The sequence below is a fragment of the Arachis ipaensis genome, chromosome B1, assembly GCF_059453495.1.
Source record: "Arachis ipaensis isolate K30076 ecotype BB chromosome B1, ASM5945349v1, whole genome shotgun sequence".
Lineage (NCBI taxonomy): Eukaryota > Viridiplantae > Streptophyta > Magnoliopsida > Fabales > Fabaceae > Arachis > Arachis ipaensis.
Genome location: NC_142436.1, coordinates 127,279,874 through 127,351,962, shown reverse-complemented (window position 1 = coordinate 127,351,962; position 72,089 = coordinate 127,279,874). Strand labels below are relative to the sequence as shown.

At 33.5% G+C, this 72,089-nt stretch overlaps 6 protein-coding genes across 7 annotated transcripts in view; all 6 read right to left on the bottom strand.

Moving 5' to 3' along the window:
- Positions 1–34,885: 34,885 nt before the first annotated feature.
- Positions 34,886–41,819, bottom strand: LOC148578314 (uncharacterized). Its single transcript, XM_088503005.1, has 8 exons — positions 41,777–41,819; positions 40,562–40,575; positions 40,233–40,452; positions 39,734–39,902; positions 39,509–39,644; positions 39,265–39,325; positions 39,085–39,161; positions 34,886–34,939 (listed from the first exon to the last, which is right to left on the bottom strand). The coding sequence occupies exons 1-8, from the start codon at positions 41,817–41,819 to the stop codon at positions 34,886–34,888; spliced, it is 774 nt and encodes a 257-aa protein (XP_088359131.1).
- Positions 41,820–42,962: 1,143 nt separating this feature from the next.
- LOC110271855 (uncharacterized) lies at positions 42,963–44,705 on the bottom strand. Its single transcript, XM_088499321.1, has 4 exons — positions 44,517–44,705; positions 44,287–44,399; positions 43,787–44,148; positions 42,963–43,460 (listed from the first exon to the last, which is right to left on the bottom strand). Exons 1-4 carry the CDS (start codon positions 44,612–44,614, stop codon positions 43,044–43,046), a joined length of 990 nt encoding a protein of 329 aa, XP_088355447.1. The 5' UTR covers positions 44,615–44,705; the 3' UTR covers positions 42,963–43,043.
- Positions 44,706–54,003: 9,298 nt separating this feature from the next.
- On the bottom strand, positions 54,004–55,545 carry LOC107618984 (uncharacterized). The gene is made up of 2 exons (XM_016321182.3): positions 55,002–55,545; positions 54,004–54,865 (listed from the first exon to the last, which is right to left on the bottom strand). Exons 1-2 carry the CDS (start codon positions 55,410–55,412, stop codon positions 54,569–54,571), a joined length of 708 nt encoding a protein of 235 aa, XP_016176668.1. The 5' UTR covers positions 55,413–55,545; the 3' UTR covers positions 54,004–54,568.
- Positions 55,546–58,054: 2,509 nt separating this feature from the next.
- LOC107633141 (mini zinc finger protein 3) lies at positions 58,055–63,358 on the bottom strand. 2 transcript variants are annotated; one of them, XM_016336783.3, is made up of 2 exons: positions 62,762–63,358; positions 58,055–58,330 (listed from the first exon to the last, which is right to left on the bottom strand). In XM_016336783.3, the coding sequence occupies exons 1-2, from the start codon at positions 63,013–63,015 to the stop codon at positions 58,309–58,311; spliced, it is 276 nt and encodes a 91-aa protein (XP_016192269.1). In that variant the 5' UTR covers positions 63,016–63,358; the 3' UTR covers positions 58,055–58,308. The 2 variants fall into 2 exon arrangements, with proteins under 2 accessions (XP_016192269.1, XP_016192265.1); XM_016336779.3 differs by lacking the exon at positions 58,055–58,330 and adding an exon at positions 59,478–59,805 and having other exon boundaries at positions 62,762–63,355.
- Positions 63,359–69,626: 6,268 nt separating this feature from the next.
- Positions 69,627–70,765, bottom strand: LOC107633151 (uncharacterized). The gene is made up of 2 exons (XM_016336789.3): positions 70,652–70,765; positions 69,627–70,553 (listed from the first exon to the last, which is right to left on the bottom strand). The coding sequence occupies exons 1-2, from the start codon at positions 70,763–70,765 to the stop codon at positions 69,627–69,629; spliced, it is 1,041 nt and encodes a 346-aa protein (XP_016192275.1).
- Positions 70,766–71,015: 250 nt separating this feature from the next.
- The window catches only part of LOC107633160 (uncharacterized), a 2,663-nt gene continuing 1,589 nt past the window's right edge, over positions 71,016–72,089 (bottom strand). Inside the window, exons 2-3 of the mRNA XM_088503004.1 lie at positions 71,778–72,089; positions 71,016–71,311 (exon numbers count right to left, since the gene is read on the bottom strand). The exon at positions 71,778–72,089 is cut by the window's right edge and continues 603 nt beyond it. Coding sequence (XP_088359130.1) covers positions 71,016–71,311; positions 71,778–72,089 — 608 coding nt within the window. The remainder of the gene's footprint in view (positions 71,312–71,777) is intronic.

Below are 72,089 nucleotides of genomic sequence, written 5' to 3'. Positions count from 1 at the left end.
TGTAACGGGACATACTGCAACGGTTCATTTTTTTGTTACAAAATCCTTTTGTTTCAAAATTTCGATTTTTCGTAACAATTTTTTTTGTTACAAATATTACTTTTTCTTGTAGTGATTCTATATTCCTTCCTGCTCTTACTATGTTATGTTCCATTTTTATGCTATTTTGCTTTGTTTATTGCATGATCCTTTGTTAGTTAGATTCCTAGGTTCTAGTTTAGTTCTGTTATTTTCAAAATTTTTGTTAATTGCTTTAATTCTGAAAGGTGTCTCATGTATTGCCACTGAGCTTAAAATCAAAAAGAAAGAAGAAAAGGGGATCTAATGTATGAGAAATTGAGTTTATTTTTTTAGTCTCATTTATTCAAATGTGGTGGTATTTTCTGTGACTTTGAATGCATGACATGAAAAGTACATATTTAAATTTGAATAAAAGAATGTTGATTTACAAGGAACAGGAATTTAGAGAACTATTATGAATTCTCTGCAATAAGTGAAAGATTAATCCTTGAAGCAAAAGAAACAGAAAAAGAAAAAAAAAATAAAATAAAAGCAAGGTCCAAGGCTCTGAGCATCAATGACTAAGGAGGTCAGACATGATTAAAAGCTCAAAGAGTTGTTTTCCTAGTCATATGCTTGTGGTGTGATTGTGTCAAGTAATCCTTGAGACAGAACACTAAGAGTCGAGATCAAATGCATTTAACAGAGTACGCCAAAGGCTTTGAGCACCACTGTCTGGGAGTAATTGAAAGGAAAATAAGAACGTAAAGAGAGTTCCCCAGTTAAGTGCTTGTGGTGTTTTTGTGTCAATAAAGCTTGAGACAAAACATTTAAAGTCACGGCTAGGCTCAGGGTGCAAAGCACCAAAGGAAAGAGAATCAATGAAAAATTGTTGTGTTCAAGGGTTAAATTGAGTTACAAAAGATTAGAGAATTCATAATATTATCCGGATTCTAATTCCAAATGACAGTGACATCCTTCTGATTCAAAGGAGAGGGAAATGCCAAAACTATTCAGGATTGCAGTTGTAAACACCACTGTAAGAAGAGACATGAGCATAATGGAACTCTCATTCTCATGCAAATTCACACCCTAAGTCTATATTAGTTTTGGTTGCTTGAGGACAAGCAACAATTCAAGTTTGGTGTTGTGATGCGTGAGCATCTTTCCTATCTTTTCCTAGTGAATTTGCATTTAAATTGTTGAGTTTAATCAAGAATTAATTTTCTTTTAGCCACTATAGATGCTACTTTGAGTCTTGTGCAATTCTGTGTATTTTAGGTAGCATTCGGCTGGATTTGATGGAGTTTCTACAACACAAGAATTAAAGGAGATGACCAGCGAGGAGCGATGCATACGCGCACCTGACGCGTGCGCGTGATTTGGAGATTTGCACGGCGACGCGTGCACGTACCTGACGCGTACGCGTGACATGCGAAGAAGACCATCGACGCGTATACGTGACTGACGCGTACGTGTGACATGCGCCACGTGCAGAAAACGCAGAAAATGCTGGGGGCGATTTCTGGGCTGTTTTTGACCCAGTTTTCAGCTCATAAGACACAGATTAGAGGGTGCAGAATGGAGGACTCAAGGGAATACTCCCCGTTATTTCCAAAGTTAGGCATGGATCCTACGAAGCAAGTGGTCCCCATCCATCAATTGAAGAGTTGCTGATTATTTAATTAATTCTGATTTAAACTTTATTTTTTTCTTTAAAATAGGAAAAGATATTATTTTAGTTTTAGAAATTAGATTTTTTTATTAATTAGGATTAGATATAAAAGAGAAAAGAAACTTCTTTTTTGGGGATTTATTCCACATTATTCACAATTCACAGTTTAAGAGAATCCTAGTTTCCACTCTGAACCATGAGCAACTAAACCTCAACTGTTAAGGTTAGGAGCTCTGTCTATTGTATGGATTGATTCTATTGTTTTTTCTATTTTAATTCATGTCCTGGTTTATAATTCAAGAATTATTTTCGTTCTTTATCTTATGAATTTGGGTGGAATGGAAGTATGACCCTCTTTCTAATTGAGTTCTTGTATAACTTGGAAAAGCTCTTTACTTGAACAACAGCTTGAAAACAATTTCTCCTAAATTCTAATTATCTGGACTTAACGGGATACGTGACATATAATCCTCTTATATTTGGATAATTAGAATTTTTGTGGCATAATAACTAGAATTAAACTTCACCCTCTAATTGGAATTAATTGACCAAGGAATTGGCAGTTGATGAGAGTTAGAGGAGACTAGAAAGGTCTAAGGAATTAGGGTCTAGTCACATATAGTTGGCCATGAATTAAATCTTGCATGATTAAAATAGTTAGTAAGAAAAGTTAATCCGGAAAATAGATAACTCTGAAGCCTTAACTGTTTTTCATTATATATTTCACAACCTATTTACTGCTTGCTTTATTAAATTTCTGAATTACTGTTTAATGCTTTTGAATACCAAAACACTCTTTTCTTTTTTGTCTGACTAAGCCAATCACTCAACCATTGTTGCTTGATCCATCAATCCTCGCGGGATCGACCCTTACTCACCTGAGGTATTACTTGGCGGGATCGACCCTCACTCACCTGAGGTATTAATTGGCACGACCCAGTGCACTTGCCGGTTAGTTTGTGGGTTATAAACTCTGCACCAGAAGGTACAATGGTAGTCACACTTGTACTAGGGCCACCATTTCTCAAGACCATTAGAAGCTGGATTCCAACATAATTGCAGAAGCAATAAAGCCATTAGTAGAAGTCGACCCGTCCATAAAGGTAAAATCAGTGATTGCGGAAGTACAGTCAAAGTTTAACTACACCATAAGTTATCTCAAAGCATGGTTGGCAAAATAGAAGGCAGTGGAGTCAATTTTTGGAGTTGGGGAAGCTTCGTACGAAGCTTTGCCGATATGGTTTAAGGCCATGTGTCACAACGAGCCATCCGCAGTCGTTCATTTTGAGACAATGCCTGTGTATCAGGGGGATGACTTGGTTCCTAATATTCATGTACTACACTGAGTCTTCTGGAGTTATTACCCTTGTATTAGAACATTCAGACATTGCAAGCCAATAGTGCAGATAGATGGAACTCATTTGTATGAAAAATATAAGGGTTGTTTGTTGGTTGCAGTTTCACAAGATGGCAATAACAAAATCGTGCCTATTACATTTGCGATAGTTGAGGGAGAGACATCTGATGCTTGACACTTTTTTCTTAGTAACTTGCGACAATATGTTGTGGCACGTGATGGTGTGGGTCTGATCTCCGACCTGCACGATTCCATCAGGTTAGCTATTGCTCGTAGTAACGGAGCTTGGTCTCCTCCCAGAGCATTCCACATGTTTTGTATCAGACACATAGAGTCCAACTTCTTGAGGAAGTTCAAGGCTCTGTATCTACAGAAGCTTGTCGTCAATATCGGTATGATAGTTACTATTGCAGTTATTTTTAAACCCAGTTATTATTATGAACGTTGTTTATAGTGGGTCTTCTTTTATTGACAGGATACTCGCGAATAGTTCATGAGTATGAGACGCGTTATCAGCGTTTACACGAGCTCGGTGAGGCTTATACCAACTGGTTGGAATGGATTCCACGTGAGCAGTATGCTTTAGCATTTGATGGGGGATATCGATGGGGTCACATGACCACCAATCTAGTGGAATGCATCAACTCGGTATTGAAAGGGGCTCGCAATCTTCCAGTCACTACACTTGTTAAGGTAACATTTTACAGGCTTAATGAATTGTTCACCCGAAAAAGATCTAGGACATGTGTTCTCTGAGCTTGTAACCTCCAAATTGCATGCGAATCAGCGGGCAGCGGGTAACATCCAAGTTAGTTGCTTTGACCGACAGAATGAGGTATTTGAAGTGCGTGAGTGTCCCAGTGGTGTGGAGTATGCAGTGGACCTCCGTCAACAACGGTGTGACTGCAGGAAATTCCAAGTAGACCGGCTTCTGTGTCGAAATGTGTTTGCTTGTTGTGCAAACTAGCGACTGGATTGGCAACTGTATGTTCATGATGTTTACAAAATAGACCAACCAGATAGTCATTAGCCTCATCATCAACTGCCTAGTTGCTCTCCTGAATTTGACCCATCGGAATACGACGTGGATTTCTGCTCTGTATGATCCCCCTGGCATCATCACTCCTACTCGAGTCAACAGAAAGTCTGCCTCCGGAACTACCAGAGGAAGTGCGCTGGCGAGGTCTCGTATCCGATGACAATATACCTGGAGCAATCCCACTCGATTGGGCCCTCTGGTAGGTGGGAATGTCTCTGTAACCTGGATGTGAGTAACATGGCACAGGAGCCATGAATCCAAGCAGCTGGCTAAACGAACCCTATTCACCTGATTCTTGGTGCGGGACACTCCAGTACTGTTGATGTAGTGGATATGGTGGTGTGAAATAATCCGCAGAATGCGTGTCAAGAATGTATGGTGTGAACTGCTCAGGCTCATGCTGTGCTTGTGTTTGTGGCGGTTGCAGTGGCGATGCTGGTGGCACTGGTTGTTCTTGTTAATTATCTTGATTATGAATAGGATCACCCTCCTGATTCTCTTGCGGTACTATATCTGACAGATACAAGTGGTCACCATATGTACCTTGGTACCAATGCAAGTAGATATCTAGCTGATGCTGTGAGGGCACCATGTGCTCGACAAGAACATGACTATACCTATTCGTCCAATGCATAACCTAAAATGAGTGGGTTCAAGACCAATCTTGATTCTTGAGACCTGTCAGAACTTCGCCGTGTGCTTTACCTAGATCCCGCTCTTGATGAGGAACGCCCTGAGTCAAGCCAAACTGCCTCCTCAGTTTATCAGATGCATGCCCTCAATGCATTCAAAAGATATAAGCAGAACTGTGGCACTCCAAATAGCCAAATGCTGACGAATGTCAGCAGGAATCACGTCTGGTTCGATCCGACCAATTGCATAAGCCTCCCAAACAAACTGCACACGTTATGCAAGTAAAAGAGGATTACACACCGACTAATAATACGGATAAACAAACACAACTAGTTAATTACAACAAACCTGTCCTTCTTGCAGATCATTCAGTGCTCTCCTAAAGTGAGCAAGGCTTCAAAATCTGTAAGGTCGATTCTCACAATCCTAGTTACGCCACCTGACATCAGACAATTCGTTAATTAACATTCATCAATCAAATATAAAATACACATTTTTCAAATCATTTAGTAATTAAATTTACCTATTTGCAATCGGAGACAGTCGAGGATTGCAAGGAATCAGCGCAATAAATGGCAGACGGATCCAAGCCCAGGTAAGCAAAAGGGTCAGCGGACCATCAATCTCCTTACAGTCGACACGAGTTGCCCTACACAATGCTTTATAGAGGTGTGCTAGACATGCCCAGCCCCAACTAAACTGTATGATCCCGGCAAAGTTACGGAGTAACGGCAGAAACTTCTAATGCACCCCTGCCCTAGACTTATCTCCAAATACAACGGTCCCAAACAATAACATTATGTGGCACTTCACATACCTCTGAATCTGAATATCATCAACCAACACTAAACGATCTTTCAATCCTCAAATCCGCGTTAACTTGATAAAACTTTCCCTATAGTCTGCCTTCCTAGCACTACAAAAAAAGGGTTAAAATGGCGGTTATTTTTTGAAATTACAGCGGTTAGAACTGTCATTATTACCAAAAATGGTGCCTCCAAGAAACACCGTTATTCTGGGCGTCATTTTGGTTATTACGATAGTTTTTTATAGGTTAAAATGGTGGTTCAAACCGCCATTATTTCCAAATAAAATGACACTTTCTGGTTGGTTAAAACGGCTGTTTAAACAGCCATTATTTTCAGAGTTAAAACGGCAGTTCAAACTATCATTTTTACCCTGATAGTGTTATTTTGATTGGTTAAAACGGAATTTTTGAACCGCCATTTTTACCCTGACCGCCATTTTTATAGGTTTAAAATGGCATTTCATGTTGTTTAAAATGGTAGTTACAAACCGCCCTTTTTACCGTCATTTTTACCACGTTAAACAAATAATTTTTTATTAAAATTTCATAATAACAAAAAATCATAATCCATATATAAAATATAAAAAATCAACTCTATATTAATTATTTTTTTTATTCCAAGTTTATCAAAATATTATACATTGGTCTCATCATTTAATTTTCTCTACACATCAAAACCCCACCAAAAAAAATAAAGAGCACATCACCTAATTTAAATTTAAAAGCACACACCTAACTTAATACATTTACACCAACCATGGTCAACAAAATCATAGGTACATACTCATTTTCATTGAAAATTTCAAGGCCGTGAATCTTAATTTCCAAAACTTCATTGCAAATTTGGCCCATTGAGTTGTAGAATGACAATGGATCAGATAATTGTTCCACAGATATTTTTTCCATAACCTTTCTTGTAATTTCTCTCTTTCTTGATTCAGCTTTAGTCTTTCTATGTATGACCATGCATTCCTCACTGTTGCACCTATTTACTTTAGCCTTTTCTCTTGTTGCTCATTCAATGCTGTATTTGACTGCAAATTAATTTTTCAACATAAATATACACACTCTACCGTATACAATTTCAATCATACAATACTAACAGTGATCCATCCCATAGTGATTCTACTGTATATAATTTCAATTTCATACAAAATATAAGATGTTTATAATACCTGGTTGCAATTGCTTCAAGGTTCAAGAATTTCATATGAGATGGGAGCTCCTTTACAATACTGATACCATTCTTCAACATATTCATGAAATGTTCCTCTTGGTATATGTCACCAAATTGGCTGTATATTTATCAAATTCATCAAATGCTATCACTCAAAAATTACCACAATGATATAAACAATTGCTTATTAAGTGATTTTACCTAGGGTCATTCCAAACGTTGCTGTAAAAAAACTTAGAAATAACAAGAATTGCATTGAGGAGGGATGCCACAGCAACACCATCGCAAAGGCCATGATGGAATATTAGATACCATCATGCAAAGTGTGTTTATACAACGACAAAATAACATTATAACAACTTAAAATATATCAAAATCAAACTTCCCTAAAATTAAGAGGACCAAGAATGGAATTCAGCTTGTAAACGATGGAGAAAAATACCCGCTAAATTACTTTACCTTCACAACAGACCCTAGTAGAGCATCTAGGTAACTGATTGATATGTTGAGTAGAGATTGATGTCATCTCTTTGAATTCTTGGTATCTCTTCCACATCTAGATATACATAAAGATCTCCTGGAGGACCCCTGCAACATTAAGAAGATCAAAACTGGCTCACCAATCATCTGATCAAGAAATCATAAAGGCTAAATTATTCCATTTTGATAAAGTAAACAAATTGTCAAGACTAATAAATACTTGTCCCCACCTCCATTTCTCCATAATTCAAAAAGAGATAAATTCTCACTTAAGAACATAACAAAGAGAAATGGCAGCAATGATTTTATACTCTGCTATATCTCCTTCTTTGCTTTTGGGAAACTTAAACTCATACTTCTATCCTACAGTTGGCCAATGACTTTCACGGTATCATGTTGAACATACAATAAAAGTGAGCTAACCGATGAGCGGATATTTTATACACTTTTTGGGGTTAACTTCATGTAGTTTTTAGTATGTTTTAGTTAGTTTTTAGTATATTTTTATTAGTTTCTAGGCAAAATTCATATTTCTGGACTTTACTATGAGTTTGTGTATTTTTCTGTAATTTCAGGTATTTTCTGGCTGAAATTGAGGGAGCTGAGCAAAAATCTGATTCAGGCTGAAAAAGGACTGCTGATGCTGTTGGATTCTGACCTCTCTGCACTCGGAATAGATTTTTTGGAGCTACATGAGTCCAATTGGTGCGCTCTCAATTGAATTGGAAAGTAGGCATCCAGGACTTTCCAGCAATATATAATAGTTCATACTTTGCTCAAGGATAGACGACGTAAACTGGCGTTTAACGCCAGTTCCATGTTGCATTCTGGCGTTAAACGCCAGAAACAGGTTACAAATTGGAGTTAAACGCCAGAAACAGGTTACAACCTAGCGTTTAACTCCAGAAACAGCCTAGGCACGTGTAAAGCTTAAGTCTCAGCCCCAGCACACACCAAGTGGGCCCCAGAAGTGGATTTATGCACCATCTATCTTAGTTTACTTATTTTCTGTAAACCTAGGTTACTAGTTTAGTATTTAAACAACTTTTAGAGATTTATTTTGTATCTCATGACATTTTAGATTTGAACTTTGTACTCTTTGACGGCATGAGTCTCTAAACTCCATTGTTGGGGGTGAGGAGCTCTGCTGTGTCTCAATGAATTAATGCAATTATTTCTGTTTTCTATTCAAACACGCTTGTTTCTATCTAAGATGTTCATTCGCACTTCAATATGATGGATGTGATGATTCGTGACACTCATCACCATTCTCAACCTATGAACGCATGCCTGACAACCACCTCCGTTTTACCTTCGATTGAATGAATATCTCTTGGATTTCTTAATCAAAATTTTCGTGGTATAAGCTGGAATCCATTGGCAGCATTCTTGAGAATCCGGAAAGTCTAAACCCTATTTGTGGTATTCCGAGTAGGATTCAGGGATTGAATGACTGTGACGAGCTTCAAACTCACAAGGGTTGGGCGTAGTGATAGACGCAAAAGGACCAATGGATCCTATTCCAGCATAAGTGAGAACCGACAGATGATTAGCCGTGCGGTGACAGTGCACCTGGACCATTTTCACTGAGAGGACGGATGGTAGCCATTGACAACGGTGATCCACCAACATATAGCTTTCCATAAGAGGAACCTTGCGTGCATGAAGAAGAAGACAGGGGGAAAGCAGAGATTCAGAAGACAAAGCATTTCCAAAACTCCAACATATTCTCCATTACTGCAGAACAAGTATTTATTTCATGCTCTTTTATTTCTCACAATTCAAACTGATAATTATAATTGATATCCTGACTAAGAGTTACAAGCTAACCATAGATTGCTTCAAGCCAACAATCTCCATAGGATTCGACCCTTACTCACGTAAGGTATTACTTGGACGACCCAGTACACTTGCTGGTTAGTGGTACGAGTTGTGAAAAGTGTGATTCACAATTTGTGCACCAAGTTTTTGGCGTCGTTGCTGGGGATTGTTTGAGTTTGAACAACTGACGGTGAATCTTGTTGCTTAGATTAGGAAATTTTTGTCTTTTGGGTCAGAGTCTTTTATTTTTTTTTCAAAAATTTTTCAAAAATATTATTTTTCTTTATTGATTTTTAGTTTTTCTGTAAGTTTGGTGTCAATTGCATGCTTTTCTTTGTCTTCCAATTTTTGAATTGCATGTTTTTGTTCTTCCTTGATCTTTAAGTTGTTCTTGTCAATTTTTCTTGTTTGATCTTTAGTTTTCTTGTTCTGTGTCTTTTCTTGTTTTTCTTGTGCTTTTTCAAAATATCAGTTTTCAAAAAATTCTTTTTTTAAATACCTTATTAAAACACTTTAAATTTATAGCTCAATTGGCTAGAGCATTGTGCTTATGCTCTTGGTAGTTGGCTATCTTCTTTTTAAAACTTCTTCAAATATAATTTTTCTCTGATTAAATCTTGTGCCAAACTCTAAGTTTGGTATTTTCTTGTTAATTTTTCTTTAGTTTTCGAAAATTTTACTTTAGTTTTCTAAAAATTTTAAGTTTGGTTTCTATCTTCATGTTCTTGTTGTTATTGTGAGTCTTCAAGGTGTTCTTGAGTCTTCCTTGTGTCTTGATCTTAAAATTTTTAATTTGGTATTCCTTGGTGTTTTCCCTCCAAAATTTTTGAAAACAAGGAGCATTAGATCTAAAAATTTTAAGTCCTGTGCCATTTTATTGTTTTTCTCTTTCCTCATTAAATTCAAAAATATCTTTTCTCTCTATTTTAAAGTGAATTTTCGAAAATTACTGTTAAAATTCAGATTTTTATTTCAAAATTTAAAATGTTTTTCAAAAATCATACCCAAAGTTTTTCAAATCTTCTTAATTAAGTAATTATTCTAGTCTTAAATTTTTTGTTCTTAATTTTCGAAATCTATATTTACTTTCAAACTATTTTATTCTCTTTTCTTTTATTATTTATTTATTCGTTCCCTTTTTACAAAATAAAAATAAAAATATATTCTATTTGCTATATCAATTCCCTTTTCTCCATCATGGACCTAAGTGGAAATGAACAGTCCAGAAAGACTCTGGGATCATATGCTAACCCCCACTACTTCTTCATATGGGAGTAGTATCTGTATACCTTCCATCGGAGTCAGTAGCTTTGAGCTGAATCCTCAGCTCATTATCATGGTGTAGCAAAGTTGCCAGTATTCCGGTCTTCTACAGGAAGAACCTACAGAGTTTCTGGCACAATTTTTATAAATTGCTGACACAGTATATGATAAGGAAGTAGATCAGGATGTCTACAGATTATTACTGTTTCCATTTGCTGTAAAAGACCAAGCTAAGAGGTGGTTAAATAACCAACCTAAGGCTAGCATAAGGACATGGAAACAGCTGTCAGAAAAATTCCTGAATCAATACTTCCCTCCAAAATGGATGACACAGCTAAGGCTGGACATCCAAGGCTTTAAACAAGGAGATAATGAATCTCTTTATGATGCCTGGGAGAGATACAGAGAGATGCTAAGAAAATGTCCCTCTGAAATGTTTTCAGAATGGGTGCAGTTAGACATCTTCTATTATGGGCTTACAGAGAAAGCTCAGATTTCTCTAGACCACTCAGCTGGTGGATCTATACACATGAGAAAGACAATTGAAGAAGCTCAAGAGCTCATTGATACAGTTGCCAAAAATCAACATCTGTATCTAAATAGTGAATCTTCCATGAAAGAAGAGGCTAAAACAGTAACTGCTGAACTCAATCTTGCAAAACAAATTACTGAATTCAATCAGCAATTAGATTTTCTAACAAAACAGCTGGCCGAATTCAAGGAGATACTACAAGACACAAGAATGGCTAATATGAATATGGAAGTACAGTTGAAGCAAACAGAACAGCAATTATCAAAACAAATAACAGAAGAGTGCCAAGCAGTTCAATTAAGAAGTAGAAAAACGTTAAATACCTCACTTCAAGGCAGCAGAAAGCCAAAAAAATGAACAAACTGCTATCCAAAATCCCTCTGAGGACAGTAAGAGCCCAGAGAGGAATAACTCTGGCGTTTAAACGCCAGAAACAGGCAAGGAGTTGGCGTCAAATGCCCAATGGAAGCTCAGTTCTGGCGTTCAAACGCCAGGAATAAGTAAGGAGTTGGCGTTCAACGCCAATCCAGCTTCTAATCCTGGCATTCAAATGCCAGTGAGGGATCAGACACACACAATTGCTGATAACAACCCCTCTAAAAAGGCTTCTCCAACCACCTCTGTAGGAAATAAACCTGCAGCAACTAAGGTTGAGGAATACAAAGCCAAGATGCCTTATCCTCAAAAACTCTGCCAAAAGGAGCAGGATAAGCAATTTGCTCGCTTTGCAGACTATCTCAGAACTCTTGAAATAAAGATTCTGTTTGTAGAGACACTTGAGCAAATACCCTCTTATGCCAAGTTCATGAAAGAGATCTTGAGTCATAAGAAGGATTGGAGAGAAACTGAAAAAGTTCTCCTCACTGAAGAATGCAGTGCAGTCATTCTGAAAAGCTTCCCAGAAAAGCTTAAAGATCCTGGGAGCTTTATGATACCATTCATATTAGAGGGTGATTGCACCAAGACAGCTTTATGTGATCTTGGGGCAAGCATCAACCTAATACCTGCATCCACTATCAAAAAGCTTGGTTTAACTGAAGAAGTTAAACCAACCAGGATATGTCTCCTACTTGCTGATGGCTCCATTAAATACCCATCAGGCGTAATTAAAGACATGATTGTCAGGGTCGGGCCATTCGCCTTTCCCACTGACTTTGTAGTGCTGGAAATGGAGGAGCACAAGAGTGCTACTCTCATTCTAGGAAGACCTTTCCTAGCAACTGGACGAACTCTCATTGATGTCCAAAAAGGGGAAGTAACCCTGAGAGTCAATGGGGATGAGTTTAAGTTGAATGCTGTCAAGGCTATGCAGCATCCAGACACACCAAAAGACTGCATGAAAGTTGATCTCATTGACTCTTTGGTAGAGGAGATCAACATGGCTGAGAGTCTCGAATCAGAGCTGGAAGACATCTTTAAAGATGTTCAGCCTGATCTGGAGAATTCAGAAGAATTGAAAGAGCCTCTGACACTTCCTCAGGAAGAGGAAAAACCTCCTAAACTCGAGCTCAAACCATTACCACCATCCCTGAAATATGCATTTCTGGGAGAAGGTGACACTTTTCCGGTGATCATAAGCTCTGCTTTAAATCCACAGGAAGAGGAAGCACTAATTCAAGTGCTAAGGACACATAAGACAGCTCTTGGGTGGTCCATAAGTAAACTTAAGGGCATAAGCCCAGCTAGATGTATGCACAAGATCCTATTGGAGGATGATGCTAAGCCAGTGGTTCTGTAAGACCCAGAACCTTTGAAAAGTCTTTTTATGATCAAGTCTCAAATCATATAGTTATTTATCTCCTTAATTTCAGAAATTATTTTATTAAAGATAATTAAGGCAAGTTTTGTTTTTTGAATTTGAGATGAGTTATGATTATTATCCAATTTTATAATTATTGGATTATTTTCTATATTTGAATTATAAAGTTGTTAGTTATGAAATAATAACGATTTTATATGATTTGGATTAGATAAGTAATATTTTAAATATTACTATTGCTATTTTGGAAAAATAGAGAAATTAATTATATTATTTCTAATTTTTAGATTTGGGCATTTTATTGAAAATAAAGTGTGAAGTTGATGAGCAAAAAGTATTTTTATACATTATTATTGTTGGATTAGAATTTATTTCTAATTACTATGTTATCCCTATTTTTTGTGAAATTACCAAAATGCCCTTAACCCTAATTTTTTAAAAGAATGAATGAAACCCTAAAGCCCTACTTGTTAACCCGTTGCTCCCCCATGCCCCAGCAGCCACAACACACACACACAGCTTCCTTCCTCTCTTTCCATGAAAAGGGAAGAAACAGAAGCAGAAAAATGAAATTTGAGGGAGGAGAAAGAAGGGTTCGCTGGCGTGGAGGGGGAAGGGGCTCACCGTGCCGCCAAAAGTCCTCACCGCACCTCACAACGAGCTGCGTTCCACAGCCACCCGTTGCATCCTCCCTGTGCCGTCCTTCACACCATCGCCGCCGTCGTGCCATCTACGATCAGCCTCGCCGTTGTAGCTTCTGTCAAGTCCGTTCCGCTGCTAGTGTCGCAAACCAGGCAGAGGAAGAAGGAGACTCTATCGCGTTGTCACCATGCCAGACCGCCGCGCGAGGAGCCGGGCTGTCGCTGCCTTTCCCATTGTAGAGAAGAGAGAGAGGTCGTGCGATGTTGATGGTGGGAGATGCGGGCCAGTGGCACGTGCAGGAACGCAACCCACTGCGCGGAGCTATCTCTGCCGTTACTGCCGCCGTCAGTGCTGCCGAGGCTCCAGTCATTTTTGTCGTTGAGGAGGCTCACCGGAGTTGCTGGAGGCCGCCATCGCTCTATCTGGCCCTGTGTTGAGCTGCGCCGGTAAGCCTCTGTCGCCAGAAAACATCCCTGTTACTGCGTCACCGGAGTTCTAACCGCCGAAAAAACCTCGCTGCCGCTGTGGTTGTAGTCCACCGTATGGCTGCCGGAGAAAAATGCCTTGGCCGCTGAAACCACCGCCGATAAGGGTCCTTGCAGTCGGTTCTCATTCTTCCCGTTCCTGTGTTTTTATGGTTATGACGTTGTGCAGTCGCGGTTGTCGTGGTCAGAATTCGTCTCTGCTGCCGCTTGAGGTGGCTGCAGGGCTGCCGCTGAACCGATTCATTGACCGTCACTGTTCCAGTTCAGCCGCTCCTTCTTCGTTCGGTAAGCGTTTTCGATTTGAAAGCTCTCTAGTTACTATTTTGTCATCATACACTAAGGTTTTGCCGCATCAATTGCTATGAGATTGAGTTTCTATTATTATGTGTCGCGATTAGTGTTGCTGTGGTTACCGCGGAAGTGGCTTGGAGCCAAGGTTGCGGTTGTTGATGATCTCGATTTAAGATAGGAGGTTCCTGTGACGCGTTTGGGTTATGGAATTGCGTTTTGAGGTAGGGGTGCTTTCCAAAAACTATAGTTTATTATTGGAATTATTACATATAGATACTGATGTGAGACAATGTATTTGGTGATTGTATAAGCCTTATGTGATGTTGATTGTCCTGGATGAATGTAATTATTATTTGGTTTTGATGAATGGATTGTTGTGTGGATTTGTAAAATGAAATGCTTTTGGAGTTGATTCTTTTAAAGCTTTGATATCTGAGTTTAATCCGTTGAGGATTGATTTGAATTGAGTTAATTATTTTGATGATGTGAAAAGTCGAATGCACTTTTGAATTCAGCCTGGTTTACTTTAAATGACTTGGTATTAGACAAATGATTTGTTATTGAGCCGTTTCTTTAATGTTTTGGAAATGAGTTAAATTGGTTGATATTGAGTTGATTTTGAAATGGTTTCCTTGAGATATGCCACTGAAGCGACTGTTGGATTTAGCTTGCTTTTGATTTGATTTCTGGTTTTGAGATGTTGAGAAGGAATGAGAAACGGTTTAGTTGGGACCCGAACCGGGTGGCAAAAGTCCAAGTTTTAGGGGAGATGCTGTCGAAATTTCTACAAAATCCTAGTCTTGGTTGAAAAGTTATTTAAAAGGGGTTGGATTTGAGAAGTTGTATTATTTGATTTATCAAAAGAATATTTATATTTTCAAGCTTAATTTATTTAGTGAACGTTATGCCTTGAGTTCGACTTATTTAGAAATGAACTATTTTTACCGTTTGAATCACTGAAGTAAAGAATGATGCTCTAATATTGATTTCAATATAAAAAGGAGCTTTTTGTGATTTCAAAGGAATCTAGACTTTTGATTGAGTAACTATGTTTGAGGCATTTTTGGAAGAGTTAGAAAAATGGGTTCCAAAAAGAAACCTGAAAGTGGTTTGTTCAAATGAACCGGTTCCTTTTCAAATGAGTTAATTTTTGGACCGATTGGAACTTGTGATTTTGTATGGTCGGTTTTATAATAAATTTAGTTTTATTTACTTGAACCGAGAATCCATGATTTTAAGAGTTTCAATGAATTTTAAGGAATTGATATAGGTTGACCTTCCCTAAAGACTTGGGACTCTGCCGAGAAGCTTTTGTTATAAAATCCCATTGTTGGATGGGTGGTTTTGAATACTTTGAAATAAATCCTTAACTTGCCATGGTTTTGGAAGTTTTTGGAAAGAGAATGCCGAGAGTGGCTTTGTTTTAAAAAGGGAACTCACCTTGAGTAAATTTGACTTATGAGCCTGAGATGATTTGAGAAATGAGATCTTGAAAGTCAAGGCTGAAAAGAGTTGAAATTTGATTTCAAAGTGAATTGGCTTGAGAAAAGTGATTTATGGTTTAAATGCCGGTTTTATGAATTTGATGATGTTGAATGGTGGTAGTGCTGTTTTGTTATGGGCCGGAATGGCTATGTATGATTATGAATATTGGCTGGTTTTGGATTGAACCGTGAGCCAGAATGGCTGTGTATGATATTAATTTATGGTTGATTGCCGAATGAATTATGGACCGTATGGCTGACTATGAATTTTGAATTTAAGCCGGATGGCTGAGATAGATGTTGATCCATGGCTAGGACTGAATGAATATATGCTTGAGATACCTGGGTAGTAGCAAGGGTTGTGGTTCGTCCCACTTACTCCAGGTCAGAGACTGTGACGCCTAGGTAGTAGCGGTAATAGTGGTGATTCCACTCGCTCCAGGTTGAGCTTTTAAACACCCGCCTGGGTAGTAGCCGCAGTAGTGGTTATTCCACTGGCTCTGGGTTGAGTGGGTAGTAGCAATGGGGTTGTAGCTCAAACCTACTTGCTCCGCGATGGGTGTTTCTGTCCATGGTTAGCTACCAGGACGTGTCGGGTTGGCTATATAACCGACAGATGATATCATCAGCCACTAGGGACAGGCATGCATCATATGCATCTATGTGACATTGTTTGGGTGTGCATCTTGTACTTGGTTTGCCTATGTGATTAACTGCTAATTGTTTTACTTGCTGTAACTGTTTGTTTGTGCTTGAACTCCCTATCTGTGTTTGCAACTGGGACTCTGTTGGATTGTGATGATTTGGTTGATGGTTGGATTGATTGGGCCTAGGGCCATGGTTGGATTGAGATGGACCGACGGTTAGTCTTGGTTTTGTGTTTCTGGTTTGGAATAAAATATGAAAGGCTATTTTGGTTCAGCATAGATAAACCGTTTTGAAAGGCTTTTGATGTTTTGAAAATTGAACGGTTCCTCTTTTAGAAAAGATTTCTGACTTTACTTTTAGTGTAAACTGTTGTTTTTGAAAAGAGGCATAAGACGGTTATTAACCACTGGTACGGTTTATCTTCATGTATCCTATTACAGTAATTCCCAAAAACCCTCTACTGAGAACCCTTTCGAGGATGATGTTCTCACCCCCTACATTTTTTCCCTTTCAGGATATGGGCGCTGAAGTCACGAAGAGTTTATTTATTTGTTGTTGAGATGTTCTGTATTGCTTCAGATTATTATTTTTGTACCTTCGCCTTTATCTTGATTTATTTTGTAAGAGGGGTAGGAATTGTATTAGATAATGCTTGTGATATTATTTATATCTATGTATATATATATATATATGAATGTACTTTTTATGAGTTTTTGTAAGTTGTATGGTATCTATGGATGTACGTTATCGAACGAAAGTAATTTTGGGAGCGGTATTGCGGTTTAAAGTTTTAAACAGGCTCATATTTTAGTATTAAATAGTATAAGTGTCGTCATAATGTCTGAGCTATCAGAGTTGCGCAGCCGGAAGCGTGAGCTTTGGTAGTTAGGGTGTTACATTATGGTATCAGAGCGGTCCTTCCTGTAGAGCCTGAGGAATGGACCAACTATGCTTCAATTGTATACTCTGAGCTTTTGTCATGTATTAGGTCTTGTCGGATGACGAGAATTAGAGCTTTATGCACATGACGATCTATTGATTAACGCTGTTAGTCTTGCATTGCATAATTCTTGGTATTAAGTTTGGCCGGCTTAATACTAGTGAATTATGTATATGAAAGCACTAATGGGTTATCATAGATGATATACGAGTTTTGAGTAAAGCGAATCGCGAGTTTTGAAAACGTTGGAAACTATTTCTCGAGGCTATTCAGTTGTGTGTCTTGGATTTTGTTCGGATTGACCTATTCTTTCATGTCCTAACTTGGAGTTCTTGTTTGCTAATCCTTTTGAGAAGTAGTTTGATTTTTCAATTCTATTCTTCTAATCATATGCGTTCTTGTTTCATCTTAAGTGCTTATGCTTGTTTAAAATCCTTGTTGCATCTATCTTCCTCTGTTTGAATTCTTCTTGATTCATGTATTCTTTGATATGGTTTTGAACTTGTCCTAATTCATTGTGCATTTTAACTCCGGATTCCGGGTCCATTCTTAGAGAACTTGTTGATTCGGTTTTTCTCTTATTTGACAGTGATTATAGCCAATTATGAGATTTTTATAAAACTTGCTGTTGACTAGATATACACTTATCTATATGTGGGACTTTGAAGATTTCTTATACAGTTTAACAACTATTCATTTCAAATACGTCGCCTGTACTTTTACTAGTTTACGGAACTACACTTATTTTTAACTACAATTTGACTTTCTAGTAATTTTACTATAGTTCCAATGCACATCTTCATTTGATTATGTATTTGAATATTTTTCAAAATTTTGAAAAGAAAGGATTTACCACTTTTGTCTCGGTTGAGTTTCGTTTGATAAGCTTTATTTAACTTATTTTGAATTGAGTTTGATTTAGCATACTATATGGTTTATGCCATTGTTGATCTTTTGAAAATGTTGGACTCATATCTTTCTTCTTACGAACGAACTAAAGTCTTCCTTAAGCCTTCCATCTCCATGAATGTCATGCTTGACCTTGTTTTTAACTGATCTTTTACATCTTGTGGATATTGCCATTGATCTTAGTTGTTCCTTTTGTGAATCTCATTCTTATATGAGTAAGTTTGATTCGTTTCAAAATAGTGCATCATTTATCCTCTCATTGTCTCTACCAGAGTTTTTAGTCAAAGATTTATCCTTGAGAAATTACTAATGATTGGGTTGTCTTTTCCTATGACTTTTGTATTCTTTTGAATCAATTGAAAGTTTGTTTGATGTCACATGCCTAGTGGATATTGTTTGAACTATTTTGGTTTAAGATCCTTTCTTGCAAGGCTTGACTCCTTTTTAGTACATCTTAAACTTCTTAAATGTTCTTCTGAGATGGTGATTTTAAGAACACTTTTGGAGTCTTGTTTTGAACCTTTTAAAGAAGTTTTGAATTCTCGTGTAAAAAGTTTTAAACGGAATTTGTTTTCTGTTGCTTGATTGAGATTGAAACCATTGTTCAGTTTTTGACAAAATTGTTTTAGAGTTGACATGCGCTATTTTAAATGAGGTTTTGAAAAGTTTCCTTGTTTAATGGAAACTTGTTCGTTTGTAACACACCACTTGGTTCCTTACCAATTGTAAGCAAATTTTTACCTCGGAATTTCTTTTCTAAAGAGAATTTAACTTCCTCTTTCGTCCTTGCTATAAATTTTATATACGCTTGTTTGAATATGGACTTTGATAATTTTTGAACAAGCATTTGATTTTTCTTCCGAGTCTTCTGAACTACTTTTGGTTAAGATTGTGCACCTAACTATCTTTCTAAAATAATTGAGGAAATATTTTTGCTCTCAGCTAAATCTGTGTACAGTTGTTTTTAAAATTCTACATGATCTGTTTCAACATGAAGTTGTATTACAGCAAAGCCACATTTATGCTTTTGTTGCTCTCTTGAAGAATGTTTATTACTTGACTTTCTTCTAAACTGCGAAGTGATTTTTCTACAAATTTTCGATTCTTTTATGAACAATATATTCGGAAGTATTTTTAATCATGCTCTTGAGTTCTGTGAGCTTTGTTTGGGTTTGAAATATTCTCTTCTGTAAACCTCATGCTTCCTCGACTCAGCTTGAGTTTGTTTCAAACTGATGCGCTGGTTTTCTTATTGATCCTATTGAATTTCCTTAATCCAAGAGTTATCTTTGAAGTTGTCAATTGAATTATGTCTAGCAAACTTCATTGCTTGAGCATCCATGTTTATTTGGAATTGGATACATTCTCTCAGATCTATGAGTACTATCCCTGACATTTGATTCTTCTTCCTAAATCTTGTGTCCTTCTGAGTAGACTCGAGAATTGTTTTGATATCACGTGCGACTTGTAGACGTAGTAACGCGATGCGTTAGTTCTTTAAGACGTGATATGTATATATGGAAGGTGAAGCGGTAGGTGTGTAACGTTATGATGAGTTGTGGGTGTTTTGTCTCTTGCAAATGAGCTTGCGGGTGTTAGGCTCATGATCAGCTATAAGGTTGTAAAGTGCTTGATGGAGTTGGAGAGTTGAAGCTTTGAGGTTGAGATGAGATTAGTGTGCGGATGTTGAGCACGTCGTTGTAACCTCATCCTGTTTTATAACCTTCAATGCCTTGCTTTACTACCACATGCTTGAACCATGACATCTTTTGCACTTGAGCCTATCTTGTAATGTTTGCTTTGCAACCATATTCCTACCTATGTATCCTTATGCATACGACCACCCAAGTATTTGAAAACCGTATATATATATTTATATTTTGAGATATTTTTGCTTCTTCCTTAAATGTATTCAAGGGTGAACTCATATGAAATTTCTTTCGTTTTCTAACAATTTTCGAGGGTGAAAATTTTTATAAGGTGGGTAGAATGTAAGACCCAGAACCTTTGAAAAGTCTTTTTATGATCAAGTCTCAAATCATATAGTTATTTATCTCCTTAATTTCAGAAATTATTTTATTAAAGATAATTAAGGCAAGTTTTGTTTTTTGAATTTGAGATGAGTTATGATTATTATCCAATTTTATAATTATTGGATTATTTTCTATATTTGAATTATAAAGTTGTTAGTTATGAAATAATAAGGATTTTATATGATTTGGATTAGATAAGTAATATTTTAAATATTACTATTGCTATTTTGGAAAAATAGAGAAATTAATTATATTATTTCTAATTTTTAGATTTGGGCATTTTATTGAAAATAAAGTGTGAAGTTGATGAGCAAATAGTATTTTTATACATTATTATTGTTGGATTAGAATTTATTTCTAATTACTATATTATCCCTATTTTTGTGAAATTACCAAAATGCCCTTAACCCTAATTTTTTAAAAAAAATGAATGAAACCCTAAAGCCCTACTTGGTAACCCGTTGCTCCCCCATGCCCCAGCAGCCACAACACACACACACAGCTTCCTTCCTCTCTTTCCATGAAAAGGGAAGAAACAGAAGCAGAAAAATGAAATTTGAGGGAGGAGAAAGAAGGGTTCGCTGGCGTGGAGGGGGAAGGGGGCTCACCGCGCCGCCAAACGTCCTCACCGCACCTCACAACGAGCTGCGTTCCACAGCCACCCGTTGGATCCTCCCTGTGCCGTCCTTCACACCATCGCCGCCGTCGTGCCATCTGCGATCAGCCTCGCCATTGTAATTTCTGTCAAGTCCATTCCGCTGCTGGTGTCGCAAACCAGGCAGAGGAAGAAGGAGACTCTATCGCGTTGTCACCATGCCAGACCGCTGCGCGAGGAGCCGGGCTGTCACTGCCTTTCCCGTTGTAGAGAAGAGAGAGAGGTTGCGCGATGTTGATGGTGGGAGATGCGGGCCAGTGGCACGTGCAGGAACGCAACCCACTGCGCGGAGCTATCTCCGCCGTTACTGCCGCCGTCAGTGCCGCCGAGGCTCCAGTCATTCTTGTCGTTGAGGGGGCTCACCGGAGTTGCTGGAGGCCGCCATCGCTCTATCTGGCCCTGTGTTGAGCTGTGCCGGTAAGCCTCTGTCGCCAGAAAAAATCCCTGCTGCTGCGTCACCGGAGTTCTGACCACCGAAAAAACCTCGCTGCCGCTGTGGTTGTAGTCCACCGTATGGCCGCCGGAGAAAATTGCCTTGGCCGCTGAAACCACCGCCGATAAGGGTCCTTGCAGTCGGTTCTCATTCTTCCTGTTCCTGTGTTTTTATGGTTATGACGTTGTGCAGTCGCGGTTGTCGTGGTCGGAATTCGTCTCTGCTGCCACTTGGGGTGGCTGCCGGGCTGCCGCTGAACCGATTCATAGACCGCCACTGTTCCAGTTCATCCGCTCCTTCTTTGTTCGGTAAGCATTTTCGATTTAAAAGCTCTCTAGTTACTATTCTGTCATCATACACTAAGGTTTTGCGGCATCAATTGCTATGAGATTGAGTTTCTATTGTTATGTGTCGCAATTAGTGTTGTTGTGGTTACCGCGGAAGTGGCTTGGAGCCAAGGTTGCGGTTGTTGATGATCTCGATTTAAGATAGGAGGTTCCTGTGACGCGTTTGGGTTATGGAATTGCGTTTTGAGGTAGGGGCGCTTTCCAAAAACTATAGTTTATTATTGAAATTATTACATATAGATACTGATGTGAGACAATGTATTTGGTGATTGTATAAGCCTTATGTGATGTTGATTGTCCTGGATGAATGTAATTATTATTTGGTTTTGATGAATGGATTGTTGTGTGGATTTGTAAAATGAAATGCTTTTGGAGTTGATTCTTTTAAAGCTTTGATATCTGAGTTTAATCTGTTGAGGATTGATTTGAATTGAGTTAATTATTTTGATGATGTGAAAAGTCAAATGCACTTTTGAATTCAGCCTGGTTTACTTTAAATGACTTGGTATTGGACAAATGATTTGTTATTGAGCCATTTCTTTAAAGTTTTGGAAACGAGTTAAATCGGTTGATATTGAGTTGATTTTGAAATGGTTTCCTTGAGATATGCCACTGAGGCGACTGTTGGATTTAGCTTGCTTTTGATTTGATTTCTGGTTTTGAGATGTTGAGAAGAAATAAAAAACGGTTTAGTTGGGACCCGAACCGGGTGGCAAAAGTCCAAGTTTTAGGGGAGGTGCTGTCGAAATTTCTACAAAATCCTAGTCTTGGTTGAAAAGTTATTTAAAAGGGGTTGGATTTGAGAAGTTGTATTATTTGATTTATCAAAAGAATATTTATGTTTTCAAGCTTAATTTATTTAGTGAACGTTATGCCTTGAGTTCGACTTATTTAGAAATGAACTATTTTTACCGTTTGAATCACTGAAGTAAAGAATGATGCTCTAATATTGATTTCAATATAAAAAGGAGCTTTTCGTGATTTCAAAGGAATCTAGACTTTTGATTGAGTAACTAAGTTTGAGGCATTTTTGGAAGAGTTAGAAAAATGGGTTCCAAAAAGAAACCTGAAAGTGGTTTGTTCAAATGAACCGGTTCCTTTTCAAATGAGTTGATTTTTGGACCGATTGGAACTTGTGATTTTGTATGGTCGGTTTCATAATAAATTTAGTTTTATTTACTTGAACCGAGAATCCATGATTTTAAGAGTTTCAATGAATTTTAAGGAATTGATATAGGTTGACCTTCCCTAAAGACTTGGGACTCTGCCGAGAAGCTTTTGTTATAAAATCCCATTGTTGGATGGGTGATTTTGAATACTTTGAAATAAATTTTTAACTTGCCATGGTTTTGGAAGTTTTGGAAAGAGAATGCTGAGAGTGGCTTTGTTTTAAAAAGGAAACTCACCTTGAGTAAATTTGACTTATGAGCCTGAGATGATTTGAGAAATGAGATCTTGAAAGTAAAGGCTGAAAAGAGTTGAAATTTGATTTCAAAGTGAATTGGCTTGAGAAAAGTGATTTATGGTTTAAATGCCGGTTTTATGAATTTGATGATGTTGAATGGTGGAAGTGCTGTTTTGTTATGGGCCGGAATGGCTATGTATGATTATGAATATTGGCTGGTTTTGGATTGAACTGTGAGCCGGAATGGCTGTGTATGATATTGATTTATGGTTGATTGCCAAATGAATTATGGACCGTATGGCTGACTATGAATTTTGAATTTAAGCCGGATGGCTGAGATGGATGTTGATCCATGGCTGGGACTAAATAAATATTTGCTTGAGATACCTGGGTAGTAGCAAGGGTTGTGGTTCGTCCTACTTGCTCCAGGTCAGAGACTGTGACGCCTGGGTAGTAGCGGTAGTATTGGTGATTCCACTCGCTCCAGGTTGAGCTTTTAAACACCCGCCTGAGTAGTAGCCGCAGTAGTGGTTATTCCACTGGCTCTGGGTTGAGTGGGTAGTAGCAATGGGGTTGTAGCTCAAACCTACGTGTCGGGTTGGCTATATAACTGACAGATGATATCATCAGCCACTAGGGACAGGCATGCATCATATGCATCTATGTGACATTTTTTAGGTGTGCATCTTGTACTTAGTTTGCCTATATGATTAACTGCTAATTGTTTTACTTGCTGTAACTGTTTGTTTGTGCTTGAACTCCCTATCTGTGTTTGCAACTGGGACTCTGTTGGATTGTGATGATTTGGTTGATGGTTGGATTGATTAGGCCTAGGGCCGTGGTTGGATTGAGATGGACCGACGGTTAGTCTCGATTTTGTGTTTCTGGTTTGGAATAAAATATGAAAGGCTATTTTGGTTCAGCATAGATAAACCGTTTTGAAAGGCTTTTGATGTTTTGAAAATTGAAGGGTTCCTCTTTCAGAAAAGATTTCCGACTTTACTTTTAGTGTAAACCGTTGTTTTTGAAAAGAGGCATAAGACGGTTATTAATCACTGGTACGGTTTATCTTCATGTATCCTATTTCAGTAATTCCCAAAAACCCTCTACTGAGAACCCTTTCGAGGATGATGTTCTCACCCCCTACATTTTTTCCCTTTCAGGATATGGGTGCTGAAGTCACGAAGAGTTTATTTATTTGTTGTTGAGATGTTCTGTATTGCTTCAGATTATTATTTTTGTACCCTCGCCTTTATCTTGATTTATTTTGTAAGAGAGGTAGGAATTGTATTAGATAATGCTTGTGATATTATTTATATCTATGTATATATATATATGAATGTACTTTTTATGAGTTTTTGTAAGTTGTATGGTATCTATGGATGTACGTTATCGAACGAAAGTAATTTTGGGAGCGGTATTGCGGTTTACAGTTTTAAACAGGCTCATATTTTAGTATTAAATAGTATAAGTATCGTCATAATGTCCGAGCTATCAGAGTTGCGCAGCCGGAAGCGTGAGCTTTGGTAGTTAGGGTGTTACAGGTTCAACCACAAAGGCAGCTAAATCCAGCCATGAAAGAAGTGGTGCAGAAAGAGGTCACCAAGTTACTAGAGGCTGGGATTATTTATCCTATTTCTGATAGCCCCTGGGTGAGCCCTGTCCAAGTTGTGCCCAAAAAAGGAGGCATGACAGTGGTTCATAATGAAAAAAATGAACTGGTTCCTACAAGAACAGTTACAGGGTGGCGCATGTGTATTGACTACAGAAGGCTCAATACAACCACCAGAAAGGATCACTTTTCTTTATCATTCATAGACCAGATACTACAAATACTAGCAGGTCATGATTATTACTGCTTTTTGGATGGCTATTCAGGTTACAACCAAATTGCAGTAGGTCCCCAGGATCAAGAGAAAACAGCATTCACATGTCCATCTGGGGTATTTGCTTACAGAAGGATGCCATTTGGGCCGTGTAATGCACCTGCAACCTTTCAGAGATGCATGCTCTCTATTTTCTCTGATATGGTGGAAAATTTTCTGGAAGTCTTCATGGATGACTTCTCAGTATATGGAGACTCATTCAGCTCCTGTCTTGATCACCTGACACTAGTCCTAAAAAGATGCCAAGAGACTAACCTAGTTTTAAACTGGGAAAAATGTCACTTTATGGTGACTGAAGGGATTGTCCTTGGGCACAAGATTTCGAACAAGGAAATAGAGGTGGATCAAGCTAAGGTAGAGGTAATTGAAAAATTACCACCACCTGCCAATGTTAAGGCAATCAGAAGCTTTCTGGGGCATGCAGGATTCTATAGGAGGTTTATAAAGGATTTTTCAAAAATTGCAAAATCTCTGAGCAACCTGCTAGCTGCTGACACGCCATTTGTAATTGACACAGAGTGTCTGCAGGCGTTTGAGACTCTGAAAGCTAAGCTGGTCACATCACCAGTTATTTCTGCACCAGACTGGACATTGCCATTTGAGCTAATGTGTGATGCCAGTGACCATGCCATTGGTGCAGTACTGGGGCAGAGGCATGACAAGCTTCTGCATGTCATTTATTATGCTAGCCGTGTTTTAAATGATGCCCAGAAAAATTACACAACCACAGAAAAAGAATTACTTACAGTGGTTTATGCCATTGACAAGTTTAGATCATACTTAGTATGATCAAAAGTGATTGTGTACACTGACCATGCTGCTCTTAAATATCTACTTACAAAGCAGGATGCAAAACCCAGGCTCATAAGATGGGTGTTGCTTCTGCAAGAGTTTGATATAGAAATAAGAGACAGAAAAGGGACAGAAAACCAAGTGGCTGATCATCTGTCCTGGATAGAACCAGTAGAAGGGGCGCCCTTTCCCTCTATTGAGATCTCTGAAACCTTTCCGGATGAGCATTTGTTCGCCATTCAGGAAACACCATGGTTTGCTGACATTGCAAACTATAAAGCTGCAAGGTTCATACCGAAAAAGTACAGCAGGCAACAAAAGAAAAAATTAATTACTGATGCAAAGTACTACTTGTGGGATGAACCCTATCTCTTTAAGAGATGTGCAGACGGAATAATTCATAGGTGTGTACCTAGAGAAGAAGCACAGAAGATCTTATGGCATTACCATGGGTCACAATATGGAGGCCATTTTGGAGGTGAGCGAACAGCCACCAAGGTCCTCCAATGTGGCTTCTACTGGCCTACACTCTATAGAGATTCCCGAGAGTTTGTACGTAACTGTGACAGTTACCAAAGAACTGGTAATCTGCCTCATGGTTATGCCATGCCTCAATAAAGAATCTTGGAGATTGAGTTGTTTGATGTATGGGAAATTGACTTCATGGGACCTTTCCCACCATCATACTCAAACACTTATATTCTGGTGGCAGTTGACTATGTATCAAAATGGGTAGAGGCCATTGCCACACCCACTAATGATACTAAAACAGTGCTGAAGTTCCTCCAGAAACATATCTTCAGCAGGTTTGGTGTCCCTAGAGTACTAATCAGTGATGGGGGCACTCACTTCTGCAACAAATAGCTTTACTCTGCCATGGTCCGGTATGGGATTAGCCACAAGGTGGAAACTCCATATCATCCACAGACAAATGGGCAAGCTGAAGTTTCTAACAGAGAACTAAAAAGAATCCTGGAAACGGACTGTAAGTACCCGTAGAAAGGATTGGGCAAGAAGCTTGGATGATGCTCTGTGGGCTTACAGAACAGCATTCAAGACTCCTATAGGGACCTCTCCATACCAGCTTGTGTATGGTAAGACCTGTCATCTGCCCGTGGAACTGAAACATAAGGCCTACTGGGCAACCAAATTCCTAAACTTTGATGCCAAATTAGCTGGAGAAAAAAGATTGCTCCAGCTGCATGAGCTAGAGGAATTCAGACTCACTGCTTTCGAAAATGCCAAGCTTTATAAAGAGAAATAAAAAAGGTGGCATGACAGAAGGCTGTCATCTAGAGTCTTTGAACCAGGACAAAATATTCTATTATTTAACTCTAGGCTCAGGCTATTCCCCGGAAAACTGAAATCCCGGTGGAGGGGACCATATGTGATTGCAAGTGTATCACCATATGGCTATGTGGAGCTTCAAGACATTGATTCTAATAAGAAGTTCATTGTTAATGGACAGAGAATCAAACATTATCTTGAAGGCAATGTTGAGCAAGAGTGCTCAAGGCTGAGGCTAGATTAAAAGCTCAGCAAGGTCCAGCTAAAGACAATAAAGAAGCGCTTGCTGGGAGGCAACCCAGCCATTAGCAAAACTTTTTCTGTTATTTTATTTTATTTTATTCTTTATTTTATTTATTTTTTAAATTATATAAGTTCAATATTAATAATCTTCAAGGTAAAGAATCAATTCCATAAATTCACAGGGTTACAGAAGGATTCAGAGCACAAGACAGCAAAAAGAAGCTCACTGGTGCGAAAAAAAAGCCAGTAAGAGCTGTTTTGGGCGTTAAACGCCCAAAAGGAGCATCTACTGGGCGTTTAACGCCAGTAGAGATAGCCATCTGGGCATTAAACGCCAGAAAGAAGCAGCTTCTGGGCGTTTAACGCCAGATTTACAGCATCCTGGGTGTTCAGAAAAACGCTCAGACCAAGCACCAATTGGGCGTTAAACGCCCAAAACATGCAGCAGTTGGGCGTTTAACGCTAGGATTGTGGGGAGTAGGCAATTTCGTTTTCATTTCAAATTTTTTTTCAATTTTCATGTTTCAATTCATGATTTCTTACAAATCCTAAATTTTCAAATTCCTTTTCAAAAGATATCAAATGTATCTTAATTCATAAACCCTTTTTAATCCTCTTCAAATTATATTCAAATCCTTTTCAAAACAAATCTATCTCCTTTCTTATCTTTTTCAACTTATCAATATCTTTTTCAAATCTTCACAATATCTTTTTCAAAACAAAGCTATCTTTTTCAAATATCTTTCACATTATTCATATCTTTTAAATTTTAAAGTACATCATTTTCCTATCATACTTATCTTTTACAAATCATATCTTCTATCATATCTTTTCAAAAGTTTTCGAAAACCCACCCCCCTTCCCTTTAAATCCTCGTTCGGCCTCCCCCTCTCTTCCACAATTCGAACTTGGCTCTCCCTCTATCCCTCTCCTTTCTTTTCTTTTGCTTGAGGACAAGCAAACCTCTAAGTTTGGTGTGTTTATCCGTGATCACTAAGCCAACACCCACTAAGATCATGGCTCCTAAAGGAAAACAAACCAACTCAAGAGGCAAGAAAGAAAATATTCCAAAACCACTTTGGAATCAAGGAAAGTTCTTAACCAAAGAACATTCAGACCATTACTACAGAATAATGGGTCTAAGGTCAGTGATCCCAGAAGTTAAATTTGATCTGAAAGAAGACGAATATCCGAAAATCCAAGAGCAAATTCGAAACAGGAGCTGGGAAGTCCTAGCTAATCCTGAAACAAAGGTGGGAAGAAACATGGTTCAGGAATTCTATGCTAATCTATGGCAGACGGACAGGCAAAGAATAGCGGAAACTGCATTCTATGACTATAGAACTCTGGTCAGAGGGAAGATTGTTCACACCCACCATGACAAAATAAGGGAGATTTTCAAGCTGCCTCAACTGTAAGATGACCCAGACTCCTTTAATAGGAGAATGATGAGATCAAACCTGAGCTTGGGCAAAATCCTAGAGGACATATATCTCCCTAGAGCTAAATGGACAACCAACACAAAGGGTGCCCTGAACCAACTCAAAAGAGGAGATCTCAAACCAGTCGCCAGAGGCTGGCTGGACTTCATTGGGCGCTCTATACTGCCCACTAGCAACAGCTCTAAAGTCACCATCAGAAGAGCAGTAATGATTCATTGCATTATGCTAGAAAAAGAAGTGGAAGTTCATCAGCTGATTGCTTGTGAGCTCTACAAAATTGCAAACAAGAACTCCAAAGATGCCAGATTGGCTTACCCAAGCTTGGTCTCCCTGTTATGTAAAGATGCTGGGATAAAAATGGGAGTAGATGAGTACATCCCAGTGGAGCTACCAATCACCAAAAAGTCTATGGAAGGACAACAAGTGCAGGACGACCCCATCAAGAGGAGAGCACAGGAGTTCCTCCCGGAAATCCCTCAAATTGAATACTGGGAGCGCCTAGAAGCATCTGTCACCAAGTTGCAAGAAACTGTGGATCAACTGAAGGAAGAACAGCAAAATCAAAACAGCAAGCTCTGCAAACTGCTTAGAGAACAAGAAGAGCAAGGGCGTGAACTGAAGGAACTAAAACGTCAGAAACTATCTCTTGAAGGACCAAGCACTCCACAGACCAAAGAGGCATCCACCTCCCAAATTCAAGGTTGTTGAGTTCTAATCTTAGCCTTAACTCTGTGATAATTGTTCTTATTAGAAATTTACCTTAGAAGTTATATATGAGTAGTAGTAATTAGTATCTCTATTTTGATTCTATCTCCAATTAAGCTATAATTTATTTTTCTCATCATCATTAAACATGAATAAAATAGCAGATTTTCTTTAGAATAAGGAGGCAATATTTTTTCGAGTTTTTAATAAGGAAAATTCTAATTATTTACATGTGGTGGCAATGCTTTTTGTCTTCTGAATGAATACCTGAACAGTACATGTTTTTTATGTTGAATTTGATGAATATTAAAATTATTGGCTCCTGAAAGAATGATGAACAAGAAAAATGTTATTGATAATCTGAAAAAATCATAAAATTGATTCTTGAAGCAAGAAAAGCAGTGAATACAAAAGCTTGCGCATAAAAAAAAAGCAAGCAGAAAAAGCCAATGGCCCTTAAAACCAAAAGGCAAGGGTAATAAAAAGGATCCAAGGCTTTGAGCATTAGTGGATAGGAGGGCCTAAAGGAATAAAATCCTGGCCTAAGCGGCTAAACCAAGCTGTCCCTAACCATGTGCTTGTGGCGTGAAGGTGTCAAGTGAAAACTTGAGACTGAGCGGTTAAAGTCAAGATCCAAAGCAAAAAACAGAGTGTGCTTAAGAACTCTGGACACCTCTAATTGGGGACTTTAAGCAAAGCTGAGTCACAATCTAAAAAGGTTCACCCAACTATGTGTCTGTGGCATTTATGTATCCGGTGGTAATACTGGAAAACAAAGTGCTTAGGGCCACGGCCAAGACTCATAAAGTAGCTGTGTTCAAGGATCAACATACTAAACTAGGAGAATCAATAATACTATCTGAATTCTGAGTTCCTATGGATGCCAATCATTCTGAATTTCAAAGGATAAAGTGAGATGCCAAAACTGTTCGGAAGCAAAAAGCTACTAGTCCCGCTCATCTAATTAGAATCTGAGCTTCACTCAAAACTCTGAGATATTATTGCTTCTTAATTTCTCTTTACCCTATTTTATTTGTCTAATTTCTTGGGGACAAGCAACAGTTTAAGTTTGGTGTTGTGATGAGCGGATATTTTATACGCTTTTTGGGATTAACTTCATGTAGTTTTTAGTATGTTTTAGTTAGTTTTTAGTATATTTTTATTAGTTTCTAGGCAAAATTCATATTTCTGGACTTTACTATGAGTTTGTGTAATTTTCTGTAATTTCAGGTATTTTCTGGCTGAAATTGAGGGAGCTGAGCAAAAATCTGATTCAGGCTGAAAAAGGACTGCTGATGCTGTTGGATTCTGACCTCCCTGTACTCGGAATGGATTTTTTGGAGCTACAAAAGTCCAATTGGTGTGCTCTCAATTGCGTTGGAAAGTAGACATCCAGAGCTTTCTAGCAATATATAATAGTTCATACTTTGCTCAAGGATAGATGACGTAAACTGGTGTTCAACACCAGTTCCATGTTGCATTCTGGCATTAAACGCCAGAAACAGGTTACAAATTGGAGTTAAACGCCAGAAACAGGTTACAACCTGGCGTTTAACTCCAGAAACAGCCTAGGCATGTGTAAAGCTTAAGTCTCATCTCCAGCACACACCAAGTGGGCCCCGAAAGTAGATTTTTGCACCATCTATCTTAGTTTACTCATTTTCTGTAAACCTAGGTTACTAGTTTAGTATTTAAACAACTTTTAGAGATTTATTTTGTATCTCATGACATTTTAGATCTGAACTTTGTACTCTTTGACGGCATGAGTCTCTAAACTCCATTGTTGGGGGTGAGGAGCTCTGCTGTGTCTCAATGAATTAATACAATTATTTCTGTTTTCTATTAAAACACGCTTGTTTCTATCTAAGATGTTCATTCGCACTTCAATATGATGGATGTGATGATTCGTGACACTCATCACCATTCTCAACCTATGAACGCGTGCCTGACAACCACCTCCGTTCTACCTTCGATTGAATGAATATCTCTTGAATTCCTTAATCAGAATCTTCGTGGTATAAGCTAGAATCCATTGGCAGCATTCTTGAGAATCCGGAAAGTCTAAACCTTGTCTGTGGTATTCCGAGTAGGATTCAGGGATTGAATGACTGTGACAAGCATCAAACTCACAAGGGTTGGGCGTAGTGACAGACGCAAAAGGACCAATGGATCCTATTCCAGCATAAGTGAGAACCGACAGATGATTAGCCGTGCGGTGACAGCGCACCTAGACCATTTTCACTGAGAGGACGGATGGTAGCCATTGACAACGGTGATCCACCAACATACAGCTTGCCATAGGAGGAACCTTGCGTGCATGAAGAAGAAGACAGGGAGAAAGCAGAGATTCAGAAGACAAAGCATCTCCAAAACTCCAACATATTCTCCATTACTACAGAATAAGTATTTATTTCATGCTCTTTTATTTCTCGCAATTCAAACTGATAATTATAATTGATATCCTGACTAAGAGTTACAAGCTAACCATAGATTGCTTCAAGCCAACAATCTCCGTGGGATTTGACCCTTACTCACGTAAGGTATTACTTGGACGACCCAGTGCACTTGCTGGTTAGTGGTACGAGTTGTGAAAAGTGTGATTCACAATTTGTGCACCACTAACACCTGGAGGAACTTTAACTTTGATATTTTTCTTAACTTGAATACATCCTTCACCGCTGCATTTGCATCAATATTCAGATATGATTTCACCATCACCTCCACAGGTTGAGCAAAATGAAACCTATAATACTGAAAAATGGGATTAGAAATACGTTTTCATGTACACATCATGTAAGAAAATCTGCATAAGAATAAAGAATAACTAACAAATTAATATAAACAATTGATATAAGAACATAACTAATTATTCTCAAAGGTGAAAATGAGGCAGGTATCAATGACTCAGGAGAAAATGCACATGCCAAATCAATGTAGAAACTTCTTTGGAAGACACAGGTCAATGCATCAATCATACAATACATTATTAAGGTTTTTCTTTTATTTCTTTTACTTCATATCAGGTAGCAGGGCATACAAATCAAGAAAAAAAATGATATCATCTCCCCTCAGACATATAACAAATTATTTGTGAGAACAATCCAAAAGGTGTTTGTTCAGTCCTTATCACCTGACCCCTCCCACGACTAGTTGAACATATTTTCATTTTAGAGCCAATCTTTGCTCCAATACCACTATATACTTCACATGTTTCCAAATGAGAAAGGTCAAATTCCTTTCTCTATTCTGAAAATTGCCTTTCTCTATTCATGTGATCTGAGTAAAAGTGCTGATAAAGAATTCAAATATATATATATCATTATATAATATTTTAAAAAATAACAGAAATTTGTTCAGGATTTGGACTTAGAAATAGGGATGGTCCTTGGAAACAGGCTTATTTGGGTATTGCTTAAAACTAAACGGATCTCATGTCATGCGGGAATCACGCTACTATGCTGTTAAATAAAAATTTGATATTATTTAACTTAATTATTATTAATTATGATGAAGCTATGAAAATAACTTGGTATAACTTGATATTATTTAACTTAATTATTATTTGGCTAGCTTTCAAACATGATGAAGTTTTTTTTTTCTTTTTTTCTTTTGTGTTTGTGTAAAAGAAAAGGGAAGGGTGGGAGTAATATTTTGTTACACCAAATTGGCAAAATCCCAGAAATCCTTTTGACCACTACTAATGGAGATAAAAAGAAGGGTAAAGTACTAAATTGGTCCCCTATGTTTGGGCATAATTCTGTTTTAGTCCTTAAGGTTTAAAGTGTTCTATTTGAATCCAAAAAAGTTTTATTTAGCATCAATTTAGTCCCACAGTGAGGTCAAAATTAAATAATTAACAAAATGTCTTGCATAACAACAGTACAAGAACAAAATCGATAATCTGGAGAATAAGTACAAGCTCCAGAGGCATAAAATCAACTATTGATATATCAATATATTTATTTATTATTTTTTTATAATATAAATAAAATATTTTCTATAAAACTAAAGAAAATGATAAATAAATGTATTGATGCATCAATGGTTGATTTTGTGCCTTTGGAGCTTGTACTTATTCTCCATATTATCGATTTTGTTCTTGAACTGTTGTTATGTAGGATATTTTGTTAATTATTTAATTTTGACCTCACTGTGGGACTAAATTGATGCTAAATGAAACTTTTTTGGATTCAAATAGAACACTTTAAACCTTAAGGACCAAAACAGAATTACGCCCAAACCTAGGGGACCAATTTAGTACTTTACCCTAAAAAGAATAAAGTCTTGTTAAGTAAAAAAGTTTCTAGTACAAATTTCATAATTCTTAAATTCGCAAAGAAGCAGTAAAAAAGTAACATATAGATAACAAATGATTGCATCAAGTATATTTTAAGTAACATATATATTTTAAAGAGATATTTATTACTTATTGTTCCAAACATAACCATTTAAGTCTTTTCATCTTTTAAGTACATATATCTCTCCCCTCCCTCTTCATTTGGATTTCCTAACAAAGTCAACTCTTAATAAAAAAAATGACAATTCATTTCATTTATGTTCAGATTGTATTGAAAAGGTGTTTCATATAAAAAAAATAATAATTGAATACTTCTGATAAATCATGAACCTACTAGACAGATAACAAAATTAAATGTCCACCTATATAAATATACTAGTAGTTCTTGTCTAACTAAGGCCTTACACAAAATCATAACTTACCATCATTTGGCTCTAAGACTAGTGCTTTTTTAAAGCTTTCAGTTGTAGCATCTATGTCATAGAGTGCCATATGTGCCTAGTAAGTCCAAATCCACACAGTTATCATAAAGGAAAGTGGGATAGATTTAAAAAAATATAGCAAAAAAATCTCTTCAATTTAGATATCAACCTGTCCTTGCCGGAATAATGCTTTGACATTGTTGTCTTCTCCACGCAGTGCAAACTTAGTATCGAATAATGCTCCTTTAAGATCTCCTAATTTTAATTTACATGCCTACAAAATTGTATAGCAGAAAAACAACATTAAAGAGAAGCACAAACACAACAGAGAAAAAGAAAGGGGGTGACAGGGGGAGAGAATCAGTTATATTATGCAGATTAGAAACAGGACTTGATGAAAAATGCATTAAAATGAATGCATTTTGAAGTATAGAAATAGTAACTTAAACTTACAGAACTATTTGTAAAAATTTGAGACTTAGTTTTCCTCAAGGCTATGCTTTTCTCTGCAAAATTGTAAGGATGTTACCATAAGTGGATGAAGTGGTGAGCATCTGCAGAATAATCACTATACAATTCATTCATTCATTTGTAGAAAAAACTAGCATACCTCCATTAATCCCTTCTTTCTCCCAACAAACATCTAAGTAGCTCCAATATAATATAACTACTTATAATTTTGTCAATGCGGAGCTCCAAAGAGGGATATTTCAGTTTGACTCTTCTCCAAAACACACTAAGTTGACCTATAAGTACAAAAATTGAAGTTTCAAGCTCATACTTCCTGAAAGAAGAGAAAACAATTTCATCAAATAACAGAACCTAATTTTTACTAAAAGAAATTAAACTTTTACTTTCTCAACCAAAAGGAATTAAACTTTTACCTTCTCAACCAAAAGGCAATTTATGTTAACAAAAATAAAGAGACAAACTCATAATTAAATTTTTACCTCTCCAGCCCCAAAGAAGAGGAAACTATGATTAGCTAAGTTTTTTCAGACTAATTTCAGGGCTGCGACAAGTCCAGCAAGGACCACCGACGCTGTTCCCTCCAACAAACCAGGGAATTATAAGAGATAATCATTGGTTAACAAAATAGAAGAGTTGGTCAGAGAAATTAAAAATAAGTTGTACTAGTACTAAACCATTCTTTTGTGTCCAAATTTTGAAAATATAAAAAAAATATACTTTATTTCACCCAAAATGACTATGAAATTTTTTTAATATTAAGTAGAGTGACAGTAATAGATCAGAGGATGCAAGTATACCTCTAATTTGCCAAAAAATTATAATAATCAAAATATCAGTGCAAAAAGTAAAAGCAAAAAGAGAGCATTTAACGATAATAAGGTTCTAAGTTCTAAGTCTATATATTATTCATTAAAATGAGAGAAAGTTCTTATAACAGATTGGATTGATCCATGAAACAAATGAATTGTATTTACCAAATAACCCCCACCAACTCAATCAATGAATGAATTAACACGAATTGGTTTCCTCATGGACTATATATATTGAATACCATAAAGTATAACACATAATGTAACACCCTACCATACAGAGTCTTATGCTTAAGTCATAATTCAGAGATGGCAAGGTATTAGGACCTCTAAAACAAAAATTTAGTACGTATAGTAGTATGAATGATTGATTATAACTAGGAGCCTTATAGAAAAAGGGGTAAAAAAAAATCGTAACTCGAAACGCAACACTCCAATCGATAACGTAACGAGCAAAGGATAAGCTAGCGCAAGATCATATATATAAAGAGTGTCAAAAACGAGAATATCAAGACTCAAAATCCGGCTGCGAAGATAACCGGTCCGAGCATAGCAATATATACATATAATAAAATAAGAAAAACCCCAAAGGAAACCCAAAGGGACACAAATACATAAAACATATTCTCCAAAATCTCCCATAAGAGGAGTCATCACAGTTTGTATTATTTAATGGAGATAAAAGTATCTAAACAAGATATATAACCCAAAACAGAGTCCCGAGAACAAAGGATCTTCGCTAAATCCAGAAGTCTCCAATATGCCTCAACGAGAAGCCTCGCGTCCTGCATCTGAAAACCACAAAATCTGCATGGGTGAGAACCAGAGGTCCCCAGTACGGTAACAGCTTCCACATATATAATACATAATAATAGAGAAAAGCCGAAGGCAATCCTGGAACTTCCTCCAGATAATATCAAAGCTTATAAACAAGCTAAACCGTAAGTGGCAACTGACTAAAGATTCTTCAGTCTAACTAATACTTCCCTTTCCAATTCCTTCAGACCTCCCAACCAGCAGCAGGAGTATAATATAGCAAACACAGTTATATCAGACAAGAAATTTACAAATAGGAACAGATAGGGCATTTAGACAATTAGCAAGTAATATGCAGTCAAATAGGCAATCTCAAACAATTCATGTAGTATGCTCATGATGCATGCCTGTCCCTAGTGGCTGATGATATCATCTGTCGGTTATAGAGCCAACCCGACAAGTCCTGGTAGCTAACCATTGGACTGTCCCTCTGTCGTGCATCCCCAACTCGAGTTATACTCATCATAAACTTGATCATAATCATGATCCATATCCATCACCCTCACTGGTGAATATTTATCCATCACCATCACTGGTGAATATTTACGGGGGCGAGCTCATCCGGGCCTTTCACAGTGCCCGGCCACACTTACGACATTGGGTTAACAGAGCTTCGAGTCTCAACCTGGAGCACGTGGTGGCTAGCCACTACTACTACCCAGGGAAACCCTCATCTCCAATGGTGGAAGTGCAAACATTCACAATTCATTCAACAGCATATATGCATTTATACTTAGTCATAAACATGGCTCCGCCGTCACACGGCAATAATCTAGCCATCCGGCTCACGGTTAAATCCATAACCAGTCAATTCATTAGCAAATACGGCCCTTCGGCCCATGGCACGACAAGCACTTCCACCGCCATTCTCCGCATCTCACATAATCATCTTTGATCCTCAATGATCATTCATTTTTCCCCTTGCTTCACTCGCAAGTTATCACATTCACTAGCCCTTTTTCTCATGCTAGGCATATCATAATGATTTAAGACATAAGTGGTGAGATCGGAGGCTTAGAAGTATGAAATTTGGCTTTTAAAACTCAAAAATCAACTTTGGGATGAAAACAAGGCCATGCGTACGCGCACTCCACGCGCACGCGCGGATGGCCACAAAACTCATCGACGCGCAAGCGTCATTCGCGCGGACGCGCGGGTTGAAAAATAGCCAAGCGACGCGCACGCGTCAGCCACGCATACGCGTGGGTACTCTTACGCCCCAGGCACAAAACTGGCACAACTTTGGCACAACTCTCGGGAAAATGGCTAGGCATTGGGTGCAGCACATTCGGCGCGCCCGCGCACATCACACGCACGCGTGGATGGCGCTTCCTGGAAGAACGGCACGTACGCGCCAAGTGCGCCTACGCGCGGCGGGTCATTCTGCTAAAAATTTTCTAAGTTAAAAACTGCAGAATTCACAGATTCAACCCCCAATCTTCTGACGGTCATAACTCTCTCATTTTAAATCATTTTTTACCCGTTCTTCGAACGGTATGGACATCCCGGATCAAATTTCATTTCTAAACAGATTTGGCACAAATCAGAGATCTGTAGTCCAAGTTATGTCCCATCAAAGTATGCCCAAAAACCATATTTTCATTCAAAACCACAAAGTGCCATTTTCAAAACAAGCTACTTTCAACTCTTTTCAAAATCAATCAAAACATGCCAATTTCAACCCTTCTCTTTGAAATCATTCAAAATGTACCAAAATCAACAACAAGCCATCCTCAATTCACACATTGACATTTTACCAAAATTCCCAAAACTACCTCCAACCATTTTAACACTTCTCAATCAATGGCTAAAGGACAAACACAATCTCATGTCATACATCCTTCTCATCCCAATTTCCAATAATATCAATTTCCAAATCAACCATCATTATACATGATCAACATCATACTCACCATCAATATGGTACTACCCATCAATTCAACCTCAATCATCCATCAAGCATATATCACAACATGCATTTCTCATGTATCACACAATCAAGGCATCAATATTCATAATCACATATATGAACACATCATATATCTCAACCATTCAACAACATCAACAATTCAATGTCTATCTTAGGGCCTCTAGCCTAAGTATTTCCTACCACATTACATATTAGATACGGGAAACCGAAACCATACCTTAGCCGATTTCCCACGCTCAACCGGAGCACTTCCAAACCACTTTTACTCAAGCTCTCAAGGTCTCAACACCTCCAAGAACAGATTTTGTCACACAAAACCCTCTTTCAAGCTTTTCAAAATCACCAATCAAGCTCCAATATTCACATATACACAACCTAAGCCACAATCATCATACCCATACACAACATCTCAATACCCAAACCTCATAGAACAACAAATTACACTAGGGTTGAGAATCTTACCACACCTAAGGTCCAAGGAGACAAGATTAACCTTCTCCTTCAAGAGAGTTGGGTCCTATAACATCAAAGAACCCAAAATCTCAACATTTTTGCTCATGAAACTCGAAATCAAGGGCTGGAATTTCGAACAGTAAAACGTGGCTTACCTCAAGATTGATTGTATGGGTTTTGTAGAGCTCTCCACGATGAACGCGTGGCCATAAACGAAGCGGCAATCGGAGCTCTAGATCAAAAGTTATGGTGGTTTGAAGATCAAGTGAGAGATAGAACTTGAGAGAGTGTTCTTCCCCTCCCTTACTCCATTTCAGCGTGAATATGAGTGTTGTGAGGAGAGAGAGTGCTGAAAACTAGGGTTTTGGTTTAGTTTAGTTGGGCCAAGGGCCCACTTTGGGTCCGGTTGGCCCGGTTTGGCCCATTCGGTCTAATCTTGGTCCGAATTCTATAAAATTGGTACCAAAATTCTCGTCTCAATCTCCTCTATCACATTTAGCCATAAAAATAACATTTTTGGCTTTCTAGAATAAATTCTCATTTATGGATTAATTAGCCGTTAATTAACCGGGTCTTACACATAACAAGACAAATATCACACCTTATGCGTAGTTTTTATTTTGGTAATAATCGACTCATCTTTCTAAACAAGATAAACAAAAAGAAAAGAAAAATGAAGATGATATCAACAAAAGTATGGAACAATAACATAAACCTGAAGTATTTCACTCAAAGCCTCTTCAGGTGCCATTCTAAGACCCCCTTTTCCTAAACTAATCCGCTGAGATAGCACTGCTCAGCTTCAAACAACAAGTAACTCATGAATACACATCAAAGTAAGGCAAAATCAAAGCAAGTGAACCATTTCCTCTCAAATTTACAAAGTCATATATACCTTTAAGATCTACCTTGGTATCAGCTAAAGCAGAAACGATATAAAATCTATTTTTCTTGCCCTATTTGATAAGTATACTAGTTAGGAGAGGAAAATCAAATTGTAAATAAATTAATTGTTTGCTCATGTAGGTGCAAAAAACCACAAATAAATTAATTCATATTATGCAATAAATATGCATAATAACAAGTTATCCATGTTTGCTTCAACCATTTTTTCCTCTTTAGGCCATTAACAAAATTACCACAACTCCATTCTTCGCAGCATCGAGTGCTTCATCATCATCATTATGAAATGTTTCAACGATCCCTTCCTCAGAAACCCTAGCTCCTACAGTTTTAGTAGTTGTAGTTGCTATTTCGCAAAATCTATCATATATTCTGAAATTTTGGATCAATAATTAAGAGATCGAAGGAATTAGAGTAAAATATTTTCAAGAGAACAAAGGAAAAGAGGAAGAAGAACCTACCTCGCGAGCTTGTGGGAGAAGAATCTCACAACACAGTAGCTTGATGGATGAGATTGCCGGCATAGGAGAATGCCACTGGAGGAGATTATCTCAGTAGGAGATGTCACCGGAGGAGACCGTTGCAGGAGGAGATTGTCGTTGGAGGAGAGGTCACCAGGGAAGATTGCCGCTGAGGAAGACGTCGCTGAATGAGGTCACCGTTGGAGGAGGTCGTCGCCGGAGGAAATCGGTCAAAGGAGGTCGTCGTCGGAGGAGATCGGTCAGAGAATCGTCACAGAGAAGATCACTGTGGCAGTGATTCAACGTTTCAACGAAAAATGAGAATTGGATTAGGGTTAGGATTTTTATATAGCAGTGATAATGGCATTTTAAGACCGCCAAAATCAACAAAAACCGCCATTAAATGCAACTCAATTATGGCAAGAAAAAAAACGTCATAATACCCGGATATTACGGCAGTTTTACAAAATCGCCGTAATATTAATGCCATTTTATGTGCCTTTTTTTTGTAGTGTAGATGCAACATCAAACTGATCCAAGCATTCAGCCTCTAATGCCTCATAACTACTGAGTGTCGGCTCTGTAACTGGAAGACCATTCGTCGGAAGACCAAGAATTAACGCCACGTCCTCAAGCGTCATGGCACACTCACCAACCGGAAAATGGAATGTGTGAGTATCAGGGCGCCATCTCTCGATCATAGCATTAATCAATGCTGACTGACATTGAACAACTCCAATTTGTGAAACATGATAAAAGTCGGTGTCCCGTAAATGTCCATCCACTATTTGATTGTACGGATCCGACGGCAAGTAATGGTCATATTACAACATTCGAGAACCCTAAACACAAACATAATATTAATTAGTTAACAAATTAAATTTAAGAGAATAAAATTTTCATTATCAAATAACCAGTAAAACTATTAATCCACAATCAATAAAAATACTAATAACAACACTACATTAATTAATTAACTATTATATTATATACTAATACTCAAATAACTATTCTATTCTATTCTAACAACATACATACAGTAATAAATCAATTATTAATCATTTATTAAATATTTATATTATACTCATAATAAAAATAATTAATTCAATAATTTTTATTCATAATATTTATTTTACTATCGTACGAAAGCTTAATAATAAACATTATTACTACAATAAATTCATTTATTACTAACAATTAATACTAATTAATTTATTTATTATCACATGTATAACAATCTTAATATTAGTACTATATTCTAATAATAATTAAACCATCAGACGCAGTAATAAGAATTATTATTATTATTACAATAAATTCATTAATAACAATTAATATTAATTATTTTATTTATCATATCTCTATTTTAACAACAGTTATTATTTATTATTGTAATTATCCTATTAATAACAATAATTAAATTATTATTATAATGTACGATAATCCTTCTAAAAAATATTATTACACTAATTCCTATTCTCTAACATTTTCATTATAATTTATTATTATTAATCTCTAAAATTATTTTAATTAAATTAAAATATTTAAAAATTATTACTATACTAATTTCTAACTTTATCGTTATAATAAACTACTAGTTTCTAATATTATAATTATTATTTTAATTAAAATAATTTTTTTTAAAATAAAAATTTACATAGTTAGGATAATCAAGATAATTAACAATGTGGAACTCCGAACGATTGACATCATTTATTCTTCTTTTTGGCATTGCTAAAAATGAATGGTCCAATTTTTTTTTTATTCAAAGCTGGAATTTTATCATCAATAGAGGAGAATGAATGGAATGAAGCTGGTGAGGTTAAAGGTGGATATGTTGTTTCTTTGAAAGTGAAAGGGAATAGGGCATTGAATCAGGTTTGGAGAGTATACATCTTGGTGGGATCAGTAACATACATGCATGACACGAGGCTAGGGAACAAATCGGACGGTTCGATTTGTGTACCTTCCCACCCCTAATCAGATCATCCGATTACTGTCTTCAAATCGGACCGTCCGATTTATTCATCGCAGTCGTCACACCTGCGTGAAGCACCATGAACCCCATAACCCCGTGATACTCCATCTTCGTCCTAATATAAAAAATAAAAAAGTGATTCTATTTACCATCTATTCCCTTCTATTGGTTATCATTAGTAAACGCTCCCAAAATTTAGGTAATGTTTGGTTGAAAAAAAAATGAATAAATTTTTATTTTTTTTAGATATGTTTAGATAAAAAAAATAATAATTTTATTCTTATGTTATAAAATGTATTAAAAAAATAAAGAATAATATTAAAAGTATAAAAAAAATAATTTTTTTTCTTTCTAACATCAGAGAGATAAAAAATTAATAGATTTTACCAATTTTTTTATCTATTTTTCTTTTTTTAATTAAATAATAAAAAATAATTAATTTTTTTTTTCCTTTCTTCCATTTTCTCTTTAAACAAATATATTCTTATCGTCGAGCATTAGCATTCCTCGTTGTATTGTGAAATTTACTATTTTATTTATTTCTTACCATCGATTAACATTGTGAAAATTTATCATCTTATAGCATAATTTAGAAAAGCTTTTATCCAACAACAATATTTGAGAAGATATAAAGAATATCATGCAAAATTGAAAATGGTATAACTATAAACTATAGATACTATTTTATTAAATAAAAAATACTATGTACATTCTGCCATTATATATTTGCATTCATGAAAATTTTTAAGCGGTTTTGTGATGATGTAAAAAAAATATAATTAAGAAATAGTTAACACTTAACATAAAAGTAAAGAAACCTAAATTAAGTGTATTTTCAATATTTCTCTGTGAAAATAATGAGAAGTACAAATTTTCAATTTTTAAGTGAAACTCAAAACAAATTGCAATGATTTTAAGAGAATTCTATAATTAACCGGATACGATCACTTACTGATTTTTTTTGTTATTTTGTTAAAAGAATAAAACAAAGTATATACTTAGTTTTAGACGGAAGATTCATGGCTAAGAATATAGAAATTAAACAATATAGTGAAATCATCTTATGGCGGAGGAAAAGGAAGCATCTAATAATTAACCCGAAGAAAAAAAAATATCTTATGATTAAATTTTCTTTCATGCTATTGAACTCATTTCCTTTCAAAAGATAGTTCCATGAAAATACTTAATTCATTCTAACTTGAAAGACGAAGAATGAAAAACAAAAGTGCTTCACTCAAACCAAATGCGAGAACACCACCTTTACAAAGGGCCAAAAAGAAAAAAAAACAAAACAAAACAAAACAAAACAACATACCACCACTCTCCAATTGATCATTCACCACTTGGGTGATTAAACATATAGCTAGAACACATTTGAATGTTGTGGGACAAAGAAGGCAAAGACAACACAGATTTGATGTCTCGTTCTTGATCTTCATCATCATCAAAGCTAATAAATTCAACACCACCCATTGTGTTACTCTGACTAGCTGTTCTTAATGCATTATGTCCAATAATATGATATGATGATGAAGACGAAGATTCCACGGATGAATTTGAAGAAGTACAACCCATCATGAGCTTCCTCTTCTTGTAATTAGCCTTGAAGCATGCTTGCCTAAGCCTTTTGGTATTGTCCTCAAGTTGCATATCAGGCATTTCTTCCAGAAGCTTCTTTTCCTTCTCCAATATCTCAATTGCATTCCTTAGCTTCTCTTCACTCTCTCTCCCCTCTTCCTTCCCTAGCTCCTTCAATAACCCCATCACACCCCAAAAGAAAACGTTGCACGAATCAGTATCCTTAATTACTACAATAATTAAGGATTAATAATAATAATAATGTAAACTTTTAATTAGTTTATACAATCCATTAACCCCAAAATATGTAAACAATACAAGATTATCTTTAATTTGTTACCTCAAATAATAAAAACAAAAACATAGCATCAACATCAAAACATTAGTATATATGTGTTCATAAAATGCAACAAAAAAAAAAGAATGTGTTCTTAATAGCTTTTAGAATTAGCATCTATATAAGAATAGAATAGAATAATGTGAAGAAATGAAGGGACCTGAACATTAGTGATGAGGGTTTGAAGGCTCATAAGTTTCCGATGGGGCCACCTTCGAATCCCTAACTCTCTGCATCTCTTCTTTAAAAGAGTTAAGCCCACATCAAGTTCCTTCGCTGCTTGAGTTATTGGCATGTAGAAATACTCCGATATCATCTTCCTAGATAACATTTTCGTACTGTTGCTACTTCTCTCTTCTCTACAAACTCGTTTATTCATAACCCTCCGGATGCTCTTATTTTCTTCATTGTTATTGTTGGAAAGTGATGATGATGATGATGAAATTTTTTCCGAACAATCAAAGCCGACATCCACTTCGTTCCAGACAGAAAACCCTTTCTTGATATCATAAAAGTCACAGTCTGCATATATATAAGGACAAGGTATGATACATGTAGCTAGTAGTATAAGAAATTAATAAGCAAAAAAAAAAAAAAAAAAAAAAAAAAAAAAAAAAAAAAAAAAAAACTTTAAGAAACTCATCATCGTGATATATATACCTTTAATAGTTGAAATTGGCTCGATGGAAAGAGTTTCATAAAAAGGAAGTGAAGGGTAACACTCCAACTCGTGTGCCCAACATCCCAGTGGTGGATATTCGTTAGTGTTTCCACTGAAATATAAATTGAAAATGAATAAATGCAGCACAGTGGCAAATAATTCACAAAAAGAAAAGTATATATAGTAGAGTGTTGTAACTTGTAACGATTAGTTAATCTAAATAGATTACCAGAAAGAATAATAATCATAATCATATAAGGAAAATTGGGGGGGAAGTGGGAAAGGATCATCTATTTGTTGAGGGTTGAAGAAGTTGCAAGAAGCCATGAAGATGATGATGAGGGAGAGAATTGATGAAGCGAGGAATATAGTGATTGATTAGTGAGTGAGTGATGAGGGATACGAAGAGAAAGAAGTTGGCAATATATATACGAATGATGATGATAATGATGATGATGAATGGGTGATAATGGAGGGTAATTACTTGGAGAAAGTGCGCAGCCTTCTACCAGTTAAATGGCTTTTAATGCTATTTTTGTGAGTTGTGAGAGTTACAAGGATCTTATTAATTGCATGAATATATAATTCTAATCAACCTGTGTTGATCTTAGCCATTAGATTTGGGTTCAACCTAGCTTTTATATTATTTCATTAGAGTAAATTATTAAAATAACACTCACAAAATTTATATTGCTGACAAAAAAAACCTTAAACCATACTAACAATAAATAAATTTTAAAAAAAAATAAAAATACGATAAAAAAAATTAGATATTAAATATTAAATATATATTCTAAAAAAGATTTTAGAGATCAGATTTTAATATAAATTTTTTCAATTATTATTAAAACAAATAAATTTTTTATCTTTAAAATTTAATAATTTTATGTGAAGTAAATTTTTTATAAAAAAAATTATTATGAGTTATTATGTTTTTTAAAAAAGTTTGTCTAAGATGTGTTATAAGTGCACATAATAAATTTACTACTAGTAGAAAATTTTAAATATTTTTATTTAATGAATATAAAATAAATATATTAAAAACTTAAATTTTTTATATTTTTAATAAAAATTTTTTATTTTATAATCTTAACATGTGCCTTAAAAAGTACATGATAGATAAACTTTTTTTCAAATAAAAAAATCTAAAGATAAAGTTTTGTTATGAATTTTTTTTTGTGCATTTTCTAAATATTTATTCAAAGGTTGGCATAAATATTTATTTAAAGGTTGGCATAAAAATTAAAATCAAATAGATAAGTCATTTATTAAATATAAAAATTGTTTTGTCACTTACAAAATATATAGTAATAATTGGTCATTTTTGTCGCATTTTTAAATCACTTAGAAGTTATTTTGTCGATAATATCTTTCAGTGACCTTAGTTTTTTGTCAATGGCTAAATCTTCGGGTACTAAATTGGTAGTTAACTCTATATTTATTATTAGAAGATTACTCACATACGGTATAAAGTTGATAGTTGAAAATCGTTAAATGATAATCTAGTTAAACATGGCAAATTATCTGACGATTTTTAGCTATCAACTTTATACGAAGACAACTGTATATGAATTTCTACTTTATTACTATTATTACAAAATTACTTTTTGTATACTAAAATCAGCCACCAAAATCAATCATTATGTATTTATATATAAATACATATGAAATTTAACTCATTTTTAATGTGTATTTTATATTTTAATATAGATTTTATATTTCAATGTATATTATGTATTTATGACTGATTTTAATGTACACCTAATATGATTGTTATTATTATTAAAGTTTTTTTAATTATATATCTTAAGAACACATTTTAAGTATATCAAAAAACAATTCTTAAAAGTTATTAAAAAATAAATATTTTTATATTTTTAATACATTAAATACATTAAAAACTCAAAAAAATTTATTATTTTATTTTTTTAAAGTGTGTTCTTAGGACATAATTTAACTAAATCTTTATTATTATTATTATTATTATTATTATTATTATTATTATTATTATTATTATTATTATTATTATTATTATTATTATCTCGAATAAAATAAATAATTGTTTGTTGGATAATTAAAAGTTTTACATTAATAAAGTTTCTTTTACTAGTAGTATTACTAAACAAGTAACGAAAGTGTGGAAGTGTAATAATAAAATAACTAATTAAGGTAATTCTATACATTCACTTAAATTTTGTCTAAAATCAAAATGTCATTAATCATTTTCTTAATGGGTTAATTTGTGTGTTTAATTATAATTAAATAATTATTTTGGACAGAATGAAGTGTCATTTTTTCTTATTATTCTTTTATTTATGAGATAAATAATAATATGTCTTCATTCCAGAAATTTAGTTAAGCAAACTAGACTCCTCATCTTTAAACAAGCTAAGTAGTTAGTCTTACTATTCTTATCTTTTAAAATGTTTATAAATTAATAAAAAAAAAGTTCGATGATAAATATTTCGATCTATTGTAGATAAAAAGCAAAATTATTTTTTTTTTAATTTTTTAAAGTTATTATTAAATTATTTTTTATTTAAAATTAGTAGAATAATTAAAGAAAACTATGGGCATTACTCTTACGGGATAAAGAAGGGAGAAAGGACAGAATACAAAATATATATATATATATATATATATATTCTAAATTTTAGATTTTTACTTGAGAGGGTAAAATGTGATCTCTTATTCTTAAATATTTTATCTCTTATATTTTTTCTTGATTTCACCTATGAAATATATGGTGAGAGATTATATATATATATATATATAGAGAGAGAGAGAGAGAGAAAAGTGTTTTTTAGAAATATAAAAATAAATATTTTCTATAAAAACTTTACATTTTAATTAAAGGATAAAGTATATTTTTTGCCCTTCAAGTTTGACAAAAGTTTCAAAAATACTCCTAAGTTTTATTTTGTTTCAATTTTGTCTCAAAAGTTTTCGATTTGCATCAAATATATATATTCCTACCAGCTAAATTTTCAAAAAAATTAAGACCAATCTAACAATAATGCATGAAAATTATGTTTGATTTGCTTGTGTTGATGGTTGTTCTTATGAAATTGTTGTTGAATTGGTCATAAATTTTTTGAAAAATTAGCCGTTAGGGGTATATTTGATGCAAATCGAAAACTTTTGAGACAAAATTGAAACAAAATAAAATTTAGAGGTATTTTTAAAATTTTTATCAAACTTAAAGAACAAAAAGTATACTTTATCCTTAATTAAATAATATATATTAAATATGCAAGAAAAATAAAAAAGCCTCACATTTTATATATTTAACAAATTAATATTCTCATGACAAATACCAATTAGAGGGAAAATTTTCATAAATAATATATGAATAATTAATGTGTATTTTCATTATTTATATAATAAAGGTTTAATTAAGAAATGTCCCAAAAATATATATTAAGATTATTATTGAATTTTAAATTTTTATTTTAGATAAATATATAATAAATACATTAAAAATGTAAATCTTATATATTTTTATATTTTTTCTCAATTAATAAAATCAAAAAATCCTCAACTAAACCCTATATATTTATTTGCAAGATTATTATAAAATTTTATATTTTTGTGTATTTTTAAGACTATCATCTATTATCTATTATATCTATTATATTCTTTTAATTTTACAACCAAATTATGTCACATGTTACTCTTTCATTGTAATTGAAATTAAATCTTTCCTTCCAAAATTAAAAAAGTTCTTCCCTCCTCCGTACTAATTTTACAACCAAAATATACCACATGTCACTCCCTCATTGCAATTAAAATCAAATCTTTCTCACCAAAATTAAAGAGTTCTCCCTTCCTCCCTCTTCCTTTCTCTATCTCTCTCATTCTTTCAACCACTCTATCTATTTTATATATCATTATTAATATCAATGACTAATTATTAATTTGACAATAAAAAATGTGTAACATGATATTCTTTAATTGCATTAAAATTAAAATTAAAATATTAAAATTAAAATTAAAATATACATATATTATATATGTATCATATATTACTATCTAATTTAATAATCAAATGTGTCACATGTATCATATATTACTATCAAATGTATCATATATTAAAATAATTTTTTTCAAAATTAATAAACTCCCTTCCTAAATTCTTTCATCTACTTCTCACAATTTTTCTATTTCGCTATCATTTTTACTCTATATATAATTTATATTTTATATTAGTAATTTGACAAATCAAAATATGTCATCTGATATTTTTTTATTACAATTAAAATAATTTTTTTTTCAAAATTAACAAACTCTCACTCTCACTCTCATTCTTCATCTTTATCTTTTTCTCTTTTCTCTCATTTTTTATTTTTTCTACTTTTCTGTTCTATAAAAAACAAAATTAACAAAATAATCTAATTCAAATAAAAAATATTATTATTATTATATACATTTTTTTAGTTTTTTATTTAATTTTAAATTCTCACCGCTTATCTTTCTAATCTATATTTTCATTTCTCTTCTTTCAAATATTTATTATATATAATTTGAAGAGAATACTAATATTATAATTAAAAGTTAGAATCAAGATTTTATTATTTTAAAAAAATATTAATTTTAAATTAATTTTATAACTATTAGTAAATTTTTTTATGCTGCTGTCTAATTATATTTTTATGTATATAATAGAGAGAAAAATATTATTTTTAAATAACAGATATAAAAATTAATTATTTTTATTTGTGTAACAAACTTAACACCTAATTAAATGTAAAAGTATATATGTTAAATTATTTCAAATTTTAGATAAGATATTAAAATTAATTATTAATAAAAATATTAAATTTTTTCATATAAAAATAATAAATAAAAATCTTATTATTTGATTTTTTATCTATAAATAATTTGGTTTTCTTAACCAAAAACTTTTGTCAATTTACGATTTTCTTTTATAAAAATAATTTAATTTTATAAATCTTGTGTGTCATACATAATTTATACTGTAAGAATAAAATAAACAATAATTTTAAAAAATATATATTCTTATAATATTACCGATAAAAATACTAGACTATATTTATGTGCAATAGTTGTAATGACATGCATCGGTGTTAATGTATCATTTGAAAAAAAAAAAGAAATTTGAACTTTATCATCTCGTGTGACGTGCTGTTGTAGAATTGCATTAAACAGTTGTCTCAGGAAATCCTCTTTCTCGTGTGTGCATGCTGCATTTGGAAGATTTTGATCTTTAGAAAATATTGGTGGGTTACGACCCTTTGGTCTGTTTCTCACGCTTTAGATAAGTACCATGATTATATCTATTAATCTATTAATCTCCTCTAATTTGTAGCCCAAAATGTGTAACTCTGCTACCTATGCGTAACTAGAACACATTAATTAATAATTTGGTTCAAATATACTTTTATCTTGTTCTCTATCCTTTTCACTAATTTCCTTAAAAATTATTAAGCTAACTTGATTGAATTTAATTATTAAAATAACTTACTCACGTAATATTATTGAAATAAAAAAAATAATAATTTGATTCAAATATACTTTTTATATTGTTCTTTATCTGTTTCACAATAATTATTTTAAAATAAAAAAATAGATATATAGTTTTAAGATAAACAATAAATAAACATGTTCTGATAACAACAAATAATTATATAATTAAATAAAATTACTGAAAATTTAAACTTCTGGTAATACATATACACATATATATATGAATTAAAATATTACTTTTGTTCCGAACGATTAGGATAAATATTAATATTATTCCTAACATATCTATCGTTTTATTTGTCTCCTGAATGTTTCAAATGAAACTGATGTTATTCCACCCGTAAAAATATTGTATGTAGCAAAGTGATCATATGATAGTACTACTGTAAATAACTTTAAGAAGTAGTTAAAAAATAACAATAAAATTTAGGGTCTTGCTAAGAGTATATTTTAAGAGAACTATTGATTAGAAATATTTTACTAAAAATTATTGAAAAGATAAACTTTTTTTTATATTTTTAATGTATTAAATACAATAAAAATTTAAAATTTGTTATTATTATACTCTAAAAATATATTTTTTTAGCACAAATTACCTAAATTCTAAAATTTAAACAAAAAAATAAAGAAAAATTAATTTATAAATGACTCATCAGTATGCTTCACTCCACATTATTGTGATGTTTCGGTTGATTTTTTTTGTTATGGAAGAGGTGAAGGTGTTGTGCTGGGTTATCGATGATGGAGGTGCTACACCAATTTGTGGGACAGTTTTTTGCTCAGATTTGGTATTAAGAAATCGGACCCTCTGAGTTCTTTGTTTTTAAGTTTTTGGAAGCAAATCGGAGGGTCCGTTTTGCATGGAAGGAGGATCTAAAATTCACATAAAATAAATCGGACCCTGCAATTTCTCTATAATCAAAATTTTTTTTGATGATTTACATAAAATCGGATGGTCCGTTTTCTCTGTTAATTTGCTTTTTTAATTAAGTTCAAGAAATTGTTGGATCCGAATTGTGCCTGACACCACACCAATGTTAAGCACCATTCCTCCCCATATTCAAGTCCAGCATCAGCTTTGCCTCCATAATCAAATTAAAAAGCGTGATGTTTCTATATGTGTTTGAAACCATATTTTTTTAATATTGAATTGCAGAAAAAAAATTTGAGTTTGACAAGATGTACATTATCCATTTGTGTTTTTTATGAGATTAAAAGAATGGTAAAATTAAATCATTTTTAAAATATTCAGTATACAAATAGGAAAAAAAAATAACGATGACTATTTTAATATATATTTTGGAATAAAAATGATATTTTACCTTATAAATTATATTACACTTGTTTTCTTCTTAAAATTATATAAATAAAAATAAAATAAAATAATTAAACATTCTAAATGCATGAAATAACTGTTTGTAGTAAAATCTCACTTGCGCTTATTTTAAAAGAGAAATGCTAGTTGTACAATATTAATCAGCCTTTAATCAGCCTTTAATCAGATTTAAATAATATTTAATTATTTTTTTAGTGTAACATGTTCCTATTTTGTAGATACATATCTATAATTAGATTTTAATTTAAATTTAAATTTTAAAACCCACCCACTTCATTGGTGGTTACGGTGACTTTGCTTTACTTTCGTAACAGATACAGTTTTTTAAATTTCTTATTCTAGGGGATATTCACACGCATTAGTGAATCCCAAACCAAAAATAACGCTGCCAGCTGAATTCTCCATCTCGTCTTCATTGGTGAAGACCATCACCACCTTGCAGCTGAAGCACTCTCTTATTTTGCATTGGTGAAAGGTATCATTATTTTCCACACATGTGTTTATGTAATTTGTTAAGAAATATCATGTTCAACATTTTTAATTATATTTTAATTTAAACATAAAAACACTCTGCTGATTTAATTGGAACAAGGTTGACCTTATTTAATTTTATTAATAAAGTTGTTGCAAATAAAGTATATAATCAACAATTAATTTAAAATTGTGTTGTTATTTTTCGATTATAATACATCTGATAGTATGATATTTTATATAAAATATTTTTAAAACACATCTAAAATCAGTCAACTTTAATAATACAATATAAATGTTAATAATACAATTATGAATGGTCGAATATAATTATATACATAAACTAAAATATTTTCAATTGTAGTTTCTTTTTCAATTGTAACACATCTAAAATATTAAGTTATACAAAAAATATTTTTAAAACACATTCAAAATCATAAATCTAAAATTTAAATTTAAACATTAAAAAATAATTGTAACACATCTAAAATTATGAAGTTATACAGAAAATATAAAATCATAAATCTAAAATCTAAATTTAAACATTAAAAAATAATTGTAACACATCTAAAATTATGATGTTATACAGAAAATATTTTTAAAACACATCCAAAATCATAAATCTAAAATTTAAATTTAAACGTTAAAAAGACAGCGTTGTAAATGAGCGCCGAAAAGGAGGAAGGCAGCGTTGAGGATGAGCGCGGAAGAGGATGAACGACAGCGGAGGATGACTTCTCGATGTGCACCTCTGAGTTTTCCATGTGCGCCTCTGAATTTTCGACATGGCGCAAACATGACTTCTCTGCTTCTTTGAGTGTTTTGTACGAGTTTAATTAATAATTTGATAGTTTAAGGTTTATTTTATATTTTTAAAATCAAAATTTTGAATTTTGAATAATTTGATTTTTAGATATGTATTTAAATTATAATATATTAATAATTAAATATATTAAATCTAAAACAAAAATTTAAAATTTAAATTTAAAATTTCAGTTTTTTTAGATTGTATTTTAAATGTGTATTTAATTTAAAAAAGACAATAAATCTATTCATAATTTTTAGTTGTGTTTGTTTTAATTTTTTTTAATTATTGTAATAAAAGACTGAATGTTGTACGATTTTTAAAGGATACTTAGTTGAACCGATTTTAAAAATGGAGGGAGTAATAACTAATGGATTATTAACAAGTAACAACTACTCCAGTATTTCAAAAAAATTATAGTACCATTATTCATCCATGTATTGCGATTGTTAGAATTAACTTATTGGCAATTACTAGTCAGTTATTGTTATTCTCTCGACTCAATAAGGCTTTCATTAATTGCACTTTTTTTTTTGTAATGGATTATTTCTATTCATTCTTGAATCCAATGAATGAGACGCGTCCATCTATGTAGGGTGTCAAAAATAAAAATGTAAATTCCCGAGAGTTAATCCTAATGAATTACTTTTTAATTTTCTTTTTGTGAAATTATTATTTCAAATAGGCCTGAAGAGTTTTAAGAAATATATTATTTTGGTAAAAATACATAAGTTAATTGGAAATGAGAATGATTAGTAGCTAAATAATGTTGTTCAAGCTGACCAATTAATTCACTCTACTTACTGAGCATGTATGCATGGTTGCTTCTACACGTTTACTGTTTCATTTAAGCAATAGACTACATTTGAAATAAATCACAATCATTGGCTACTCTGCCAACTTCCTATGCTCTAATTAATTATTACTATTCGAGACCAGTAGCAATCAATTAGTAGTTTCCTTTTATTTTTTTTATTGAAATTTATTTATTTGTTTGATATTTTAATTGTAGGCGAAAAAGATGAACTCATTATAATAATTAGTATTATCTCCGTGGAGAGGATGAGATGTAACGGACTCATAAAAAAGGCTAATCATTTTTCTGTTTCTATTATGAAGTGAACTTTGATGGTTAGCTTTCAATGGTGGGAGTTACTCTCAATCTATAATAGAGTAATTGATTGTTTAATTTATTTTCATTACATCTCTTTATTATCAAGAGACGTGGGCTATTAAATGCTAATACCCATTTTATACTATTATTATATTAGTGACTTTGCCAGAATGCAATGATAATCAAAGACTGAAGAGGCTGCTGATTAATGGTTCATCTATGCTTAATGCATTACCAGCGGAAACTTAATGGGCTCTTCAAAATGAAATAGTTGGAATTTAACCTTCATTTTTATTTTGGGCTACGTGTTTGAACCCATCTATAGTGCACAATTTGTAGCCAGCCCAAATTCTAATGGGCTCCAATGTAGGTCAACATAGGCCCAAATTTGGGAAGCCATTACAAGTTTGCAACCATACTCTAACATTGAATAAAGACACCCCCCCCCCCCCCCCCCACTTCTAAAAAAAAATCCATGCATGAAGTACGAAATACGAAGACGATAAACAAAGGCAAAATACCTAAAATGAAATTGAACCATATCACTCTCACACATCAGCGGTTTATAAGTCAACCACATACCACTTACAAGTAGCTCGTAGCTTACTTTTGAATTCCAACTAAAATATCAAACAAATTATAGCATTGTCACAAAAAAAAAAAAAAATTATAGCATTGCTACTCTGTTTTCCCTATGAAGTACATTGTGTATTTATGTTTGGTATTCACTCTGAAATAACATTCATGTCTGCAATTTACCTTGCTCCAGTTGTCAAATCTAAAAAAATAACTAGAATTTTTCAAAGAAAAATGATACTGTTCCAATTTGCCAGCCATTCAAAAGGTCTACTAGCATTGGGAATATGATACAAATGGAAGTTGACAGTAACAAAAACCAAAATTTGGTTGAACTTGGGTAAAGTAAGGCATCAGTTTAGAAAGGAATATGAGTATCAAATGTAATAGAGAGTAAAAAATCTGGGTAGTGCAGTTTTACAGTTAAGAGGAAGTATGGAAGAAGTTGGTGAAGTATGCACAACACAGCGAAGAGTGAAGATCTCTGAGAAATCAGTTTCCTGATCCGGCAGCGGCAGGCCCTCCCTGTTTGGAGTACTTACTTCTGCTGCGTAAATAGGTGTCCACTCCAGGTTGCGGAAGCATCTCATCCGGCAATGGAAGAATAGTATCCACACATTTGCGGAAGCAAAAATCTTCCACAGATTCATCCTCCCTGATGAGGAAGAAGCACCTGCCCATCCACGTGGGGTGCATGCGCACTTGGAAGGAGCGGACTCCCCCGCCTATCTTCCGAACAGCATGCTTGTCTCCCTTCTTCACCAATTCCAGCAACATTTCATGTTCATACTGCCACACAATCATTTTATGCCAATTCAATCACAGATAACTCAATCAAGATTATAATAAATATGCATAGACATTAATAATCCATTTTGTTCTTATCATTGGGGCTAATTAAGAAAAGAGGAATTGGGAATTGAACCTTGTTGACGTTGAGATTAAGGGGCCAGGTATGAAGAAAGTTGTAGAAGTAATCGTACATGTCCACCGAAGAATCGAAGGTCCTGTAACTCAGTTTCACTGGACCGGTTGGTATATCCTTGTTCGCCTCCTCCTTCTTCTTTTTCTTCTCCTTCTTGTCTTCACTTTGTTCATCAACTTTGGCTTTCCCCTTTCTGTCATCTACCTTCTGCTTCTTGGAATCAGTAGGTTTGTCGTCACCTGACTGGACCTTATCATCTTCCTCGAGACCACGACTCTGTTTAGACTTGTCGTCCGCTTTGTCCTCTGGTTTGGGGCTGTCCACGTCCATTTCTTCAGCGGAGGAGGAGGAGGAGGAGGAGGATGTGTTTTTCTCCGGGAGCTGTTCTTCCGGTGCGGTGGTTTCCGCCATGGTTGAGGGTTCTGGTTCTTGAGGTTTAAGCTAAACCCTAACTAAATTTCTTGCAGTTTTCTTGTTTTCTTTATTTCAGACACATTGAAAAAAGTCAAGGCTCTAACTCTTCACTCTTCAAGTGATTTTCCTACTACTACAAGACTCTAGCTTTTTGGTCATTCATACAGACTCTATCAGCTTGTTGCGGATAATACGGCCCCGTTTGGCCCATTTCAAATTACCTAGGCCCAATGATAAACACCAGAATTTCTACCTTAACCAACAAGAATTTTTGCTCCATCTATTCATTTCATATTGTATCATCACATCAGTAATAATGTTAGGAAGAGAGAGGAGTTAACTGAAAGAATGTGAATTTTTTAAATTTGATTTTAAATAATAAAAATGATTTATATGTTTTATATGTAAATAAAAGCTCTTTTTTACTGCAACTCTCCTTTACCGCACTTACCAAAATTCTTTAACACACATTTTCTTTTGACGTTACAAACATTTTAATTCTACACAAGATTAGAACAAAATATTCTATGAAAAAATCTACGGGTTAGCATTTTTATTTAGATTTGGCCAGCGTTTAATCAGGAAAAAAAATAATGAGGTACACTATTAAAAATACTAATAATAATTAATTAATGATTACAAATCACAAAATTTACTGATTCCTTAGTACTTTTCATATTTTATTTCTGGTACCTACTTTTTTAGAGGTCTTCCCCCCTCCCCCCTTTCTTTCTCCTTTTGTTCAAGGTGTTGAAATCATAGAAGAAAAAGGAAAAAAATTGTGGATGATTTTTGAGACAAAAAAATTACTGAATTGAAAAATTATTTTGGGAATGAAGTCATAAATGTTGATTTTCATTAAAAATGTCATATTGTTATTAAAATAATGTGAACCAATGTACATGTTATTCGGCAAGAATATAAATGCATACTTATTTGTATGATTAACTACTTGTTGGGATTTTGATATAAAGTTTTACATTCTACTTTTCTTTTTTTTTCTTTTTTTTTTTCTTTTTTTTATGAACTTTAAATACTACTATATATTATATAAACTTTTCTTCATGAAATGACTTGCTTAACCCTGTCTCCCCTACTCCCCTTCTGGTTATGCCATTACCAATCGCGGGTAACCCCCGGCCGTTAGTGGTTTAAGAAAGGCTCTAACCTAATAAGATAAAAACGATTATCCTTATGACCAAACAGTGATAGTTTTACGATCCTGACCAACAACTTGTTGGGAGTAGGGGCATCCAAGATTGCCAACCCAGACATTATAACTGAACGTCCTGCCTACTTGTAGGCTTAGGGTAGTCCTTGAATTCTTCTTTTATTGGCTTGGGACATGACATAATCACCAAACTTTAGTACCTATTAACACTGGTTAAGTGGTTATAGATTATAGTTATAATCCAGAGTTGTGAAATTTCTTCTGTGAGTTCTGTCTATATAATATATCACTACTCTAATTATTTGTACAGGTACTAAAGTATGTCTATTCATGATCAAGTAAGGCTAGCAATGGGTAGGGTAGGGTAGGGTTTGGACTCTACTCTAATCCTACTCGCGGGTTAAAAATTTTATTAAAACTCTATCCTACCTTATTCTATTGGTGGGTTGAAAATCTCTCAACCCTAACTCTACCCTATCCGGAGAAATATCAAATTTTTTCAAGGTACAAAGATTGAATATAAAAATATTTATTAAAATTTTTATATTTAATAACTGATTTTTTATGTTAATATTTTTTATTTTTAGTATGCTTAATAGTTAATATCGAGTAAAAATATACTTGAAAACTTTATGCATCCTTTGTAAATTTAATGATAGTAGGCTAAATTAGTAAACGAATATTATAAAAAGGGAGGAAGCAATATCAATTTCAAAAAATAAAAAAAAAATGTTTCTTCCACACTTGGCATTCCAATTGTGTTGCAGTAAAAATATTACTGTATAAGTCTATAGTTAAAATTTGGCCAGTACTTAACTAGCCAAAAGAAAGTAAGCAATCTTATATTATTAAATGTAATTTCACACTATTAAAAATATTAGTGATGATTAATTGATGACTACAAATTATAAAATTTATTGGCTCTTAGCATTCCTCCCGTAAATATTAATAGATATTATTATAAACCTATAAATCTATAGTTTTTTATTTATTAAATATATAGAATAATAATAATAAAATATTATTCCTAAAATATATTTGTTTTACACATAATCTATTTTATTAGACAAATATTTGTTGTGTTGATCAATATATAAATTATATTATTTGCAACTAGGGATAATGTATTTATTCTGAATAAATAAATAAGGTTAAAATAGTTAGGTAAGCGACAAAGGATATTTGTTTGAATACTGAGTTATTTCTAATCAATCATACATATACCTATTATCTGCATTGGGCTTAAGATCGAGAAGTACCTACCTAAGGCATATATATATTAGGCTGTTGATGATTTGAAATTGTGACAGTGAGTAGTAACTGAATCCATGGCCGCCTTTTGCTATTTTAAGCCAAGCTGCAGAATGAATAATGGCGTTATTGTAACATTCATCATTCATTCTGCAGCAGGCTGCAGTGATTATTATTATTGCGATGGTGCAATTATTGTGATATGATATGATAGAATTTGATGTCCGTACGAAACATAAATAATGGTGTTAAGGGGAATTGGCAACGGACAAAGTTGGCCTCAAACACTCCAAGCTCCAAACAGTGAAAATTAAAGACACTACGCCTTCAACATATATATAGGCCAATCCCCTCCCTATGTAAAAAACAGCCTAAGGCCCCATCAGATTCCTTATGTAATAAACAGTATAACACAGCAAACTTCACTGTTTATTTCATGTGCTACATCACGCATTCATCACCAGGCCACCATCACATGATATTGTCCTCATTCCTACATACAATTCAATTTCTTAGCTTTCTCATCAAATTCATTATCAATTATCACATCATCACTCGGTTAAATGCATAATCTCTGTATTCCAAGTTTTTCCTTTGAACTTTGATCAATACTATGCGTAAAGGAATATGCTATCGTCCTCAAACTATTTTTTTTTTAAAAATTTAAATTGGTAGAGAAAGACATATGAATAATTATAACAGTAGTATTAGAAGACTAGCGCATTTTATGATTTATAGTCATTAATTAGTCATCATTAATATTTCTAATATAGTGGAATTACACATTTTTTTTAATAGTTAAATATTGACTAGATTTTAATGAAAGCGCTGGTCTCTGAAATTTGATATAATTCTAATTCTAACACTTTTTTACGCAAGAACTTCTTTTATATTTATATAAATTTTTGTATAAGCATTTTTTTTTTGTGTTTGTTTTATATTAAATTTTTTTTCTGAGGTCATCAATAAAGATCTGTGATAGAAATTCGAATATTATGTCATAAATTATTCTTTTTAAAAAAATTAAATTGATAAAAGAAGACACAGACGATTATATTTTTAATATTATTATCAATATTATTTAAAGTCAATTTCATCGTTTGTTTCTTATCATTTCACTAAGTAGTTAAATATATTTACACATTTAATTATGTATTATCACACCAGCAAAAAAATAAATTGTGATTAAATAATTATGAATAAATATCTAAAATCATGCGAAGAGCATGTATAATAGTTATCTCTCTAAAAAGTAAAAATATTAAAAATACAAATCAATAGATACATAATAAATTAAATTACATTGATACCAATAACTCATCAAGTTTAACCAAAGTCAACTATATGAAATCAAATTGATACAATAATCAATTTCATATGGAGGTCGGGGAGCTGTCATTTATCTTGATATAAACAATATAAAAAAAGGGTACCACTTGACTCAATAATCACTTAGCTTGTGGTTGTCATTATTGTTTCTTCTATTATGGAAATATATACATATATAAGAGACATAATATAGTGGAGATAGAAGCATATATATATATGGTATAGCCTATAAAGCAAATAAAATCCAGATAGGGGATTTGTATGCTTTTCATGAGATTCATTGGCATGAGAATATTCGTGGTCAGATTGAATTATTAATTAATTTAGAAGGGATATTGCATTAAAAATATAATTATGATGAGTTAGCTAGGTAGGGGAAGGAGGCAAAAGAAAGACATGCACTCTTATCAAACCCTATCCGAGACAAATAAAAGCATAGACATACAATTATATATTTGAAAGCCAGCCATATATCGCCAACCATGTTCTTATACTTAATTATGGGCTCACATGCATTGTTCTTGTTGATTTAATCATCCTTTCTATCTTCCCACGCATTCTTCACGGTCCCTACAATATATACCAATCCCAAGCTTCTATAGTGACTAAGTGATTGCCTATGTCTCCCATATATTTTGTCTACATCAAATAATATTTTCAAATTAGGTTCAATATGCCAGATCATCATATATATTAATATATTAATATTATATGTATACTAAAAAATTAATCACTAAATAAAATATTATATATTTATGTATGTAATATATATACAGTCTCACACACTTTTAATATAGTTGGCTGGTTGGTTAAAATAAAGTAACTTGAAATTTTTTTTTCCAGAAAATATGTGAATTTGAGTCTTATAAATAAAAGTGATGTGGGTAACTTAGACTGAGTATTTACACCTTTATTATTCGGTAGAGTAGAATAGTGTACTGATACGGTTAAAGTTAGAGTAGTGTATTGATACTGGTACTGTTAAAATTAGAGTAGTTAAATTCAGTCAACTGCATAAACTAATTCTAATTATGTAAGTAGACTACTAATATATATTTATACACTAATCAATTAAGAGCCTTTGATAAAAAAAATGTCAAGTAACCAACATTTTTTTATATTTGTCTTATATTTAAATTAATATAAACTAATATTTTATTTTGTCAATAAAAAATTGACCATATAACTTTTTTCTTTTGTTCTAACACGCATTATAGAATAAATAGTACATATAATAATATATACACATATAATAATGTTTTGTTTTATATCTATCTACAGATTCGATACGCTTTCTCACGAGTATAAATCTGATTATTAACCAAATTTTAAGCAAATATTTCATTAGTGATTAATATATATTTAACTGAAAATAAGTTTCCATGAATTCCTTCATTTTTTTTCTGGAACATTAATTCATGTACCTAACTAAAATTGAAGGTTGATCCAATAATATTGAAGATATGATTGAATAGAACCTAGCGTGAAGATGCACCAAGAATGGAGAAGCATGCATATGTATAGATTTTGGTTGGTTAGGCAGTGTGTAATTGCTTTTGTGGTCCAAATTGTTAACTAAACCATACACACTACTTTTGTGATGAGTCTCAAGGTATATGCATATGCAACAGTACTGGTGCTAGTACGTGCGTGCTTATCATATAACTCAGTCTTTACTCTTTGGAGTTCAGAAATCACATATAAAAGTTATAGGCCGCATGCAATTATATACTATATACAATAGAAACAATTGAACCATCAAAAGAATAGAATCATTCTAATAATACTATACACATTATAATTGAACAAGTACTCTGTACTCTCTAACTTTTACCATTCCTAACCATGCATACATGTGTATATATATATTTGTTTCTTTCTTTTCAGCTGATCCATGATCAATGGCAGTGTAAATTGTTCATATCATCACTGTTCATATCATCTTTAGCACTGTAAGCAATTTTTCTATCATTCTAATAGATCAATACAAGAAAAATCGCAAATAGCTTACTCAGTAGTAAACAATAATATAAGAAAGTTTTTAATGCTATATCATGTCAAAAAAAATTTTTGGGTCAAAAAGAATAAAATTCTAAATTTTTAGGTTATATAACCATGTTATGTGTACATGTTATCAAAATCAACTATTAGAGTAAAATACACATTAAAATATAAAATATATATTAAAAATAAATTAAATTAAACATCTATAAATATATAATGACTAATTTTAGTATTTAATTTTGGTGTGCAAATAATTTTTTTACATATTATTATGATACTACTTCTTTTAAAAATTTAAACACATAAAAAAAAGACACATAAATAATCATATCTCATCTCTGATAGATTAATAATTTCAATACAATTAAAATCTTTTTTTTTTTCTGATAACTAGATAGACATTGTGCTATCTCATAATGTAATGTAACAACTTTTTTTGTCTGCGAAGTTAAAAAATTGATGAAGGTAGAAAACTAGGAATTGTTATTCTAGAGTACTTAGAAATGAGAATGAATATAGTTTTACAAGTAGATTCAGGTTTAAATGAGATATCCGTAATTCTACTTCTGCACATCAAAAGTGCCAAACAAATAGATAAATACAATAAGAAAGAAATGGGTATACAAAGCATTTGGTTAGAGTAAGGTTAGAGCCTTGTGTGCTTTATCCTCTATCATTTTCACCATTCACTCTAATTTTGACATATAAATAGTTAGATATTCACATAAATTTTTTTTTATGTAAAAATGTTAACTAAAATATTGAAATATATATTATATTAAACCAAATTATATAATAATACTCGGCTAAAATTTGTCTTCATAAGAGTGGTTACTAATAAGAGTTTTAGATCTGAACATATAGGTCTCTGCTACAATTAATTAATATGAAAGCAGGACCGGTTAACTATGATACCAAGACAAATATACATACATATATAAGAAAATTTAAAGCTTGAATTAATGTGTAGATCTATTTTAGCCATACCCTAAATTGTCTACTTTATTTGGGAATTGGGATAAAGGATCAAGTTGTTGATCGATCGTTTTCTCATAACTTAAAGTCTCTGATATTGAGTCAATGATTAATAACTGCTTTAAAAGTTAAGTCTCTGCAGCAAAACAATAACGCAAAGTTATGATTCACTTCACTAATTACTCTGGTAATGTTAATTATTTGTTTCATCAGAAATTCAAATTTGCGTGCCATTGATTTTTAATTTGTTCTTACTTTAGGACAAAAGCGTGAATAGAATTACAAAATGATGGCTACTTAAAGTAACATTTCCCCTAAGAATCTAGGATCCCCACCATATATATTTAATTTGTTTTATCATAATAATAGTCCTGCCTAAAAATAAGTCCACACTTTTGTATTAAAATTTCAACATACAACAAAGCAAAATGGAACTCTACACATTGATGAGCCCCATCAATAAATCAAACCCCTCTTTAACAATAACAAAACAAGAATCCCCACAATTGAATAATAATAATAATAATAAAACTAGATAATTGAAGCAGTAGCAGTTTCTAAGTAGAATTGAAGTATCCATGTCTGTTAAGAAAGAAAGAAAGGAGGTAGCAGCTACCTGGATGGTGCAGCTAGTTCCTTTCTTCTATGGAAGTTTCTATGGCAGCCACAAGCGGCGCAGGTAAGAGCCCCGGTGGTTCCCTCGGCGGCGCTAGCCATGAACTCTCTGCAACCATCCACGGCATATCCTCCGCTATTGGCAGCATGATTCTTCAAACACTCTCCGTACTTAACAACATTATTATTATTATTGTTATTATTATCCGAAGCAGAAGCATCTCTTCTCACCATCACCACTTGCCGCTTTTTCATGCTTGATTGCCCCAACAAGTTGAATTCTTTCTAGATTAGGGCAGAGCCTTGAAAACAATAACAGACATATATGTCGGTGGTTATTAGTGGACGAAGGATAACCCTAACCCTAGCTAGATCTTATAAATGGAAATTAAGGAGTAGAGGGGGGTAAAAGGGGGCAACTTTAAAGGTTAAAGCACTGCCTCTGTGGCTCAGATTCAGAGATCAAAAAATTGGAACGTGATTGATTGTTTATGTTTATGTGTATATCAAGAATCAGTAGCCATGTTTGTACCGACCTTTTCGTGCTCATGTATTTCGACACGAGGAACCATTACTGTGCTTTATGCACACCTATATACATACCTTTGTTTAGCTACTCACGGAATAGGAGCATTTTTTTTCTTTTTTTTATTATTTTTATTTAATGTCTCCAACGTCAGAAATTTATTTAATAATTTTCATTTTTTTTTAATACAGATTTGTCCACTTCAAAAATTAAGCTGTCACTTTATTCTTAATTAATTCAATTTAAAAGACAATAATGATATGGTCTCTTTTATTTATTTTAATTTAAACTTCAAGACTATTTGACTATTTGATTAGTCCGATATTAGTAGGACTCGACTAACTTAATTTGACTCATTGTCGTCTTCAAAAAGAGAACTACTTGTTGATTATTGTAGTCCACAATATTTATGATGAGTATCATAATTTTTAAACTTTATCAAAAAAGGGTATAAATAATGTTTATGAAATAAATAAAAGAAACTCTAGCTTAATGTTCTATATAAGAGAGGAAAAGGTAATATTTTAATATTGCATTTTAATTGCTATTTATTAAAACACATGATGGTTTGATATTCTTTTGATTGTTGGGTATAATGGCATAGAAATAAAGAGGTCGAAATGGACTTGCACAAAGATGATCATGTTATGTATGTGTTTCTTTTGAATTGAAAGTGATAAATAATAAGTCATAAGTAAAGGCAAGTGTGTGTGTGTGTGAGTACAGCTATGTGGCTCCCTCTGATTGAGAAACGGACAAAACTTAAAATGGGAAGTGAAGGAGGGAATGCTTGTCCTTATAGCCCTCCAATTGTCTTCCAGAATTGATAGCTCACCTATCCCTCCCAAACCAAGCAGCTAATACAATCAGATATCAAATTTTCGGAGAATTGTTACCACCAAAATTAATTCATACAGTGTAAAAGTTAATTTTTCGATGTGAAATTCTTTCTTAAGTATTTATCCTGTAAGATTCTTAATATAATATCTCTCTTTAAAAGTTCGTGTATGTTCTAGTAATTTTATTCTGTGGCACTTCACTCAATAGCACTTTATTACTCGACTTTTTTGTCGGTCAAAACCTTCTACATGCAGTTTCTCAGCAAAAGCATTAATGTAATAACTAATGAGCTATAAAATCTTAAAAAAAATCATCACTACAAAAATCAATTTATATGGTAAAAGAGCTCAAAGATATTATAAGAATCTTTTTTATGTATTGGTCATTAGACGTGAGATTCTTTTTTAGATATTGGTCTCACGAGACTCATGATAGCTAGCTCTTCGCAAAATTCAAATACAAAAACATATATATTAGACAATAATTAATTATTATTCACTACATATATCCTTTTATTTTTATGTCTAACCATATATTCCTTTTGTTTTATAATAATTGGTCGAATACATATAAAATATAAAATGAAGGTAAAATAAGGGATGTATGTCAACATCTGATTGAGAAGGAGGAGTCTTGTCTTGTGTCATTTTTCTCATAATGTGCACATGTTAGTACCCCATTTGTGGGTTTGTCCTTTCTATACTTCTTTTAATTTAGTTTGGATATGGAGGTGGTGGAGGCTACGATCATGCCCTCCTTGGTCATATGTCACGATTCATTCATGATGCATACGCCATATATATATATAATTCAAGAATCCTCACCTTTCAAATCAATTACATATATATGTCTGTATTCCCATAACTTTTTTCCAGCCATTCTTCTGCCCAATAAGATCCTCATCTGATCTTCATTATTCGATCAGATCTTATTCTATATATGTTTGTGCAAAGCCGGCTACATCTTTATTATTTGTTTTGTTATATTTTGCTGTTCCTCATAAATTTCCAAAGGCATGTTGAAAACTGATGAAAATTAAACTAATAATGTTTCAATTTGAAGAGTCTGTGATTGTTCTTGGATTGCTTCAAAGAGAGAAGGGGTTGTCATTCACGTTATATTAAGACTTAAGAGTGTTGGATTGATGAATGGTATAGTCTTGTAATTATCAGAATCATACAAGAGTTGTCGTGTGTGACACAGTTTCAAGGGCCATGACATTCTGTCTTTGAAGTATCAAATTAGACCCACTCCAATATACTAAAATTAAGTGTTAAAGTGACCAATATTTTCTTTTATAACTTTTTTTTTTTGTGTCCCACAATATTATTGTGTCTGACAGGTCAATGATTAATTTGTCTAGGTTTAAATTTCATTTAAAATTTATTGCTGATCAATGAATTACTGTATTTATATATATATAAATAAAGTGAAATTCGAATCTCCAACACTTATTTAAACAAATGAATAAACTGACCATTCAATTAATAGAAGTTGATTTCTTTTATAATTGTTTTACATTTGAATTAATACTAATTTAACTCGTCATTTTCTTTCATGGTGCTAAGAATAGAATTAAATTGAATTAGTCGGTTTGATTGAATTAATCAAAAATTAATCACCAGACATATCCGATTCAAGGTAAAAAAAATTAATTGTTAGTTGACTAACTAAATAGAAGAAAATGATAAAGAACTGATAAATCAATTCAACCAACCCAATTTTTTAGTAATTAATTAATTTAAAATTATAAAATATAAAAATTATTTTAAAAAATATATATATTTTATATATAAATATATTATTTTATTATATTTAATATTTATTTTAATTTAATTAAATTTCAGTTAAATATTTAAACTTTGAACCTCTAATTTCATTAATTTAATACTCGATTATTGGATTTTGAGAATTTTTTCACTAAAAATATCTGCACTCTAAGCTTTTCCATCATATAATATATTTTGGAGTAAATTAAATATTAGAAGTAGAATATATTATATATTATATATAGCCAGAAGGACTAAAAGTCAAAAAGATAAGTTTGAAACGGTCAATATGAATATATAACAACATAAATCAATAAGAATATTTTATCGGATAAATCAATATTATTTTGGGATTTTATCGGTTAATCATTTAGCCTTATAATATTAACAAATTTAAACATTTTAAGATTAAATTAAATCCATTATTTTACAATAAGTAAAAGTCAGAATGACGTACATGCATAACTCTTAAATGAGTGAAAATGCATATAACTAAAAAAATTGAGGGTTTGCAAATTGCAATCTAGAATATAGATTAGGCAGCAATGAGAATGTGAATAGCCTTGAAATATTACGGTGCATGTGTGTGGATGATGTAATACTAATATATATGTATGTCGTTTTATGGCAAAGGTGAAGTAAAGTGATGGAAGTGTGTGTGGCTGTTACATTCCATTGTGCATTATTCCATGTGTGTAGGGGTCACTTTTCCCCCCACTTTAATTTAATTTAATTTGTTCTTCCATCTTCTATAAACATAAGAATATCTGAACTCTGGTGTGCTTTAAAACTGGCATGAATGATGAATAATTTCATCATGTTGGAAGTGCCAATCAATACCATGTGATACTCTTTCTTTTTGAAAAAACAAAATTGGGGAGTTGTAAAAAGAAATGATAGCAACAACTGGATGGGGAGTTTGGGATGTTAGTGGAAGGCCCAATTCCCAAATGGAATTTGGTGTGTGTGGGGTGCATGGTCATCATTGTCAAGGCCCAATAGAATTTGTTTATTATACCCAACGAATCCTCTCTATTAGGGGGTGCCTTTCACCACCCAAAACAAAGAGGTTAAATTATAAGATTTTAAATCTTAAATTATAAATTATAAATTTTAATCTTAAATTTTAAATTTTTAAAATAACTAAAAAATTAATTAATATTAACTATTTGAAAGTTGATTTATTATGCTTCTTTTTGTGATTAATATCTACTCATCTCTTTTCTTGGTGTATGGCAAAATTTGTACAAGGGAGTGAGGGACCTAAACACAAAGAATTCTTTTTCCCTCAAAACATTTTCAATTAGATTTTTTATTTTTACAAAATAATTAAGAAGTATTTTTGTTTAATATACAAATTATTAATTAAAAGTTTCTTTAGTTTTTTTGTTTCTATTTTTCTTTGAGTTACTTATTACTATTTATATACTTTTAAAATATTTGTATCCAATCATAATTGTTAAAATCGAATCGAATCCATTTATTCAACCGAAAAATCAATAAATCGAATTTTAAATCCAACTGGTACAATTTAAAAAAAAAATCTATCAAAATTAAATAGAATAGATTAAAATCACAAGTTAATAAAATTTTTTTTAATTAGATTTAAATTTAAATCCTCTTACATATACAGCAGTTTAATTATCAGGACAAATTAAAAAATTTTTTAACTATCTTTTTAATTATCAGCAGTTTAATTTTTTCAAACTAATTTTTATTATATTTATCTTTTTTTATAATAATAATATATATAAATTAAATTATATTTTAAATTTATATTTATTAATTATAATTTAAATAATTTAATTAATAATTTACTGATTACACTAGTAAATCAATAAACTAATAACTTCATCACTAGTTTAGTTCTCAAGCTATGAAGCCAATAGACTTTTTTTTTTGCTTTTAATATCCAAGCTGGCCGACACAGAAAACTCACATTGGAAACTGCACAGGGGACCACTTTCTGGAGAATATCTCACTTTGATTGGAAGCAGGAAAAAAGTACGATCTACCTCTCTTCTATCTCTGCAGATTGAAACAACACTAATGCCGATTCACACATTGTTGTCACAATGTGAAAAATAAATGTAATAGGGCTAAATCAAAGAATATGTATCCAAGTGGAGGAAGGGGTCGATATTTTCAATCTGTTTTGTGAACCAAAATGGGTGTAGGACTATTCAAAGGGGTCCAATTGAATCCCCTATAGTTAATGTTCCTTCATCTAAAATCAGGACAACATGCAACGTAGGCCACTAAGGAATTAATATGACATTATAAGAGATTATTTATTTTATTAATTTGGTTAGCATAATGTTGTGGTGGGTATGTGAGGGAACAATGAATTCGAAGTTTCATTCATTCAGTATTTAATTTAAGCTAAGGGTCCCTACCCTCTCAACAAAGAAAACATTACGAGGACACTCTGCTATAAGTGCTCTTGACCCATTAGGCTTTTGTGCCACAAGATTTACTTAATCAAATGTCTGGTTAGAAGGGCAATGCAAAAGGGATAGGTCTTAGATATCCACATGTATCTACATGTCCTATTTTATTGACATGTGATTTATCTATCTAAACCAAAAGAACTTACTAGTACATTTTTATTTCCCCCATGAACTGGAATCTTCTTTTTTTTTTTTTTAAGCAAGTAACATTTACTTTTAATTTTCATCTTGAATTATAAAATTAATTTTAATATACTGACAATAAAAATATTTTATATAATTATATAATTATATTTATTTTTTTAAATTATTATTATTATTATATAATTAATATAAAAAATAATTATTTTTTTGATATAATATTATATAATTTGATACATATATAAAACTGTTTTATAATGCATTAAAAAGAAAATTTTGAATTATATATGTTCTATTTTTGTGTTATTTTCTATCCGATTAGAAACATTCTTTATTACTTCTGCTTCTAATCATTGGGCGTCTGTTTTAATCTTTTTTGAGACCATAAGTTGACTTTATAAACTAGTTTCTAACACACACAACTATTTTCATTTTAATTTGAGAGGAGAGTTTAAAGGTTTATAATTAATATATATTGTATGGTCGGGTGTCGTGTAGGGGTCCTTGTGAGGAAATTTCTTAGATACATTATATTGGTTAGTTGGGCTAATAGATGAAAACGTGGGTCCATATACATATTGTGATATTGATTAACCTTAACATTCTTGTTACTTGTATACCAAAAAAAAAAAAAAAATTGATAACTAAATTTTGGAGAATTTATATTTTAGATATATTAGTCTCTTATAATTAAATTTAAAAATTTTAATTTAAACTAATTTATTTACGTCTATTATTTTAGAAGATTTTATTAGTATTTATTCTTTTTTAAGAACTAATTTATTCAAAATATAAATTTTTAAGAATTTATTTATTATTTTATTTAAAAAAACATTCTTGTTACTTGATCTTTCGGTTATCGTCTTTATTTCTTATGATTTGCCACATAATAGGTTTATTGATTCATTCCTATTATTATATAAAGTTGTCTTGCTCATAATTTGCATTATTAGTCCGATCCTAGGCCAATTTGCATATGTAACTATCATATAATTAATTAGTGTTTATCTATTCTTTTTTATTTTCTTTCCATTTAACAGGGTTATTAACGTAGTGCAGATAGGTATTCTCTAACTCTATGGTATACTAGTTTTAAGATCCGTGCTAAGTATGGGAACATTGCATCAGCCAACTTGAATATCACAGTAATGACTGAAGGGGAGAAAATAAATTGACAAAGACTTTCCTGTACACAATATTAAGAGTATGATTTGATGCGGTTCCATTGGAATCAATAATCAAGATCTTGAGACCAGACATACTGTTGACTCGGAAAAGTGCAACACAAAGCTGATCATGTGTGAAAACGGGCCTTGAAAGATACACACCAACAGTTGAGAGTGTCTGTCCTTGGGACTTGTTTATTGCCATTGCAAAACAAAGCATAATTGGAAACTGCCTTCGGATAAACCTGATAAGTAAGGTTTCATTGTTGGGGATCATGTTCATCCTTGGAATTAAAACAACCTTACAAACGTTTCGCCCTGCTAAGATGACGCATTCAATAACATGATCACCAAGTCGCCTAACTTGCATCCATGTGCCGTTGCACAATCCATTAGATTGGTCAATATTGCGAAGAAGCATGACTGGCACACCAATCTTAAGCACTAACTTGTGTTGTGGAATACCAGAACAATTCAATGCATTCAAAGACTCTGTGCTCATTGTGTACAATTCGGATTCTAAGTGACCGTCTTCATTCAACAGTGTATCAGAACTCAAATAAACCCGTTCATTGCCAAGAAGCAAAGACATGACATGATTGTTAACTTCGGTCACCACATCAAGTGTTGGTGCTAATATACTCTTGTCCTTAAAGTAGTCGGCGCTGGAAATATGAAGTAAGATATCTGGATAAACAAACAACACCAAGTCGTGAAGAGATGGGGACTCAAAATTAAATAGCAACTTCTCCGGTATCCTAATCACCGACTCACCATCGGAACTGTCTCCCAATAACCCGTCACCTAAGTTAAGGATCCAGTCAGCAAACTTCTTTAACTCAACATCGCGGATATCCTGTGAACAGCCACGCAACCTCATGTTTTCGGTCAACCTCAACACCTGGTAGGAGTGCCACAAATACGACGAATTAATACACGCGTGAACAATATCCTCCCGAGAACCACAAGGAATCACATACAATATCTGACAGAAATCACCTCCAAGAACACAACTTTTCCACCAAAAGGAGCATTAGGCTTAAACGCATTGCTAAAACGAAGAATATCCTTGAAGCACTTGTCGAGTGCTTCGTAGCAGTATTTGTTTAGCATAGGTGCCTCGTCCCATATGATTAATTTTGCAGCTGAAATAAGACGTGCCAACGATGTGTCTTGTTTTATGTTACAGACAGAATCTTGGTTGACACTAAGCGGAACTTTAAACCATGAATGGGCAGTTCTGACACTTGGTAACAATAACGATGCAATGCCGCTGGATGCAATGTTGAGGACAATTTGACCTTTCGACCTTATGGAAGCAGAAAGCGCATTCCAAAGAAAAGTCTTCCCAGTTCCACCATATCTATAAACAAAAAAAAAATCCACCCATGGTACTGCTAACTGCGTTGGAGATTGTGTCGTATGCAACACGCTGTGGACGATTCAAGTGGGAAACCAGATCGGCTGAAATGGTTGCTAGATCAGTTCTATTGAAATTGAGCTCATCAAAGAATACTGTGTCATAAGGTTCAATAGAATCCAATGGATCTGGAAATGACATATCAGCAAATTCTTTTAAGGTCTGACCATTTGTTTGCAACAACTGTTCAACTTGGGCGAGCATGGAAGATTTCAGTTCAAGAACGGAGATATCAACACCTAAAGCCACATGTGAAAAAATTCAGGGCGTCAGAAAATGTTTTTTTATTGTTATATAAGTTAATTCTTAAGAAATATAACTAAACTTGGTTAAAGCAAAGAGGATTTATAACGATGAAGTGTTAATGTTGCAGAACTGAGAGACAAATGCATAAAGAAATTCAGAAAGAACTTGGAATCTGCCTGTAGTCAGAAATCATGTTTTCTGCACAATGTTGCCAACACTGCTCCCAAACAACTTGGGGGCAAGCAATATTGTTCGACATTAAAAGCATTGCAAACAATCTCCTGATATAAGAAGGTGACGCCCAAGAGCTAGCTTCATTAATAGCATCAATGAATTCCTTGTCATCTTGCAATAACCCGAGGGCATAACAGGCTTCTTTGTATGTGTCGTATATAACACCTTTTACTGATCAGATATCTGCAAAAGATTCACACCCCTTTTGGTAATTCAACAACAGACGAAGATAATACTCCTTTCCATGGGACTGAGGAATATGGGTAAGACGACCGATGACATGACCCTGTTTCCGAGGCTTCCATATATGTCCCTGCTTATTCCAAACAAAATATGTTGGCATATCCACGAAAGTGAGGTTATGGGCAATATCAAATTCCTTGTTAGCTCTCATCCATCCAATAAACATACTATCTTTTGCAGCAGCATTGTCTATGACATTTTCAATTAGCTGATGATCTTGGTGTAGCACATGCTGTTCATTTGGCAGATGGAATGGCAGGCGAATGATGCTAGGTTGTTTGAATTGAATCTCGA

Coding starts and splice junctions, on each gene's coding strand:
- LOC148578314 (XM_088503005.1), bottom strand. CDS start 41,819: ATGGAGTATCACGGGGTTATGGGGTTCATGGTGCTTCACGCAG. Junction 39,903..40,232: donor ATCTACACTACAAAAAAAAG/GCACATAAAATG, acceptor CGTCTTCCTCAG/CGGCAATCTTCCCTGGTGAC. Junction 39,326..39,508: donor CTGCGAAGAATGGAGTTGTG/GTAATTTTGTTA, acceptor CTTATCAAATAG/GGCAAGAAAAATAGATTTTA.
- LOC110271855 (XM_088499321.1), bottom strand. CDS start 44,614: ATGGCTTCTTGCAACTTCTTCAACCCTCAACAAATAGATGATCCTTTC. Junction 44,149..44,286: donor GCCAATTTCAACTATTAAAG/GTATATATATCA, acceptor ATATATATGCAG/ACTGTGACTTTTATGATATC. Junction 43,461..43,786: donor CCCTCATCACTAATGTTCAG/GTCCCTTCATTT, acceptor GGGTTATTGAAG/GAGCTAGGGAAGGAAGAGGG.
- LOC107618984 (XM_016321182.3), bottom strand. CDS start 55,412: ATGGCGGAAACCACCGCACCGGAAGAACAGCTCCCGGAGAAAAACACA. Junction 54,866..55,001: donor TTAATCTCAACGTCAACAAG/GTTCAATTCCCA, acceptor ATTGTGTGGCAG/TATGAACATGAAATGTTGCT.
- LOC107633141 (XM_016336783.3), bottom strand. CDS start 63,015: ATGAAAAAGCGGCAAGTGGTGATGGTGAGAAGAGATGCTTCTGCTTCG. Junction 58,331..62,761: donor GAACTAGCTGCACCATCCAG/GTAGCTGCTACC, acceptor AATTGTATGTAG/GAATGAGGACAATATCATGT.
- LOC107633151 (XM_016336789.3), bottom strand. CDS start 70,765: ATGCTAAACAAATACTGCTACGAAGCACTCGACAAGTGCTTCAAGGAT. Junction 70,554..70,651: donor GAAAAGTTGTGTTCTTGGAG/GTGATTTCTGTC, acceptor CACTCCTACCAG/GTGTTGAGGTTGACCGAAAA.